We start from the raw sequence: 72,089 nt of genomic DNA, 5'->3' as shown, positions 1-72,089 counted from the left end.
TCCTAGTCAGCAGACAGAAAGACGGTGAGGAAACGCAAGGGTCTTCTAAGCCTGTGTGAAGACTAAGGGCCTCATTGTAACATTGGCAGTATATACCGCCTACTGCCACGGCGACGGCCGCCAAAAGACCGTCGCCGCAGCTACCATATGTCTGCCAAATTATGACCACAGCCAATTTCCACCAGAAGGATGGCAGAAATCCGACTGTGGCCATGCCAGCGGACGGCGGTAAGGTGGTGTTGCTGCCAGCAGCAGCGCCACGCCAGTAGACTGCCGCAGACCGTATCATGACACATGATACAGCCTGGCAGTGTTCTGCTGGCGGACGCTGCTGCTGGCAGCTGTGCCCTGTCCCGTCTCCTGCCAGGGGACACCCTCACAAAAAGTAAGTCAGGTGCTCCGACAGGGGTGAGGGGTGGGTTGTGTGTGTATGTCTGTGCGTGCGTGGATGCGGGTGTGTGTTACGTGTTTGTGTGTATGCATGTATGGATGTGTGAGTGTGTGTATGTTGTGTTGTGTGTGTGTGCATGTGTGCCTGTATGTAAGTAAGTGTGTGTGAATGGATGTCTGCATGCGTGCTTGAATGTGACAATGAGTGTATGAATGCGTGTGTGAATTAAGGTGCATGAATGAAGGGGGGGGACCTGGAGAGGGAGGAGGTGTGTGGGGGAAACCTGGGGAGGAGGGCGGGAAAGACCCCTATCAGTGACAGGGAAGGAATTCCCTGTCATTGATAGTGCCTACCGCCATGGTTTTCGTGGCTGTAAGGAAGCCATGAAAACCATGGCGGTAGGTGGGGTCGTAACCCCGCAGGCGGGCTAGTGACAGCTGCCGGGCTGGAGACTGAAGTCTCCAGCCCGGCGGCCGTTAGCCGTGGCGGACGGTGTGGTACATTGGCTGTTTGGCTTGAGCCAAACCGCCAATGTCTTAATATGGGGAAAAGTACCGCCAGCCTGTTAGCAGTACTTCTCTCCATCTTACCACCATCCGCTGGGGTCATAATGAGGGGATAAGTCTCCTATTCACCAGTATGAATAAACAGTTAGTCTAGTTTTGAAAAGCATTTGCATAACAGAGGTTTAGCTGTTTAGGAGCCATTAAATGACTCCGTACACAGAAAACAACTTAAGAAGCCAGAAGGAATATCATTCTATTAGTCCTCTCTCCTCCCACAGGGTGTAAGCTCAGTTACTGAAAGGCCTTTTTCTCCAGGGTAGTCTGTAAACGTAACGGGAACTTGTCTCAAATGAGTCCCAGGGCAATCAACATTGGAAGCACCCAAAACATCTTCCACTCTTCTTAGAAAACTCATCTTCAAGATTCTCCTTGAATAGCTCACCATCTCAGATAACAGCCAAATTTTATGCTCAACGTCATCCACTAATTACCAGAACAACTTGCATTCCGCATTACATCACTACATAATGGCTCCACAGAAAATTCCCCACAGCACCACTCTCAAGTCTCACAGCCATGTTTAACGCCTCTGCCACATTGACAGTCTCAGACTTGGTTGACTTCTTTTTCTTAAACGTCCTTGGCAATTTATCACCAACGAACTGTCCAGTGTCAATGTTCATCTTCTGTACTGCTTCTTCCGCTGACCACATAATCTTGCATTTACTCTTTAACACTCCAACTGAACTCCTGGCTGTCAGGAACACCATCATTTATACAATTGTCTTTGAACGTCTAAGGAACACGTTTCAGACCTGTCCCTCAGTAATTCAAAGGATAAACACCAGGTAATGCATTTGGTGTGATTCAATAAGAAAGTAATGCTCCACGATTCCATTCAGCAAATACCCTCCTTGACAGGGATCAGGGCTCCTTCACAGCTCTTGTGAATTGCTTCACCCTGCCATTTGCCTCAGGATGATGAACAGAAGCTCCCTTGTGGAAACTTTCACATCTGCTCAGATACTCTTCTATCTTGTCACTCACAAATTGTGGGACATTGTCAGAGATAACACACTTCAGTAACCCCTCTCTGCAACAAAATCTTCCAAGAACTCTATGACATCATCGGAATGTTCCCTTTCAACCATTCTTACCTCACATTACTTCGAATAATAATCTATCAAGACCAAGGTGAAACAATCTTTCTGTTGACAAGTTGCTAAAGGACTTAAAATCTCCATGCCTAATTTCCTCTATCAACCTGACGAAAACTCACCAATATGAATGAACAGTTAGTTTAGTGATGTAATGCAGCAATAGGAAGGAATAATTATTACGAAGGTAAGAGATGCTTTTAAAAAGAGAATTTTCGAAATCAAGCTTTTAGCATGTGATTCCATTTGATGTTTCGATATATATTATTATGTCTACTAGTTATAAGTGGCAAAAATCAAGTAGTCAAAATATCTGTAAGATTAATAAGTCAAAATTAAAGAAATAAAATATAATAAGGTCTTTAAGATAAGACAACTGTTTATGTCTCCATTGAAAACTGTGAATACAATGGATGAGTTACAAGGGGATATGATTCCAGACGTAAAAACGTTTGCTCCAGTAGCAAATTGCTTTAATCGATATGTATGGCAAATATGAGCTGAACACACAAAAAGGGAATAAGATATTAAACATTTGAGTGCCAGGATGAGCCCTCCTTAGCATTGGCAGTAAATCCAAAGAAGTATTTGCCCCTAAAATAAGGTATCTGTTGAGAAATCTAAGCACACCGTTTATGGTACTTGGAAAGTTGAGAATCGACACCTGTCGATGTGCATTTTGCTGCTATTTGTGCAAAATTGAGGTATATTTAAGCACTTTAAAATCCAGCCAACCGTTACACATTATTACTGATTCTAAAGGTCCCGGGTGCTTAACCAATATGGAGGTATTTCTTACAGCCCTCTTAAAAAAGCTCCAGGGAGGGTCAACCATTTCGATCTTTAAATTATCACAGTGAGGGGGCTAATGATGAGGTATGCCACCTTAGTGGGTGATGATGTTCATCCTTTTTAGGGAACCTGCCATGTAGTTCACTACTTTCCAAGCACCCTAAACGGTGTGCTAAAGTTGCCCAATTGCTACTTTGTTCTAGGTTTAAGTACTTCTTTGGGTTTACTGGTAAACGTGTGCGTGATTAGTCTCTTGACACTGACCTAAGTTGAGTAGACTATTTTTGATAATCCTTTTTCTGATAGCAATGAGCATTTGGGCTCAATTTATTCTTTCTGTAAGAGAAAAATCTGCAATTATACCATTAACAACGAGGTGTTCTAGCATGTAAATGCCAATCGTACAGCCGAGGATGGGGACGCTGTGACTGCAGCATGTATGGAAAAGATAGAGTATTGTGTGGTTCAGGAAGGTTTTGAGCTCCAAGAGACACAGATGACACGCTGTTGTTGTTCCCTTACATCTTCTTTCCGCATGAGTCAGCAGCCATCCAGTGCCACAAGGCTGGTCTCCAAGAGGAACATTCTTACATGACGAGCGAAGACTTTAGCTCCTGTTTGTATCGCACCGTCTCCATGGCAACAAGGGTAATTATATTGTAATTCAACTTTAGTTTGTTTCCATAGTTACTTTAGAAACACAAAGTGGTACCCACTCACAATGGTGTCATTCAGTTCCCAACTCTACGGAACGAGCTAGAAATCAGGTAAGAAAGGAAGAGACCTCAACCCTGTTCAAATGCTAGACGTATAAGGGGCAACAACTGTGAGAAGCATATGTCCACGATGAACTTCAATGGGTCAACCTCTCCCAAAATCTGCTTTTTCTTTTAGTACTTTACAGAACCACTGTTACTACCTTTAATCCAGCGTCCATTGTCTTCTCAATCGTAAAAGAGCCGCACAGAAGACCACGGATAAACACAAGACACATGCTACAATCAACCATCCCAAAATAGTCCATTGTAAGTTGCAACCTCCTACATTATAACGCTGCTCGTACGAAAACACAGCACTGCCAGTCCAGAGGACATACATAATATTCCTTCATCCCTCAAGCATCATCTATAAGTGTTACTCGTCAACAATATTTCTAGAACGTATTAATAAGACAGAGTGGGAGTCAATGTCAATGACGTCTTCATGTCCCCAACTCTCTCTTAGTGTCCTCCCTCACTGAACAGAACATATTCTACTCAGCTGTGCACTAACTAGCAACATGTGCTGCACAATAATTCATCATACACATTGTGCAGAAGATTACATGACTACACATCTCTGGGATCCTTTCACTAAGTATCCTTTTTCCCAAAAAATTATCTACACAACACTGATGTCTCTTGGGTTTCATCTGTATAGATTCTGCTGCGGCAAATGATGTAGCCACGATTGCTTTGGAATTGCATTGAAGTAGTCTGTTTTCATCTGCACCATGAGCTTTTTGCATTTCACACGAGCTTCGGTCTTTTCATGCAGGAGTGGTCATGTCTGTGTTACGATGCCCATACATGGTGTAAGTTGCGTGGGTGTGCGACTTGGAAATGAACTATGAATATTTTTTATTAGCATTGTGTGCTCATCGGATGGGCGTGGTTGTTGGTCACCTCGGGCTCTACTTAATTTCTGTGCAGCTCAGGCCTTTTGAACAGGGCTTAATATATGCTAATTTGGCTAGTGCCGAGTCTCAAAACTATTTTTAAGCTACATGAGTTAGAAGCCATCCCCATGGCTTCACCACTATGCTTGCAATTTCATTTTTGCTAGTAACGTGTACTTGGTTTACATTTTGAAACCAATTACATGTAACAAATAACTTTATGCAAATGTGGACGTACCCCTTTTAATAGAGCCATGGCACTGACGCCAGCCAATGAGGTGGGGAAAAGGCAGCAGTACTTTTCTTCACATGTGTTATTTGTCAGGTGCGGCTCTTCCGATAAGGCTGAGGAGCATCGCCCCACTGCTTTTAGCAGAATGAAAAATAACATGATAATAGCAAAGCATTATTATCATTTTATTTTTCAGCTGAGCCAGGTTAGGGCGTGGCGGGAGGGTGCGGGAGGGAGGAATGGTTCATGCACCAAAAGTGCGCATGTGTGTTTGGTCGGCTGTGTTGGGCCAGCCATACACACATGCGCACTTTGCACTTCTTCTCCTTGCTGTATTGCGCAGGCCTTCACTCCTTCTGTGAGCGCCGAAGTAGGCCGCTCACATCAGTCATGACGCTGCTGTCATGCTGGTGACAGCAGCATCCTGATTGGCTGAGGGGAGTCTGGGAGCCTGTGCGCTTCCCTGGCGAGGAGGACGGAAGAGACAAACCCATCTCCGGAGGAAACAGGTAAGTGTTTTTTTAAAGCATTTTTTTTCACCCTCCCCCATTCAGTGACAGCCACCATTGATATTTGTAGGATCTGAGAGGTTTCAGCATCAAATGTATGGATGTAGTTTGTGCTGTGTCCCAACCTGGTCTAGCAATCAAAAGCAGGGCTCTCTCGCTCCAGCCTCGGCCCGTGCTCTTATCAGTTCCAGGCATGTATATCATGACGTCAGTGAGAGCAATGACATAACTCCTGTCCGACATGGATGGATCTGATGGACCTCACTTCTAAGCTGATGCCTGCAACACTTCTGTGACCTGGCCCACTCTTACCCAGTCTCAGAAAAAATGGGGTGGTCTGTGTGAGAGGGAGAGAAAGATTAGGGGGTGATCATTCCTTAGTGCTGTTCATTTCGAGTGCCCTGCACTGGTGCTGTAACATGTATTTATTGATTTTAATGCAAGACTGCTGTTTTTTAAAAATAAAGACAAGACAGCCAACCCTGCTAATAGCAGTAGATTCTGTATCTGCAGGACTTATTACTACAGAACCTTGAAACAGGCACTCATGCTATGGGGGCCTCGCTTGAGTATATTGAACCGGCCTTAAAAAACCTTCTGACATGCCTGTGTTGAGACATTGACAGAAGGCAGTCTAGTTCCAAATGCCAGCCCTGATAAACATGACAGAGTATGATGTCTATGCAAGTAAGTGGGGCAGTCCGAGGTGGATGTGGTCTAACCTGCCTACTTACTTCTAGGCCCTTATGCTGTCCCATTTACCACGTGTTATAAAGCTCAGAGACATGGACGCCATTTAGTGCTTTCCCATGATGCCTGGCACTACCTTTGCGACTCCTGGACTCAAAGTTGGCAAAATCAGTGTCAGGAACACAGTGGCAGCTCGTCCTTGTTTTGCTGGTCTTAGGATTCTATACACTTTACCACTGCTAACCAGTGCTAAAGTGCTTGTGCTCTTTCCTTAAAATGTGATAACATGGGCAAATACCTAAATGGCATATGAAATGTACTTATAAGTCCCTAGTAAAGTGCACTTCATGTGCCCAAGTCTTGTAAATTAAATGCTACTAATGGGCCTTCAGCACTAATTGTGCCACCCACTTGAGTAGCTCCATAAACATGTCCCAGGCCTGCCCAGTTTTAAACTGCCATTGTGACCTGTCAAATTAAACCTTTTGCCAGGTCCAAACCTTCCTTTTTAATATATATGAGTCACCCCTTAGGTAGGCCCTAGGCAGCCACAAGGGCAGAGTGCAGTGTATTTAAAAAGTGGGACATGACTTTTAAATGTTGCATGTCCTGGTGGTGAAAAAACTCTTTAATTCATTTTTCAATACTGCAAGCACTATCCCTCCCTTATGTTAACATTGGGATTACCTTAATATATTTTATAAGTCACAGTCTGGAAGAGATATACTTTTTGAGTTTGGTGTCCCTGAAATATCGATATACAATCCTAACCTATAGTGAAGTCGGATTGAATAGTGCCACTTTGAGAAAGTTGGAATTTTCTTACTTTAGCCATTTGGTGCCTACTGCCTGTCTCTGATCACATGTTGGGGACGGGGTGACAGCTGATATTTGTGTATTCCTCCTAGACAGTCACACACAATGGGAGCCAAGGTGTGACCTGATGGACCTTGATTGGCCATCCTGGGCTGGATGAGAGGGGGGAGCTGGGCACAGCCTTACTTACTCCTGATTAGGCTGTGTCTTCTCTACACACTAAGGGCTACATAACCCCTGTAGTGAGACTGGAGCCAGGGAAGGAAGGGCAGGGACGCCCGCAGAACTTTTATCGTGGGCATAATTTTAACCTACCTGTGCAGGCAGCGTAACACTACAGCAGCCATAGAGTTACGCTGCGCTGAGAGCCTGGACACCAGGCGATATCTAAATCTGGGGGGGGAGCAAGTGCCCCCTGCCCTCCTCCCCGTTATGCCCACCCATGACTCTGTGCACTTCAAAGTCATGTCTTTGAAATCTCACCCACTTCAAAGGCCCAATTAGATGTAAGTACTGGACCTCTGACAGCACCACTTCAGTACACTTCTAGACCTGTGAAAACTATGCCAGGAAGAAGGGCTTCTGTGCTGCTGAAGACCTGCCACTCTGCCAGCCTGACTGCTGTTTGCTGGGCTCCTGCTTTGCTGTGCTGACCTGTACCTGCTGCCCTCTTACCTGGGAGTGAGAAGGACTGGACTTAAATATCTCCAACCCAAAACCCAGAGTGATTCCAAGGGCTAGTTGGCTGGACCCCTGATCTGTAGCCTCAGGGATGTAACAGACTTTCAACCACCCTGCTCCTCCACCTGAACTCTGCCATCTGTGATTCTGTCCTGCCAAGTGGTGCCACTCCAGTCCTGGAAACCTGGAAGTTGGCCTAAGGTGCCTGCTTCAGCAGAACTGATGCATCCTCTGCTGCGGAAGGATAATTGACGCATCACTGTTGGTGGTTGGAGAAAATCGACGCATCACATCTACTGCAGGGATCGGAACCAGTGCAAGCAGAATCCCATCACCACTGCATCTTGAAACCAGCGCATTTCTTTCAGAAATGGCACTGCTGAATCTTTCGCAGTGCAAAGTTCCCACATCCCTGTTTACGGCAGCCTTGACGACTATGCCAAAACTGCATTGCAGCTCCTGTGCTCCTTGGAACAGACACATTGCCTCAACTGCCCTAAGCATCCCAGTTGTTGATGCATCGGGAACTTGCACTGCAGCCTTACCGCTTCTGGGAACTAACACATCATCGCTGTTGCGGGGAGAAAAGCAATGTATTCCCTCTGCTATATGGTGCAGTAAAGGAAATGCACCCCTCCACAACCCAAATGTAAGGATTTAAGGATTTAAGGTACTTAGGTTCAGTGGGTCCTTACAGTCGGCCTGCTCTCCATCACGGTCTGCATGAACTTTTGACTATGTCCCAGTCCAGTGTGACCAGATCTCCCCGGCTGGCCCTTTCACTTGACAGCACTGTTTTACAGTTTCCCCTTTAAAACTTCATAACCAAAGCCTAGGTATTGGATTTTTGTTGTTTTGTCCCTACTTTATTTATTAAAGTAAGTTTTATTTTTCTAACCTGGTGTGGGATTTGTTTGTGTAGCATGTTCACTGTTTTACTGTTTGAAGTGTTGCACAAATACTTTACACATTGCCTTCAAGTTAAGCCTCACTTCTCTGTGCTAAGCTACCAGAGCGTATATTTGGGATTTGCTTGTGCCTTACACTGACAACAATGGTGATTGTTGCTTGACCAGGGCTCACACCCCAGCAACCTACTATCCGACTTCTCACAGGGCTCCACTCTCTTTGTTTTCTGACATTTTTTTAATCACACTAATAGTGAATAATATTATTCACCATTAGTGTAATAAAAAATGGAGTACAGTTAGCTGGAATATGACCTTTCATGGCAGCTTAGGTAAGTAAAAATGGTTTTATATGTATGCTGTGTGCCTACATGTGGGAGAGAGTGTTGTTTATGAGAGGGAGTGTTTCTAAGTGTGAATGTGTTTGTATGTGTAAGCCCCTACTCCTGGCATTTTGGTGAATTGATGTTCATGTTCAGAGTCTCCATTCACTTCAAGAAAGTAAGTAAGGAAATAAATCCTTTTAAATGATCAAAAATGCAATGCTGGGGTAAGCTTTGTCACTTTCATCTCTGGAAGAAAGCCAAATATTAAAGAAAGATGAAACTGACCACATTCAGTAACAGCATTACCAATTTAGTTTTGTAACAAGGTCTTCAGTCGTAGTGCGTTTTAATAAACTGTTATAGTGTCATCCAGTTTGCTGCTAGAAAATGGTAATACAATTGGCTTGGAAAGCACAAAGAAAATTCCATTTGGAGGGTCGAAGGAAGTGGGTTAACAAAAAAGGAATACATGATATTGTAGGACAGGGCTGTTCAATGTAAGCCCAAAAGTGTGGGAACCAGGCTAGAATGTCATACTATTTAAACATAAACACATTTACATACAATAAATTCTAAATGGGAGTAATTTAGAATGTCAGTAGTTGTCCTAAAAATATGGGATGGATTGAGCGACCTACGTTGAGCTACACCTTCCCCATCCCTCACCTTCCCTTCCCACCAGTAAGTAAGGGCTGTGGTGTGTATGTAACTCTTGATGATTGATGTTTGAAATACACATTTTTCTGGGTTGTCAGGTTATTCCATGTTCGCAGTTGTAGTCTTTCCTTTCCAAACCAATTTAATCTGAAGCTTTAGTTAATCAGGTTAAATTTCAGTGAACCCAGACTACATATCCTAGAATACAGTAGTTACAAAATATGGTGTTCTGATGATATGGAGCCAGCTGACATCTATAGTTGTTTATTGATTCAGCTACAGAGTACATACGAGGTATTCACTGGTATCTGCTGCGCTTGTTCGTTATCATCAGTGCTCAAAGACATGTTTCAGTGGTTTTCAATCAATGATTATGGGATTGATTTAGTGTTTGAGGGGTGGAGTAGAGTCCTTTAGGATGGCTCAGGACATTAAGTCTGCCATCCCATTGGCACTTCGACTGTCAAATTTAGAGATGACTGCTGGCCCAGCACACATCTCTGTACCTTGAATGACACTGCTTTTGACGGCTGTTCACCAAAGTTTCAACTTTCTCTGTTTTTCATAAACAAACTTCCAAAATGGGGTTTGTTTCTAAAAAAACACTAACCCCCCAGACCCTGGGAGCTTTCTCCTAGGCTGTACTAGTAAATGTTATTTTTCTGTGTCCTTGAGTGCCAGGCTTTTTCTGGTATTTGTGGACAGAAAAATAACACATCAGACAGTCTGCTCTAAATGTAGTGGCTGGTGTGATGGCTTTACTCTGATGGGCCTTACTCTGTTGGTCCATCCGAGGTAAATTTCGGCTGATGGAGACAATAGGACCGCCGACTGAAAGCTCGGGGTCTGCCCGTCTCCAAATGAGGTGAGGAGACCATGGGCTGTTGGACAGGGTACTATGTCACGTGTATCCAGTCTTGCAAACTGTAAATTAGCCCTTATGTCTTTATTGTCTGAAAATATATACTGGAATGGGCTAGGTAGAAAACAGGTTTGAGGCTGCTCTACGACCTGCACATCACGTACAATTTTCTGTGGTGATCGGTCAAACTTCTAATCTGTCTCCGTGTTTTTTCCTCCAGCTCTAGGTCTCAGAAGTGGCAGGGGCATACGGGTGCTAGGGCACTGCCCCACTAGCACCAGAAGTGACGCTCTTTGCATCTCAGATTGGCAAAATGTAAACAAACAAAAGGACAGACTTGTCTGGTTATCTGTTTTCATTTCGAGGCATGTGCTGTTAACAAAGCAAAATGCGCTGCACAGGGGAGATTACTTTTACAGGACTCCATCCATGCATTGCTAGGGTAAGAGCGCTTTTAATTTTAGTCCCCTTAAGCATTCACAGTCCATTAGACATGCTGTGATGCTCTGTGCAGCACGGTAATGTTAAAGATAGGAGCCTGATTGGAATGTGACAAATGTACAGATGTATCTTCATGCTGTGTCCCGGCCTGGTCTAGCAATCAAAAGGCAGTGATCCCTCACTTCAGCCTCGGCCCATGCTCTTATCACCGTGCAGGTATGTGTATCATGAAGTCAGTGAGTGAAAATTGATGACGCAGAAACGAAGGTTTTACATTTATTAGCGCATAAACGTAGTGCTGCAATAATCAAGTGTGACATTAACCGAAATAATAAAGATTGTACGGGGACAAATGTGCCCTCAGAGTAGTTCGTCAACATTTATAAGCGTGCTTTATATAACGTGATGTATTAGAATTGTACTAATCTGACATAACCGTAAACGTGTGCTATGATTTGCTTGTTTGAAATGTTTTAACTTAGCATAACTTTAGTGGAGGCTTCGGCCTAGTTGCCTTGTCTCACGGCTTAGATGCTCGTGTTTTTCTAACGTGCTAATAAAAAGTGTATTCTTGCTTGAAGCTGTACTTTTCCAGTGAGATCGGTTCACATGCTTATCTTTAAGGTTTCGTGCCAGCCTGGCATCTTCTTCTTTGCTCCAAGGTCAATCTGCAGGTGCAGACAATGGACGCTCTGAAACTGAGTTAATTGGTAAAATATGTTGCAACTTACGTTCCCGACTCCAAGGATAATGTATGCCTAGGTAGAAGCTTGTGAACTGTTGTTTTTGATTGGACAATTTGAAGCCAACCTATGAACCCTCCAATGGAAGACCCTACTGGATTTGAACTGTTGTTTATTTAAACCCGGTGCACGAGAAGAAGGTAGCCATTTTGAGCCATTACCTATCGGACATTGACCATTACCCATTGCATTGCAGTCATTATGGCCCATCTTGCTGACTTCGTCATTTTGCCATCTTCTACGATGCCAATTGATGTTCGACGCCATTTTGAATGAGACTTTGATGCTTTCTCTAATCGAGAGAAAGAGACTTTAAATAATTTACGCCCTAGAGACTTTAACTTTGATTCGTCCCTTTGCATGAAGTAATAGTTTGTCCTTTTATCTTGCCGCTGTGAGGCAATTTGCCCCGTCCACCCTGCCCCTTTGCCCCCGTCCCATGCTGATCGAAACCGGTACCTGTGAGACGAAGACTTCCTTGAATGCTGATTGAATTTGGTAAATATGAAAGGAAAATGTACAATTGCATTGTGTTTCTTTTTAGGTAACCAACTGCTGATTTTTGATAAGAGCCCTAGTTAGGAGTTTTCCAAATTAATGTTGCTAAATTGTTTTTGCATGAAGTCCCACATGCAGATGCTAATTTGAGGTTAGATGAGGATTCATTTGTTGCACGATGCAATTTGAGACCGTGTTATGCTGACTAATGTATGCAATTAGCCCATTACAGATTATAGTTTTAGTGGTTTGCGTTGCTATCATCGAATGCATTGTTATTCAAATGCTGCATAGATTGCATCTTTTCCGCCGTTATGGACAGCTATTAATGTTCATTTACTTATATCATTTGGTGTTGAGACACATTTATATTGTGCTAGCTTTGTTAATATAGGGAAATAAATTCACTAACTTTGAATAAACTGGTGTGGTTATTCATGGCCGGAAGGTCATGGTTCGCCGAAATGTTTTCTGGATTAATTGTGAAGTGTTATGTTGATCAGGGCATTGCTTATGTTCGTTATTGATTATTGATTTGATTAAATTGATTACTCTCGGGTGAAGAGAGCCCCACTTGGTCAAAAGATTCATCGACCCAAGAGCGTCCAGATACAGGTAATTTATTAGGACGGAACGCTCTATCAAATTAAAAAACCTGTGTCAGACATGGAGTGATCTGATGGACCTCACCTCTAGGATGGTGCCTGCAACACTACTGTGATCCAGCCCAATCTTAGCCGGTCCCATGAAATGGGATGGTGGAGGGGTGCAGAAGGGGGGTCGTCATTCCCTTGTGCAGCGCATTTTGAGGACCTTGCACTGGTGTTGCAACATTTATTTATATATTTTAATGCAAACCAGCCTTTTTTTACATTAAAGACAGGATAGCCAGCTCAGCTGGTGGCGGTAGATGCTGCATCTGCACTGCGTTCTCTTTCTGTGCAGGAATTGTTTTTTAGAATCTTTAAACAGGCACTCATCCTATGGTGTCCTCTCTTGAGTTTGTTGAACAGCCCCCAAAAAAACATCTGGCATGCCTGGCCTTGAGCCATTGACATAAGGTGTATTAGCTCCAAATGCCAACCGTGAAGAAAGAATGACGGAGCATGTTCCCTATGCAAGTAAGTGACGCAGCACCGGGCATATGTGATCTACTGTGCCCAGTCACTTCAAGCCCTTATGCTGTCCCATTCCCCATGTGATATAAAGCTCAGAGACATGGGCCCACATTAGGAACTTGGCAGGATGCCCCGCCGCCAACTGTGCCGATGGTCAACGGAAGACCGCCAGTGGCAGCAGTCGGCATCTGGACGAATAATGACGCCTGGAGCCTCACCTCCATTGATGGCGGTGAGGGCCGCCAGGTGCCATGCTGGCGGTCAGAGGCAGGGGTGGATGCTGCTCCACCCTCACTGTCACGTCAGTCTAGAGACCACCACGCCTATAATGATGCATTCAAAGGCGTGGTGGTGCATGGAGAGGCAGCGATGGTGGCGGAGCAGCATCCAGTGAGCTTGTTCCCTCCAGAGCAGCGCGATGGAAGAGGTAAGTGCTGTCTGAGACCGAAGAGGGGGAGGGGGAGTATGTTAGTGAATGGAGGTGTGCGTGATTGTATGTGGGGGGATGTGTGTCTGAGTGTATGGATGCGTGTGTGCATATAGGTGAATGGGTGCATGAGCATGTGGGGGGTTGGCCTGTATGTAAGGGTGGGGGATGGTGAGCTGGAGGGGCCTAGATGGGGTTCTGGGGGTGAAGGGTCAGTTATTGGGGCTTAGGTGGGGGTTGGGGGTGGATCTAGGGGCTTTGTAGTGGCAGGGGGGGCTGGGATGTCAGATACAGGTGACAGGAATAATTCCTGTCACCCGTATGCTTTCCACCAGGGATTACCTGGCGCGGTATCCTGCCAGGAAATCACTGGTGGAAATGAGATCAAAATCCCACCGCCGGTCCGGCCTCCACTGCCGGGTCGAATGTGCCTACAATCGGCCCGGCGGTTGACTCTGGCTTTGCAGCCAGTTCACTACTGTGTTCAGAATATGGTGGTCTGGACCGCCATGCCGTTGGCAGTAATGACCGCCACCACCTGCGTGGCGGTCCAGACCGCCATGTTCATGATGACCACCATGGACGCCAATGTAGGGGTCGTGACCCATGGCTTGCCCATTGCAACTCCTGTTACTGGCTTTGCAACTCCTGGATTTAGGGGTGGCAAAATCAGTGCTAGGAACACAGTGGTAGCTCGTCCTTATGGGCATCGGTCGGGCTCCACTCTTTTTGTTTTCTGACAATTTTATTGTTACACTAACAGTGAATATTATTATTTACCATTGGTGTAACGAAAAATGGAGTACAATTAGTTGAAATGTTAACTTTAATTACAGCTGAGGTAAGTAAAAATACTCTTAAATGTATTTTGTGTTCGTGCATGTCGGTGAGTGTGTGTTTATATGAGAGAGAGTGTGTGTAAGTGTGCATATGAGTGTATGTGTAAGTATGTGTGGGTTGAGTGAAAGTGAAGGTCAACGGGCATGTGATGTCACTTCCGCTACTCCTGGCATTTTGGTGAATTGATTTCCATGCTCAGAGACTCCATTCACTTCAACAAATTATTAAAAATGCAGAGCTGAGACAAGCTTTTTCACCTTAATCTCTGGAAGAAGTCCAAATATTTCAGAAAAATGAAACTGCTGACTGTAGGAAAGTACAATCTTGCCTGGCATGTTACCCCCATTTTTCACTGTATATATGTTGTTTTAGTTGTATGTGTCACTGGGACCCTGCCAGCCAGGGCCCCAGTGCTCATAAGTGTGCCTGAATGTGTTACCTGTGTTATGACTAACTGTCTCACTGAGGCTCTGCTAACCAGAACCTCAGTGGTTATGCTCTCTCATTTCTTTCAAATTGTCACTAACAGGCTAGTGACCAATTTTACCAATTTACATTGGCTTACTGGAACACCCTTATAATTCCCTAGTATATGGTACTGAGGTACCCAGGGTATTGGGGTTCCAGGAGATCCCTATGGGCTGCAGCATTTCTTTTGCCACCCATAGGGAGCTCTGACAATTCTTACACAGGCCTGCCACTGCAGCCTGAGTGAAATAACGTCCACGTTATTTCACAGCCATTTTACACTGCACTTAAGTAACTTATAAGTCACCTATATGTCTAACCTTTACCTGGTAAAGGTTAGGTGCAAAGTTACTTAGTGTGAGGGCACCCTGGCACTAGCCAAGGTGCCCCCACATTGTCCAGGGCCAATTCCCCGGACTTTGTGAGTGCGGGGACACCATTACACGCGTGCACTACATATAGGTCACTACCTATATGTAGCTTCACAATGGTACCTCCGAATATGGCCATGTAACATGTCTATGATCATGGAATTGCCCCCTCTATGCCATCCTGGCATAGTTGGCACAATCCCATGATCCCAGTGGTCTGTAGCACAGACCCTGGTACTGCCAAACTGCCTTTCCCGGGGTTTCACTGCAGCTGCTGCTGCTGCCAACCCCTCAGACAGGTTTCTGCCCTCCTGGGGTCCAGCCAGGCTTGGCCCAGGATGGCAGAACAAAGGACTTCCTCTGAGAGAGGGTGTTACACCCTCTCCCTTTGGAAAATGGTGTGAAGGCAGGGGAGGAGTAACCTCCCCCAGCCTCTGGAAATGCTTTCATGGGCACACATGGTGCCCATTTCTGCATAAGCCAGTCTACACCGGTTCAGGGACCCCTTAGCCCTGCTCTGGCGCGAAACTGGACAAAGGAAAGGGGAGTGACCACTCCCCTGACCTGCACCTCCCCTGGGAGGTGCCCAGAGCTCCTCCAGTGTGCTCCAGACCTCTGCCATCTTGGAAACAGAGGTGCTGCTGGCACACTGGACTGCTCTGAGTGGCCAGTGCCACCAGGTGACATCAGAGACTCCTTCTGATAGGCTCCTTCAGGTGTTGCTAGCCTATCCTCTCTCCTAGGTAGCCAAACCCTCTTTTCTGGCTATTTAGGGTCTCTGTCTCTGGGGATTCCTTAGATAACGAATGCAAGAGCTCATCCGAGTTCCTCTGCATCTCTCTCTTCACCTTCTGCCAAGGAATCGACTGCTGACCGCGCTGGAAGCCTGCAAAACTGCAACAAAGTAGCAAAGACGACTACTGCAACTCTGTAACGCTGATCCTGCCACCTTCTCAACTGTTTTCCTGGTGGTGCATGCTGTGGGTGTAGTCTGCCTCCTCTCTGCACTAGAAGCTCCGAAGAAGTCTCCCGTGGGTCGACGGAATCGTCCCCCTGCAACCGCAGGCACCAAAGAACTGCATCACCGGTACCCTGGGTCTCCTCTCAGCACGACGAGCGAGGTCCCTTGAATCCAGCAACTCTGTCCAAGTGACTCCCACAGTCCAGTGACTCTTCAGTCCAAGTTTGGTGGAGGTAAGTCCTTGCCTCCCCACGCCAGACTGCATTGCTGGGAACCGTGACTTTTGCAGCTACTCCGGCCTCCGTGCACTTCCGGCGGAAATCCTTTGTGCACAGTCCAGCCTGGGTCCACGGCACTCTAACCTGCATTGCACAACCTCCTAAGTTGTCCTCCGGTGAAGTGGAACTGCTTTGTGCGACTTCGGGTGAGCACCGTTTCTCTCCACTTTGTAGTGCCTGTTCCAGCACTTCTGTGGGTGCTGCCTGCTTTGGAGAGGGCTCCTTGTCTTGCTCGACGCCCCCTCTGTCCCCAGACGCAATTGGCGACATCCTGGTCCCTCCTGGGCCACAGCAGCATCCGAAAACCTTAACTGCACAATTTGCAGCTAGCAAGGCTTGTTGGCGGTCTTTCTTCAGGAAAACACTTCTGCACAACTCTCCACGGCGTGGGGAATCCATCCTCCAAAGGGGAAGTCTCTAGCCCTTGTCGTTCCTGCAGAACCTTCAGCTTCTACTGTCCAGTAGCAGCTTCTTTGCATCCACAGCTGGCATTTCCTGGGCATCTGCCCATCTCCGACTTGCTTGTGACTTTTGGACTTGGTCCCCTTGTTCCACAGGTACCCTCGACTGGAAATCCATCGTTGTTGCATTGCTGGTTTGTGTCTTTCCTGCAGAATTACCCTATCACGACTTCTATGTCCTTTGGGGAACTTTAGTGCACTTTGCACTCACTTTTCAGGGTCTTGGGGTGGGCTATTTTTCTAACCCTTACTATTTTCTAACAGTCCCAGCGACCCTCTACAAGGTCACATAGGTTTGGGGTCCATTCGTGGTTCGCATTCCACTTTTGGAGTATTTGGTTTGTGTTGCCCCTATCCCTATGTGTCCCCATTGCATCCTATTGTAACTATACATTGTTTGCACTGTTTTCTAATACTATTACTGCATATTTTGGTATTGTGTACATATATCTTGTGTATATTTGCTATCCTCATACTGAGGGTACACTCTGAGATACTTTGCCATATTGTCATAAAAATAAAGTACCTTTATTTTTAGTATATCTGTGTATTGTGTTTTCTTATGATATTGTGCATATGACACTAGTGGTACTGTAGGAGCTTCACTCGTCTCCTAGTTCAGCCTAAGCTGCTCTGCTAAGCTACCATTATCTATCAGCCTATGCTGCTAGACACCCTATACACTAATAAGGGATAACTGGGCCTGGTGCAAGGTGTAAGTACCCCTTGGTACTCACTACAAGCCAGTCCAGCCTCCTACACTGACATTCAGTAACAGTATTACTAATTCAGTGCCGTAAGAAGGTCTTCAGGTGTGAGTTTTAATAAACTGGTATAGTGTCATCCAGTTTTCCATTTGAAAATGGTAATACAATTGGCTATGAAAGCCGAAAGAAAATGTCATTAGGAGGGGGGAGGTGGGGGTAAGAAGAAACGGTTGTGTAATGTAAGCCCAAGAGAGAGGGAACCAGGCCAGTATTTCACAATATTTACACATTAAGACATTTACATACCATAAAATCTAAAGGGGATTAAATTACAACGTTAGCGGTTGTCCTGAAAATATGGCTTGGATCATGAAGCCTCTGTTGAATTCCACCTACTCCATCTCTCACCTTCCCCACCCCAGTCAGTGCCAGCCGGGGTTTTTATGTAACTCTTGATGATTGATGTTTCATATACAAACATTGTTCTGGGTTATCAAGTTACTCCTTGTGTGCAGTTCTGGTATTTCCTTTCCAATCCACTGTAATCTGATGTTTTAATCAATCAGGTTCAATTGTAGCGAACCCAGACTACAGCTCCTAGAATGCAGTAGTTTCAGAGTATGGTGTCAGCTGGCATCTATAGCCGTTTATTGGCTCAGTTACAGAGTACATACTGAGTTATTCACCAGTTGCTGCAGCACTTGTTTGTTATCATCAGTGCTCAAGGCAGGAGCTCAGTGGTTTTCAATTAATGTTTATGAGACTGATTTAGTGTTTGACGATTGGAGTAGTGTCCTTCAGAATAGTTTAGGATTTTAAGTCTGCCTTCCTAATGGAACTCTCCCTGTCAGATTTAGAGATGACCAATGGCCCAGAGTGCCTTCCCATACCTTGAACGTCAATGCTTTTGATGGCCGTTCATCAAACTTTAAACTTTTTTTGCTTTTCAGAAACAAACTTCGAAATGGGAGTTTGTTTCTGAAAAAACTAAAAACTAATGACCCCCAGACTCTGGGAGTTTTCTCCGAGGGAGTAGGGGTCATTGTTGTTTTTCTCTGTCCCTCAACGCCAGGCATTTTCTGGCATTGATGGACAGAATAAAAATTATACTGTCTGCTCTAAATATAGTGAGTGGTGTGATGACTTTCCTTTGATAATCTTTACTTTGTTGGTCCATCAGAGGTAGCTTTCATTGACGAAGACAATATGACCGCCTACTGAAAGCTCACAGTCTGCCTGTCTCTAAATGAGATGGGCGGACCGTAAGTTTGTCGGACAGGGTACTCTGTCATGTGTACCCAGTCTGTCAAACTCTAAATCAGCCTTTATGTTTGTATGGTCCTAAAAATATATACTGCAAAGGTATACGTAGAAAGAAGGCCTGATGCTGCTCTATGACCTACAGGTAGCATACACATCACTGTGATGATCCGTCAACCATTTAAGATTTCGCCATATTTTTTACTTTAGATCTCAGAGGCGGCTGTGCATAGAGCAGACATCTCCAATGTGTAGCTCATGAGCTACTGGTAGCTCTCCGGCTATCTGTAAGTAGCTCTTCTATGTGCAGCCTATTGTTTGGATTATTTAACATTCCATGCCAAAATTAAAAAGTGTGTAGTCAAGATGAAAATTTATGCATTTTGAAGGTTCATAATATGATGTTTGGAATTTGTTTTCTAAAATATACATTCTAAGTTGCTCAGACCTTTCTTGCATTATTACTGGCAACACAGCCTGATACACTGAGGTAATAACTGCTGGCAGTTTCACATAGGGTGGCACTAATTTAGTGTTGTCTATAGCACACTATTAATCTCAGTAGCTCTGCATAATTTTTATTGAATAGAAGTAGCTCTTGCTACAGAAAAGGTTGGAGACCCCTGGCATAGAGGGTGCTAGAAGGCTGCTCCACTAGCACCAGCAGTGACAAAAAGAGAAGCTGCTCTTTGCATCTCAGATCGGCAGAAATGTAAATAAACAAAATGTCAGACTTGTCAATTTGTCTGATTTCATTTCGAGACCTGTACTGTTAACAAAGCAAAATGCGCAGCACTGGGGAGATGGCTTTTACAGGACTCCATCCATGCATGGCCAGTCTTTAAGGGTGCTTTTAATTTGAGTCCCTTGAAGCATTCACACTCTATTAGACATGCTGTGCATGCTTTATGCAGCACCGTGTTAAAGATGAGAGCCTGATTGGGGAGTGACACATTTGAAGCAGGGTTACCCCAAGCCCAATCAGAAGCCAGGACAGAGCGGGAACACAAAAGGTCTGGCCTGAGGCCTATCCTGACCTCTTCTAGGGCGGTCAGGCTCAGAATGCTCCTCACACTGTGAAGAAAAGACGCGTGGAGTGCATGGGATACAAAGCAGAAGGGCTGATTAGCAGTCCAGTGATTGAGTGTTCTAGGAGGTATGTTTTAATTGTAGAGAGACAGAGAGAGAAAGAGAGAGAGACACAGAGAGAGAGAGAGAGAGAGAGAGAGAGAGAGAGAGAGAGGGGTGTGGGAATGGGGTGTTCATGAATGTGTATGTTGTAATACACACACGCATCTTATATGTGAAGTACGGTTGTTTGTATTACAGCTTCCGACAAGGGTTTGCTGCAGCACTGAGGTTAATAATTTCAATGTAATTATAGCTACTCTTTTAGTAACAGGTTTCACGAGCGCTGACCATCATCTTTTGTCACCATTGTTTCAGTATTTACAGGCTAAGACAAGTGTTGGAAAAAATAAAATATCGAATTTACAGAGTATTTAGGTAATATAATACTGCTATTAAGTTCTTGCAGACTGAACAGGGCTTTTATAATTTTTAAATAGCATGTTTTGGGAAATCGCTCTGCTTGAATCAAATCTTTACATAGTTTGCTGTGGATGAGACTATTATGCACACGTAAATGTGTATTTTTTTTAATTAGCTAGAAAAGACAAGGGATGAAGGTAATGCATAGGTCTACATATGTCCTGTGCACTCCTGTCCACTGCTTTGGATGTGAAGACCAAGACTAATGGTTGAAGCCTGTCTAGCATCGATCCCATCGACCGTCTGAGCCAACCCTGCCTGAGGAACACGTTACGTTTTTTGAATGCCTGGTACGGTACACTAACTGGACCCCCATTGGCCTTTTGCATCTTCATCTGAAGAGTGAATGTGTTTCTGTGTGGTTATAAAGGGTACCATAATGTTGGCAATAAATTCTAGCTGTAAAATGTGGTGGTGACAGGACATTGTAGGGGCAAAGAAATTGCCCACTCCTCTTTCCCTGTCTAAATGCAGTATTCACAGTTGTGAATCACGTGTTAACTCTGTTTTAGACTATATGGTCATAGTGGAATGGCCTGATGTATGGACTTTGCCCATGCCTTTAAACTATCCACATACATTTTAGTTAGAATGTTATGTTTGTAGGGGGGATTTGTTCATCTTGATGTTTAAAAGTACCCATCCAGAATTGCCTTTAGAACTTGCAGCTCTTAAACAATCTTTAGGACAATGTGGTGCAAAACACATCACTATGTCGTCTTCAAGTTTTTATTTTTTTCCTTAATGAAGAGCGCTCTGAACCTCCTTAGGTGCTTGGGCTTGCTTGCTCTGAGCACTGCACGCAAGTGCTTACATCTCACCAGTTTTAAGATTTCACCACCCGCCACTGCTAAATCTGTGTCTTTGTCATTTTACATCCCTTCCCTCTCAATATGCTATATTACTCCCCATTTTAAACAAGTTCTTGGTAGTTATTCCCTTGAAATGTGTGTGGATGCATTTAGAAGATTTTAGTTCTCGTAGAACGGGATGTTGAGTGGCCTTCAGTTATGGGCACTGAGAATTCTTTGAAAGGGAGGAAAGATGGCAAGCCTGGTTATGTCATTTTGTCACTTTTGGTAATAACTATTGCTCATGTTTACTTCATGTCATCTATTTATGATTCATTATCACAAGGCCAACTGCAATAAATAAAACATTCAAATCACATCTTTATATTTTATTTAAGGTTAAAAAAACTATAGCTGCTCCTCACTATCAGAATAAGGAAATATTTATTACATTTCAAAGCACACTAAAATAAACTTCAGATTTCTAACTTGCCGGGCTATGGGAAACTGGGGGAAAGAGCTCGATGGGTGATATGGGTATTGGGAAATACTGAAATTACTATGGGGCCTTAGCATCGGCTTTCATTATGTGAAAGAGCCGCGAAGTGATTGGAAGAAGAGGGGGCGGGTAAGGAGCACATGTGTACAACGGGCAGGTCAGAGGACAGCTGCAGCAGGTTTGCCATTGGGTGGACCTTGAACCCGTACAACCTTGGAACAAATTTGTAAGCTGGCCTTTTGGGCCTGTATTCTGGGTGCACCATAAACAGCATGTGGGGAAACCCTGTTCCGAAGTAGTCTCCGTCCCTGTGATGGTGATGTTAAGATTTTGGGGTGTACACATCTATGCATTTGGGCCAATAGAGCTTCACCATGGCCTCCCCAGGGATGTCGGAAAGGCCAATTGGAAGCATGGGCTGGTTTTCACAGTAGACACAGGGGCTGTTCCAGAAATCTCCTTGCTGGTACTTCTCAAGCATCTGTGTGATGCCTCTGTTCGTGAGTACGTATCGGGCATGGATGAGGCCATACAGCATCTCAGCTGCTTGTTTAATCAGGACACTTTGGTTAGGGTTACCTTCCAACTCCTCGTCTGGCTCAAGATCCATGATCATATCTAGAGCCTGGAGGTAGTGTGGGACCTGCTCATTTAGTCCTGTCAAGTTGAACTTGTCCTGGATATAGTTTTCGTTCACCTCACAAAAGAATTCATTGCCACACAGCCTGCAGAAGGAGGAGATCCAGGGCACTTCTTCCAAGCTGCTCAATTTGTTATCCTTCTGCGAGGGGCGCCTGTCATGGCGGTGCCCGGGTCTGGGAAGGGGAAGTAGAGGCCTCTGTGCAAAATCAGAGCTTTAGAAACTAAATGAAATACATTGAAGTTCAAGGCCAAGGATTTTCAGCAGCTGCAAGTACTAAAATGGGCAGGTAATGACAAAGACAGGCTCAGAATATGTTTACCTATATGTTTTTCAGCACCGGTTTAACCTGGTTCACTCAATTAAGCAAAGTTATTAGCTTCCCCCAAAAAATGGACAGTCAGGAAACCTCACCACTTGTGTAGATGGGCAAAAATGTCCAGAAATCTTTTTTCCGATTCAAAGCTTGTGCAGGTCTCTGCAGCCAAATGTTTCACCAGGGAGGGGTATTGACTGGCAACAGGGTTGATTAACTTACAGCCACTTAGTGGGTCAAGAGCTGCTGGTCCTCAGCCACGCCCTGGTGATTCCTCCCACCTGGAATAACCCGCCCCCCCAAGTAAGGCCAGACTTCCGGTGGTAAGGAATCACCAGTGTATGCTGACCATGGATGGGAGCAGGAGTGTTTTCTCACTGTCACACTGGGTCCTTGAAAGTCATCAAAATTGTTACAAAAGTGACAGAAAGCTGCAATATGCTTGTCACCACAGCTTCACACACCTACATTTGTATACCCCGGTCAGCATAGAAAATTCCACTGATTGAATGGCGCAACAGATGTGGTCAAAGCTAGGTGCAAGTTCTTAAGAAAAAATGGCACTAATCACAAATGAATATACCACTAGTGTGGAAACTCAGTATTGCTAGGAACTATGGGTTATCAATACTTAAGTAAATAATGGTTATTTTGAAAACATTCAAGTAAATGTTTGGAGTTATTCAAGGGTTATTTATGGAATCTAACACCAATGTATACAGGTAAACAGCATTTTTAACAGTAGAACCACAAGACTAATACATTTACTGTTGTTTAGTATCATGTTAAATGCACATAAGTATCATATAAAAACGTTTTATAGACATCAAGCCAAATAAAATACAAAGTCACCGGGTACAATACTCAATTGAACCACATATATAAGAGGTGAGACGTGCGATCACAGAATTCAAAACCAATGGAATATGACTGCTGTTAGAAATGGGGTCTTTGGTTGGCAGTCAGGTTACCGCCTGTCCAAGCAAGGACGCTCACTTTAGTCAGGGTGAAGGAGAGTCACACTCAGTTAACCCCCGCTCACCCTTGGTAGCTTGGCACAAGCAGGAAGGATAAACTTCAGAGAAAAGGTGTAAAGTATTTGTACCAACACACACAGCAATATAGTGAAAACACCACAAAATGACTCAACACAGGTTTAGAAAAATAGTCAATATTTATCTAAACAAAATAAGACCAAAACGACTGTTGGACTTTTTGCCTTACGCAGGGTCATCCCCAGTCTTTTTACCTCCTTCCTCCTGGTTTTTCTGACCTCTCGCTGTTGGCTCTAGGACTCTGAGCACTTCATCACTGCTGGCCAGTGCTAAAGTGCAGGTGCTCTCCCATCTAAAGTTGGTATGATTGGCTTATACCTAATTGGCATATTTAATTTACCTATAAGTCCCTTGTACAGTGGTATCTCTATACCCAGGGCCTGTAAATTAAATACTACTAGTGGGCCTGCAGCGCTGCTTGCGCCACCCACTGAAGTAGACTTTTAAACCTGTCTCAGGCCTGCTAGCGCAGGGCCTGTGTTCGCTGTTTTCTGCCACAGGGACCTGGCATCTAAACTTACTTGCCAGGCCCAGGACTCCCCTTTTACTACATGTAAGTCACCCCTAAGGCACGCCCTAGCTAGCCTTGTGGTCAGGGTGCCATGTATGTAGAAAGGAGGACATGTGCCATATTGCATGGCCTGTCCTGGTAGTGACAAACAGCCTAACTGGTGTCTCACTGCTGTGAGTGCTGCCTTCTCATAAGATTGCATTAGAAATGCCCTGCCTTATGTGTAAGGGGTATTGTCTGATTTATGAGGGGTAGCGTAGGCGTGTTTGGTATGGTTGTGATAATAAATACTGCTTACTGGTGTGGGTGTATTTTTTATTACTATCACAGAAACGCCACTTCTAGAAAGTGCACATTTATCTGTACTTATGACTGGTGTTTTGCAGCTTGACACCAATCCACGTCTGGGCAGAGTGACAGTTGGGGTTTGTGCCTACTTTTCAGACAGCCTGTACACAGGGAGGGTGGAGGTGTCACAGAGGTGCATTTGCATACTGAATAGTCTTCCTGGGCTGAGAGAAGGGAGAGGCGGGGCACACCTGCATTTGTAAAGACTGTGCCCTGGCCTCACACAATAGGGTCGTTAACCCCCCACTGATGTTTGGAGCCTGTGCTGAAAGGAGAGAGGGGGCACTCCCAGAACCAGTTGTAACTGTCTGGAACCTCCTCTCCCTACCATTGTAAAACACTGTAAGAACTGACTATAAGTACAGGGGAATTTTCCCCACAATTTGGAGACTCTTGGAATCATCTTGGAACTGGACACCAAAGGCTGAAAGGACTCACCAGGAACCGCCATGGACTGCTGCTGCTGTGCTGACCTGTGACCTGCCTGGTCACTGTGAAGGACTTGCCACTTGCTGCCTTTCCCTTGTGCTGGCCTGTAGCTGGGCCCTCCACCTGAGGACCTTGTCTTAAGATTCTGCTCCCCAGGGGCAGGGTCCTATGGCCCCTGACCCCTGCATCCATTTCTTCACGAGGGGTGCTTCTCTGTGGTTGCGGCTGCCATAGCGCTGATTGCAGCGCGCTTATGGAGCCTTGGGAGCTCGTAGGCTCCTTGCTGCATTGTGCCCCTTTAAATAAGATCACTGCAGCGGCCCGGGAAGCTGGAAGAACACTTGCGCACCACATCGGGTGCAGGCGAGTGTCTGCTCGGGCCCCAGGAGGGGTCCGATCTTCTTGTGGCTTCACGGCAGGACCAGGGGAAGGCGCAGGGAGTGCCCCCTTCCCCCTGGCCTCTGCGTTAGGAGCAGGACGCTCCTTTTCTGCTGTTAGGAAAAACGGGCATTATTTTGCCCCCCCCCTTGGTGGAAGAGCCAGTGGAGGCCCGGGGGGCCCCCAGAGATCGCGGGTCCCAAGAGGGACCTGTCATTAAACCGGAGGGGGTGCGTGGTGCCCCCCTCCTGCCCTAAGGTGTTTTTGCTGGCTTTGGCCCCCCTCGTGAGGGCCGGTTGAGGCCCTGGGTGGCCCCCAGCAATCACAGTCCCCAGAGGGGCCTGTCTATAAAAGAGAGGAGGTGCATGTCACACTCCTCTGACCCCAGTGTATAAGGGAGGCTCCCGTTTTGCGCATAGGAGCGCCGGGGGGCCCATTGTTCGCCTTCTAGGCACTGGAGGTGCCTTCATCCAACCAGGTACTGTTTAAAGGACCAATATAGTTGCAATCCAAAGTTCTTTCTACAGACTTTTATTTGATTCATATATTACCTACCTGCTTTGATGTTTTTACATATGTGTATGCAAATGTTCCTTTTATGGACATGCTTGCTGAAATGTTTTTCTAACTTGCCATATGTTTTCTAATGTTCCTACTATGGGCATTTTATGATATTCTTATGACAAGTGCTGTAATAACGTGTTTTCCTGACTACTGCTTATGTTGCAGAATACTGAGTAACCTGTGTGTTATGTGTGACTACTGCTAGGTTGCAGAGTAACTAATGTGTAACGTTCTGACAACTGCTAAGGCAGCAGGATAGTACTGGTATGTGATGTTTGGTCTGATAATTGCGTTGTGTACAATACAGTATATTTTCATATAATCTGGTGTTGTGTTTCCTTTGTGGTGGGGTTATTGCGTCACATGTGTTGTGTGTGTTGTGCAAATGCTTTACACATTGCCTCCGGGTTAAGCCTGACTGCTCGTGCCAAGCTACCAAGGGGGTGAGCAGGGGTTATCTTGGACGTGTAACTGCCTGGCTGAGGTGCATACCCTAGCCAACCAGAAACCCCATTTCTAACAACGACAAAAATCCGACATACACAAGTCAAGTAATGAATTTTTAAAGATTAAACTTAAAAATAGCGCTTAGAAACACAAATTGCTTCGATGAGATGTTAACAGGCTGTCATGACGGGGTCGTTCCCAACAATCCGACACCAAGGGCGCTGGGTACAGAGTCATGCAGACCCCGAGGTACAGTACCTTAGTAAAGAGTGAAAACAAGCCGGTGCGCGAAGTCGGGGATCGTGGCGTCGCTGGATCCAAAGCGGCATTGGTTCCAGTGCGGCGGGGCAAAGGGGCTGAGGCATCACGAAAAGGCGTCGGGTCCTTGCTGCGAGCGGTGGAGGTGAGGCGGCGGCGGCGGTGCAAAATGTTGAATCTGCACACTTCGGGAAAGTCGATATCCAGCTGTTACAACATGGTGCGGTGACTTCCACGGAGTCACAGACTGCGGCGGGGCTGCAGCAGTGTTGGCCTGCGAGGGTCGTCACACTCCAGCGAGGACCACGGAGTCGGATGCAGGCGGCATCAGGGGATTCAGCAGCGGCGTCAGACTGGAGTCATCCGAAGTCAGTTTTCTTGGATTTTCACCAGCTTCTCCTTTCAAGGACCCAGGGACTGGATAGGGCACCACTTGTCAGGGCAGGAGTCTCAGCAGAAAGTCCAGGTGCTGGTGGGGGAAGTCTTTGATGGCCCTGAGACTTCAGAACAGGGAGAAAGCTCAGTACAAGCCCTTGGAGAGTCTTCTCAAGCAGGAATATGCCACAAAGTCCAGTCTTTGTCCCCTTTCACAGTTAGAAGCAGCAACTGCAAGATAGCTCCACAAAACACAGTCACAGACAGGACAGCACTTCTCCTCAGCTCTTCAGCTCTCCTCGTTGGCAGAGGCTCCTCTTGATTCCAGAAGTGATCTAATTTTCAGGGGTTTCGGGGGCTTTCCTCATACCCCTTTCTGCCTTTGAAGTAGGCCTGCTTCAAAGGAAAGTCTCTCTTGTTTGTAAGATCCTGCCTTGCCCAGGCCAGGCCCCAGACACACACCAGGGGGTCGGAGACTGTATTGTTTGAAGGCAGGCAGAGCCCTTTCAAGTATAAGTGACTACCCTTCCCCTCCCTCCTAGCACAGATGGCTCATCAGGATATGCAGGCTACAACCCAGCTCCCTTTGTGTCACAGTCTAGAGAGAGGTGCAAACAGCCCAACTGTCAAAATGACCCAGATAGGGAATCCACAAACAGGCAGAGTCACAGAATGGTTTAAGCAAGAAAATACCTACTTTCTTAAAGTGGCATTTTCAATCACACAATCTAAAAACCAACTTCACGAAAATAAGTATTTTTTAATTGTGAGTTCAGAGACCCTAAATTCCACATTTCTATCTGCTCCCTAAGGGAATCTGCACTTTATTAATATTTAAAGGCACCCCCCATTTTAACCTATGAGAGAAATAGGCCTTGCAACAGTGAAAACCAAATATGGCAGTATTTTACTGTTAGGACATGTAAAACACATACTTACATGTCCCACCTTTTACATACACTGCACCCTGCCCATGGGACTACCTACGGTCTACCTCAGGCGTGCCTTACTTGTAAAAAATGGAAGGTTTAGGCCTGACAAGTTGGTACACTTGCCAAGTCGAATTGGCAGTTTAAAACTGCACTCACAGACACTGCAGTGGCAGGTCTGAGCCATGTTTACAGGGCTACTAATGTGGGTGGCACAACCAGTGCTGCAGGCCCACTAGTAGCATTTGATTTACAGGCCCTGGGCACCTCTAGTGCACTGTACTAGGGACTTACTAGTAAATCAAATATGCCAATCAGGGAAAGCCAATTACACATACACTTTACAAAGGAGCACTTGCACTTTAGCACTGGATAGCAATGGTAAAGTGCCCAGAGTGACAAAAACAGCAGAAACAGAGTCCAGCATACATCAACAACCTGGGATACAGAGGCAAAAAGTTAGGGGAGATCATGCCAAGGATGCCAAGCCTAACAGCTGCCATTGATCTTAAAGGCTAAGACACACTGGTACGATTATTATGCATGTCTCTAGATGTTGCCAAGTCTGATAGATAGCACAAAAAATCATTATGTCACCATTTTGGACCTTGCAAAAGGAATTTAAGGGGTCTCCATCAGAGCCAAGTTGATGACATTCAGTGTGGTGACCCCGCCATGTAGTGTGGAAGAGTAGATATTCCACAAGGATATGGGCAGTGTTAAGTAATGAATCCTATCACAATGAATCAGTCTGGGGTTAGTCATAAGAGTCATTCTAAGTCCTGGCATGGCTAAGATGATTAGTAACAGAGCATGCTCTTTTATATATTCTGTAGATCTCCACAATCAGGTGGCTATGGGACGTGGCCTGCAAGAGTCACCATGCTACTCTTCCTTAGTCAGTTCATGTAGTTTGTTAATCTGTCTATATATTTTGGCATCAAAACATGAAACTTCATTCGAATCTGTGCTTGGATTTATAGAATGGTCCATATTAACATTCACAATCCGCATGCCAACTTATAAAAAATCCATCTGGTCAAATTCACTTTCATCGGTGGCCAAAGGTGGTCAGTCCTTTGTGTCAAGTTGTAAAAATAATGTTGGATAAAAGAATTTTCTCTGTAAAGTAGAATTACCAATTTTGTTTTGTTTCCTCGTCAGGGTGCTTTCCGAGGTACTGAAGACAGGCATACAGCTAGTCTACTAAACTCAGATAAAACCTGTACATTTCTTTTAGAAAGGACCCATTCCTCTGGAATATAATGGAGACCTTCTTCCAGGCCACCTCTGGTTTTGTAGTCTTATGGTTAACGAGTTCCTGCTCCTCCATCAGCACACAGAGGTTGCAAGGTCAGGGGGTTTGGTTATGGGACTGGTTGGCCCAAATTGTTTTACACTTTGGTCCTGCCTCTACATGGTGAGGCCTATGGCTTATGAAGGAACGTATGGCATGATTTCCCTGAAACCTGTGAGGCAGACAGTCAGGATATTGTATCATGGAGGGATAGTCATGGTCAAAATGAAAGCAAGATGTCGTTTGGATGGATCCTAATCCCTGCGCTTCTCTGACCCTGCTTAGCAGAGCAGGGGCCTGTACAATCTATTTCTGCTTACTTCTTAGCTCCTAAGAGGTAGGGTATCAAAGTATTGACTATTTATGTTTCCTTCAGCAGTTTTAGCAATCTTGTATTTTGTGAGTGGGATAATGATTTATGATTAGGGAATACTCGTCGTACTGTGACGTCAAATATTGCATTACTTTAATTTTTAGATTTCGTTCCTTCTAATTCAGCTCTTGATTCGCTTATTTCCCTCCCTCTTCAGGGTGTTTGCTTTAACATCCTTTGGCTCATGCCTTAGTAATCCAATGGCTGTTGTCACTACAGCATGATTTCTTTCTGTTAGAGTGCCAAGTTTGGACAGTTCGCTGGACCTTTTGTTTCAAAACTTGCTGTCAGGAATAGGTGATATTGTTGGAGGTGTGCTTCTGGGGATTCCCGCGTTGAAACTGGTGAGAAAAGCTCCATCTTTGGTCTTTTCTTTTCACATCTGAGCTCGTCAGTTATGGATGACCAGCCTGTGTGTTGCCCCTGGCAGAGTTGTTGAACAATATGACCCTTGTCTGCATAGCTTGTTTGGTGGAGAAAGCTTCCACCACTGACTCTCTTTTGATTACATCATTAAGTAAGACAGCCAGGTACCCTCCGGGTTTCCGAGCAGGGCCCCTCTCCTTGGGATCTGGTCTGGTTTGAGTTTCCTGAAATCTCCTTGTAGGGCACCGCTAAGGAGGAAGTAAGGTAAGTCTTCAATTTCTGCACAAACAGCCGGCTGATGAAATGTTGCCACCCAAGCCAAATTTGTAAGAGGGACCTTTCTAGGTTGTTGGTTCAGGCCTTTCCAATCAAATTACATAGGGTTGTCTTGATTTTCTTATCCAGGATAGAAAATGTTGGATCAGGGAATGTTGTTCAAGTCAGAGAGTGACTCTTCCAGTTAAATCTTTCCAATCGCTTCTCAATCTCTTTAGGCCATTCTTTGTTACACTTATTCAGTGGTGCACTGGTTTGGGTATTGAAGATTATATATTTAGGTTACCTTCAGGAAGAGGGTCTTCAGTCTTCATTTTTTAATTCTTGTCATTTCATTTTGACCATGTGTCATTTGTCAGGCTTGTATTGTTGCTGCCTTCCCCCTTTATAGTGTAGGGGCGTGGTAATCTCTCATTTGATCCTCTCTTCAGCCAGCAAATAGCTTATGTATGATTCCAGTATCGCAAACAGTTTTACAATGTGTATGCTCTTTCAAATCCATTTCCCATATCTCTCTCGGTTTCCTGATCTTCAAACTCGGCTTCAGATATACCTGGCTTAGGTAGTAATGCTTCTGACCTTGCTTTGCATGATCATATTGAAGGCATGTGCTTGTTTATTGAGTGAATGAAGTTTATTTTGCCTCATCAGGCAAGAGCTCTCACTTTCTATCAGCCAATGCCATATGGCTCTTCTAAGATCAATTTTCCATCACAGGGATTTCTAAGTTGCAAATGTGCTTGACTTTTTTCAAATATGATGTTTTCTAAGTGGAACCGGGATGCCCTTTGTGCATTTGGATCCTCAGTGCATGGTCCTGCATTTTTGGTCATTTAGCCACAGGTTATTCTTTGTGCATTGAGGGGATGTTGAATTTAACTGTTTATGGAGGATGTATGCATTCCATTTATATAGCCCAAACATAGCTAGAAAGCAACATAGTGCTCTGCATTACTTGGAAAAGTGGGAGACGATCTGCAAAGTTGCAAACAGCAAGTGGGGGTAACACCTGTACAATTCACATATTACCTTTCACATTTTTAGGTTGGGGGGATTAAGTGATTCGCCTACAATCACAGGATGCTGAGTCAAATGCTGAGGCCAAGATTCAAACCTGGGTCGACAGGTTCCACAGTCAGCACCTCTAGTTGCTAGGCAACATCACCTCCCTTCAGTGCTATATTGGTTTTGATGATTATTCTCATATAAGAGGGCGGATACTGAATAGTTCCACATTTTTCAGATGTAATCCGTGGCAATCTTAACTTTGTCATAATTATCATTGATGTAGAGGTTGTAGAGTGTTAGTTCTAAAATGCAGCCCTTTTTTAACTTCTTTGACCTTTGATACGTTCGTCAACAGTTGGACACTCAACGCTGTTCGAATGTGGATTGATGATCGGGCACTAAGGGGGTCATTCCAACCCTGGTGGTCGGTGTTAAAGCGGCGGCCAAATCGCCAACAGGCTGGCGGTAAAAAAAATGCAATTCCGACCCTGGCGGAAACCGCCAACCGAGACCGCCACTTTAACACACCACCCGCCACGGCGGGACAAACAAACAGCGCGGTGGTCACCGCCAACAGACAGGCGGGAGACAATGTACCGCCCACCCTATCACAACCCACCAATCCGCCACCTTTTCCGGGGCGGTAGCCCCGCCGATAAAAACACGGCGGAAACAGCCATTTCAAACGGAAAACGCTCACCTCCATACACCCCACGAGAAATCTGGACAGCATGGAACCCGAACTACACATCCTACCAGCCATTGTCTTCCTGCTCCTCTACCAGGAGCACGAACGCCGGCGCAGAAGACAACGGTGAGTACTGCACCTATGACACAGGGGAGGGGGGAGGAGAAAATATTACGGGGACACACATACGCGACACACCCAGCCCCACCGTCACCCACTACAACACACAAATCAATGCACAGTAATACATCACAGTTACCCCCCCAACCCCCCCAGAAGAATGCAAAGGCAAAAGGAAATGATTATAAATATAGAATTATATTGTAAGACTGAGTATAAAATATATCACACATCAATAACTTTATATACATTAATTGTCCAGTCCGATATGTATATCAGCCATTGTTTGTGGGCCACTGGGCAAAAACACATGGGCAAAGCCCACACAGGATACCTGCCTCCAACGGAGAGAACACTGCAGGGGCATCAGATAGGAAAACTATAGGCACCTCAGGGGGAAGGGAAGGGGGGGCACCTCAGCCAGATGAGTCCATGACGCCAGATCCACGAGGGGCCTCCATGGCCACTGTGCCATCCTGGGGAGTGCAAAGCCACAGTCTCTCAAGTCTCTACAGTGGGTGGGGTGCCCACTGTGCCATCCTGGGGAGTGCAAAGCCACAGTCTCTCAAGTACATACAGTGGGTGGGGTGCCCACTGTGCCATCCTGGGGAGTGCAAAGCCACAGTCTCTCAAGTCTCTACAGTGGGTGGGGTGCCCACTGTGCCATCCTGGGGAGTGCAAAGCCACAGTCTCTCAAGTACATACAGTGGGTGGCTTGCCCACTGCCATATCCTGGGGAGTGCAAAGCCACAGTCTCTCAAGTCTCTACAGTGGGTGGGTTACCCACTGTCCAATCCTGGGGAGTGCAAAGCCACAGTCTCTCAAGGGGATAACAGTCTCCACTGGTACTGGAGGGGGACTAGTGCCTAGAGTGCTTCGTGCAGCCATGCCCGACACAGATGCGGGCCTGCCCCTTCCGCCAATGGGCCAGCGGTGCTTGAGATGGCGGTGCCCAGCGGAGCAGTGCTTGAGATGAAGGGCCCTGTTCAGCGGTGCTTGAGATGAAGGGCCCAGTTCAGCGGTGCTTGAGATGAAGGGCCCAGTTCAGCGGTGCTTGAGACGGCGGTGCCCTGTTCAGCGGTGCTTGAGACGGCGGTGCCCAGCGGAGCGGTGCTTGAGATGAAGGGCCCTGTTCAGCGGTGCTTGAGATGAGGGGCCCAGTTCAGCGGTGCTTGAGACGGCGGTGCCCTGTTCAGCGGTGCTTGAAACGGCGGTGCCCAGCGGAGCGGTGCTTGAGATGAAGGGCCCTGTTCAGCGGTGCTTGAGATGAAGGGCCCTGTTCAGCGGTGCTTGAGATGAAGGGCCTAGTTCAGCAGTGCTTGAGATGAAGGGCCCAGTTCAGCGGTGCTTGAGACGGCGGTGCCCTGTTCAGCGGTGCTTGAGACGGCGGTGCCCAGCGGAGCGGTGCTTGAGATGAAGGGCCCTGTTCAGCGCTGCTTGAGACGAAGGGCCCTGTTCAGCGCTGCTTGAGATGAAGGGCCCAGTTCAGCGGTGCTTGAGATGAAGGGCCCTGTTCAGCGGTGCTTGAGACGGCGGTGCCCAGCGGAGCGGTGCTTGAGATGAAGGGCCCTGTTCAGCGGTGCTTGAGATGAAGGGCCCTGTTCAGCGGTGCTTGAGACGGCGGTGCCCAGCAGAGCAGTGCTTGAGATGAAGGGCCCTGTTCAGCGGTGCTTGAGATGAAGGGCCCAGTTCAGCGGTGCTTGAGACGGCGGTGCCCTGTTCAGCGGTGCTTGAGACGGCGGTGCCCAGCGGAGCTGTGCTTGAGATGAAGGGCCCAGTTCAGCGGTGCTTGAGATGAAGGGCCCTGTTCAGCGGTGCTTGAGACGGCGGTGCCCAGCGGAGCGGTGCTTGAGATGAAGGGCCCTGTTCAGCGGTGCTTGAGACGGCGGTTCCCAGCGGAGCGGTGCTTGAGATGAAGGGCCCAGTTCAGCGGTGCTTGAGACGGCGGTGCCCAGCGGAGCGGTGCTTGAGATGAAGGGCCCAGCGGAGCGGTGCTTGAGATGAAGGGCCCAGTTCAGCGGTGCTTGAGATGAAGGGCCCTGTTCAGCGGTGCTTGAGATGGCGGTGCCCAGCGGAGCGGTGCTTGAGATGAAGGGCCCTGTTCAGCGGTGCTTGAGACGGCGGTGCCCAGCGGAGCCCAGCGGAGCGGTGCTTGAGATGAGTGTCCTGGTCAGCGGATCCGGCCCAGGCATGGATGTCACTCGCCACCTGACATGTGGCTGGCGGGGCCTTCCTGCCCATCTGTCTGGTGGCTTGCGGGGCCCTCCTGGGCTGCAGTTCTCGGCCTGTGGGTGTCCTCCTGCCCACCCGGGACGTGGCTTGCGGGGCCCTCCTGGGCTGCAGTACCGGGCCTGTGTGTGTCCTCCTGCACACCTGGGATGGGGCTGGTGGGGCCCTCCTGGCCAGCTGGCCTGCTGCTGGACTTGTCGGGCGTGCTGCCCTTCCCACCCTTCCCTGCACGCTTGTGGCCCTTTCCCACCTTTGGCGGTGTGCCAGGTGGCACCTGACTTCCTGCCGGAGCCAATGTAGGGATTTTTGTCCCTGGGGTCTTTGGTCGCTCGCGCCGGGCACTGGCAATCTTAGGATGCTTTTCCGGTGGTGGGCTGGCCGTGCCTTGGCTCCTAGCTGAACTGGATGCCCTTGAGGGTGGGGGACTCCACAGTCCATGGACAACAGTCTTCACAGGTCCCGGTTTTGTGGTGGCTGAGGTGCTGATTGGAGTCTTATGAGATGGACGGGTGGGGGAGTTGTAGGAAAGAGGTCAAGTTTGGAAAGGAAAAGCAATTTGGAAAGAGAGGGACGGGTAGGTGTAGTGGGTATGGGAGTGGAGGAAGAGGATGTGGTTGTAGGGGTGTGAAGTCTGGTGTCTTTGGGTGCAGGTGCTTGGGCTGGAGGCTGTCGTGAGGTGGATGGCTGTTGGGTGGGGGGCTGTCTGCGTTTGTGTAGTTTGGAGGAGGGGGTGACAGACACACTTGAAGAGGACACAGGGGACGTGTAAATGGTAGTGGGGGTGGTGACTGCACGTGTGCGGAGTGTTCTGGTGGGTGTGCTGTTGATGGACGTAGTGGCTGAAGATGTTGTGCATGCAAGTGTGAGTGGAGACGTCACAGGGAGGGAGGAGGGAGACGAGGAGGAGGGGGACAGAGTGGAGGCAGTGGCTGTTGGTATGTCTGCATGGGGATGTTGCTTGTGTGAATGCTTGTGTGATGTGTGGTGCTTATGTCTGGATGAGCTTCCCTTGGGTGTTGAGGTGTGTGCAGGCTGGTCTGATGGTGTGTTTGGGATAGGCAGAGCTACAGGGGATTGGGTCTGGGTGGAGGAAGTTGGAGGGGGAGGCTAGAGACAGGGACAATTGCTGCCGTCAGTGCTGAGGCCAGAGCGTTGAACGATCGCTGATGGGCAGCCTGACCCGAATGAATGCCCTCCAGGTATGCATTACTCTGGTGCACCTCTCTTTGTACACCCTGGATGGCATTCAAAATGGTAGACTGCCCAACAATGATGGTCCTTAGGAGGTCAATGACCTCCTCACTTAGGGCAGCAGGGGTGACAGGGGCAGGGCCTGAGGTGCCTGGGGCGAAGGAGATGCCCACCTTCCTGGGTGAGCGGGCACGGGGCAAACGCTGAGGGGCTGCTGGGAGGGCGGTGCTGGTGCGCTGGGTGGCGGCTGTACCTGTTGTTGCGGGGGCACGGATGTTGCCACCAACACAAGGGAGCTCCCTTCAGAGGACGAGTCGCTGTCACTGACATCAGCACGAGTCACCGCTGTGGAGCTCCCCTCGCCCTCCGACTCACTGGTGAAATCCGAGTCAGTTGCATGGCCCGCCATGGCCATGTGAGATGCAGCTCCCTCGTGCTCCGATGCCACTTCTCCTCCGCCTGATGATGCTAATGCACACATGAACAGGAAGACCACAAAAAAGGGGGGGAGGAGAAATAAAGACATGTTGAGTGCATGGATTACCGCTACTGTTGGCGGACAAGACAGACACAGAAGCCCCCTGCACTACGCCGCGCACTTGGGGTCCACTACGCAATCCGTGGGACATGGCCTACAAGCCTATGGACGACAACTGCACACATAGATGACACAGGGCCATGGATACCTGTACTTGGCACCCTACAGAGGTGGGGGGCGGGGGCACAGGGCCATGCCTTACGGAGGGGCCTAGCCTACAGAAATCGCCCTGGCCTAGGGATACCCACAGCCCTCCTCCCCCACCCAGACACCTCCACTGCGCGCAAAGTCAGCAGAATGTATTTGTACTCACCCCCTTGTGTCTGCTGTGATGTCCTCACGCCCTCATCCAAATCGGGGTAGGCCACCGCCAGGATCCGGGACATCAGGGGGGTCAAAGTACGACTGGCACCCCTCCTACGTTGGGAGGCCATCCCCAGCTGAGCCTCCGCCGTCTTCCTGCTCCCGCGTCGGATGTCCTCCCACCTCTTTCGGCAGTGGGTGCCCCGTCTGTTGTGGACCCCTAGGGTCCGGACGTCCTTGGCGATGGCACGCCAAATCGCGACTTTCTGGTGGGCGCTGACCTATGTGACATGTACAGGGAGAGAAAAATTGTCATCACCTTCTGCATGCTCGATGTGAGTGGCCCCCCATCCCCACCCTTGCCATGTGGCACATGCTCTCATCTGTCGTTTGATGCATGCCTTGATCGCTCCCCTCCCCACCATCTTTCATCCACCCCACTCAACCCAGGCATTGCCCACTAAGCATGGTCCCAGTGTACCTACCTGTTGGTCTGGAGGACCGTAGAGTAGCGCATACTGGGGGAGGACCCCATCCACAAGTTTCTCCAACTCCTCCGCAGTGAAGGCAGGGGCCCTTTCCCCAGTCGCATGAGCCATTGTCTCTTCCAGACCGAGGTCACAGCAGCACTTGCAGTGTAGGTCCTCTCCTGTCGAAGATCAGGTATCGAGTGATTAAGCAGATAGAAAATGGCGGTCACGCCTGCGGCGGTGCGTACCGCGGCGGTTCGTACCGCGACCGCCGGCGCACATCGTCATTGGTTCCTGAAACCCATAGGGTTCAATGTTAACCAATGCGGCTTAGCGCCGCGGTCTTCGACCGCCTACCGCCGCGGTGTGCCACGCCAGCGCATTGACCTCACATCCCACTGTCGCACTTCACAGGTCAGGCAGCCGCCATTTCAAGGGCCCACATGGCCTAATTACCAACTGCGTCACACATACCTAGGCCATGCACCAACACTCATACAAGCAATTCAATGCATTGGGAATCGTGTTATGTGCAAGCTGTGGTTACGTACCTGTGGGTTGCTTGACTCTGTGCTCGCTGTTGTCCTTCCTAGGCACCATCCGCTGGGACATGCGAGGAGATGGAGGAATCTTCCTGTGTACAGACCGCTGGTGGACCTGTCGACAATGGAGGAACGGCATGTCATACTGACATACAGGCTTGACCATACCACTATTCATGAACTGTGTGCCCAGCTGGAGCCAGACCTGATGTCACCCATCCGCCAACCCACAGGGATCCCCCCTCTAGTGCAGGTGCTGTCAGTACTCCATTTCTTAGCAAGTGGGTAATTTCAAACAACAGTGGCCATATCATCAGGGATGTCCCAGCCTATGTTTTCCAAGGTGTTGTCCAGAGTGTTGTCTGCCCTGCTGAAACACATGCGGAGCTACATCGTTTTCCCTGAGGTGGGGGATTTGCCTACAGTGAAGGGTGATTTATATGCCCTTGGACATATCCCCAACATCATAGGTGCCATTGATGGGACACATGTTGCTTTAGTCCCCCCCAGCAAGAGTGAACAGGTGTACAGGAACCGGAAGAGTTATCATTCCATGAATGTACAGATGGTGTGTTTGGCTGACCAGTACATCTCCCATGTTAATGCCAAGTTCCCTGGGTCAGTGCATGACGCCTACATCCTGCGGAATAGCAGCATCCCGTATGTGATGGGTCAACTCCAGAGGCACCGGGTGTGGCTATTAGGGGACTCTGGTTACCCCAACCTGTCCTGGCTACTGACCCCAGTGATGAATCCCAGGACAAGGGCAGAGGAACGGTACAATGAGGCCCATGGGCAGACTAGGAGGGTGATAGAGGGAACCTTTGGCCTCCTGAAGGCCAGGTTCAGGTGCCTCCATATGACAGGTGGATCCTTAATGTTCTCACCAAAGAAGGTGTGCCAGATCATCGTGTCCTGCTGTATGCTTCACAACCTGGCTTTGCGCCGCCAGGTGCCTTTTCTGCAGGAGGATGGTCCAGATGGTGGTGTTGTAGCAGCTGTGGAGCCTGTGGAGAGTGAAGAGGAGGAAGCCGAAGAGGACGACATAGAGAACAGGAACACAGTAATACAGCAGTATTTTCAGTGACACACAGGTAAGAGTAGACACCGGCATATTACATTTACTTAATGACTCCTACCTCTCTACTGTCTGACTTTTTCCCCCAGTGTATGGTAACTGTGTTGTGACTTTCCCTTCCGTTTTCAGAGATGTGGGCCCCACTGCGTGACATCTGCTTTGTTTCCCCATGGACTACAGCTGTGTGACAGCGGTTTGTTAGCATCACAATGTGAAAGAACATTTTGGCACGGTCATGTCTAATACATTTGTTCTAAATCACAGCCAGACTCCAGATTGTTTTGTGCAATAAGTGTTTTTATTCAAGTGCTCTAAATTGGATGGGTGGTTGCAAACCGGTGAGGGGTGATGGTGGAGGATTGTCCATGGCAGAGTCCAGACTATCAGTTTCACAGGTGCATTGTCCAAATGCCTGTGGGAAGTGGAGCAGGGGCAGTTTAAGGTTGGACACGGTGACAATGTGGGACAGTGGGATGACAATCAGGGCGGTATCCTTTGCTGGCGGGGGTCTTGACATCTTACTCTGTCTTCTTCCTGGATCTCAGGGCCCGCTTGCGGGGTGGTTCTCCTTCTGCAGGGGGTGGGGTTCTGGTGGCCTGTTGGTCTTGTGTCGGGGCCTCCTGCCACTAGCGCCGGCGGAGGTGGTAGGCAGTTCTTGGTGCATGCTAGTGTCAGGGGCCCTTTGAGGTGCCACAGTGTCCCGCAATGTGGTGACTACCTCATTCAGGGCCACTACGATGGTACCCATGGCGGAACTGATGTTTCTTAGTTCCTCCCTGAACCCCATATACTGTTGCTCCTGCAGAAGCTGGATCTCCTGAAACCTGGCCAGGACCGTCGCCATCGTCTCCTGGGAGCGGTGGTATGCTCCCATGATGGTGGAGAGGGCCTTGTGGAGAGTGGGTTCCCTGGGCCTGTCCCCCCCCTGTCGCACAGCAGCACTCCCAGTTCCCCTGTTTCCCTGGGCCTCTGTCCCCTGGACCGTGTGCCCACTACCACTGCCCCCAGGTCCATGTTGTTGTTGGGGTGGTGGGTTAGCCTGGGTTCCCTGTAGTGGTGGACACACGGCTGATTGACGTGTCCTGGGGACAGAGGTATGGGCCCGCTGGGTGGGTGCTGTGCTGGTGTTCCCAGAGGGGGGAAGGTCTACTGTGGCCTGTGGCTGTGTGAGGGGAACCGACTGTCCCGAGGTCCCCAATGGACCGGGCTGGTCATCTAGATCCAGGGAGACAGAGCTTCTGTGTGTGTCATAGCGTGCAATGGGTGGGTGCCCGTGTACCCCAGTGCTGGCATTCCTTTGTGGGGGCTGTTGTGACGGTGGTTGGGGGGGGGTTGTATGTGTATGTGCAGTGGGCATGGTTAGGTGATGGGTGTCCATGCTTTGTGGACGCATGCAGGGCTAGGTGTTGGGATGGGTGGGTTGTGATGGTGAGACGGTTGCAAGGAGTAGGATGTGTGGGGGGTGAGGGTGAGGGTGGGGGTATGAGTTGGCATGCAGGTGGGGTGGGGGGAAGAAGTAGTTAAGATTTGCCTTACCAGAGTCCATTCCTCCGCCTACTCCAGCGAGGCCCTCAGGATGCAGGATGTTCAAGACTTGCTCCTCCCATGTTGTAAATTCTGGGGGAGGAGGTGGGGGTCTGCCGCCAGTCCGCTGCACCGTAATGTTGTGCCTGAATACCATGGAACGCACCTTCCCCCGTAGGTCGTTCCACCTCTTCCTGATGTCGTCCCAATTTCTTGGGTGCTGTCCCACTGCGTTGACCCTGTCCACTATTCTGCTCCATAGCTCCATCTTCCTGGCAATGGTGGTGTGCTGCACCTGTGCCCCGAACAGCTGTGGCTCTACTCGTACAATTTCCTCCACCATGACCCTGAGTTCATCTTCAGAGAACCTGGGGTGTCTTTGCGGTGCCATGGGGTGGTGTGGGTGATGTGTAGGGTGGATTGTGTGGTGCTAAGTGTGGTGATGTGTATTGTTGTGTTGTGTGAAGTGCGTGCAAATATTGCTGGGTGACAGTGAATTGGGCGTCTGGGTGCTCGGATGTCTTTTCTCGGTGCGTGTTCACGAATCTCTAGGAGTGGAGGTTTGTGGGTGATGTGGGTGTGTATTTTATATTTAATTGGGTGTGTGGGAGTGGTGTGTGTATGTGTCTCAGGTGTGTGTATTTTGAATTGTCCAATGTGGTTGTATTTTGTAAGTGTGTGTGTATTTTGCCTGCGTCGGTGTGTACCGCCAATGGAATACCGCGGTTGAAAGGCCGCCGCGTGGATTCGTGTGTCGTGATAGTGTGGGCGTATTTCTGTTGGCGTGACGGTGGAGGTTTGGTCATCGCCAGTTTCTCGCTGCCCTTTGGTGTGGCGGACTTTTGTGGATGTCTGTATTTTGGCGGTTTGCCTGTTGTGGGTCGGAATGACCGTGGCGGTTTACCGCGGCCGCGGCGGTGTTATGGCGGTCTTCTGAACGGCGGTAGGCGCCTTTTACCACCGAGGTTGGAATGACCCCCTAAGTCTCTTTATGTTTTATACTATGTATTTGACTATGTGCTGCATTTCTAGTTTTTGACAGAGATTTACTTACTGAGTTGAATACATTTGAAAAGTTCAATAAAGGAGGAAACACGGATTGATTGGTCCTTGAAAATTACTTGTCAACTATGCTTAAGAAGATCATCACTTGAAATTGTGGAAAGATTATTTCCTGAATCCGTTCTGGTTTGTGATGATTATTTAAAACTCTTATGTCTCTTCAAGCACCCTTCATATTATTAAGTTGATGAAGATTTTCTAATAAATAAGGATAATAAACTAGTAGAATGCTAGCGTACTGGAAATATATTTTTGTACCGTGGAACAAAGGTGCTTAACCTCTAGGGTCTAGGAAATCCCCTTCTCTTACACATGCTTGGACACACGGTGCAGAACTGCCCTTTCCCACTTCCAGGAATGTTTTAAATATTTTAGGCAGCATTATGTTAAGTCAAGGGATTTACCCAGAGTTAGCTTCCTAACTGACTTTTTAGGCCTGGTGTACCCTTGTTGCATTTATTTATTCATGTATTCATTATCATTTACTCATATATGTGCATAGTTTTGTTTGCTGTTTCATTTACATGAATTTATAGCATGGTATAATGCTGTTTTCATATATGCTTACAGTGTATCAATACTTAATGTGATATATATTTCTGTATCGTGATCTATATACATAAATGCAATAGGTTTAGACAAATGTGCAAGAGAATTAATGTGTCCATTCACACCTTTATTCACAAGTCTAGAGGTCTGTTTTTCTCAAAATAATGTTGGGAATCAATATATAGTACAGTGCACAGGCATCTTATGGTAGAGAGTTGCTTCATCGTTCAAAGGGCCTGATTGATATGTTCGTGAAAAGGGTACTCCATTGCAACAGCGACAGAGTAGCCTTTCTGCCAACATAATGAGCTGCCAGCCAGATTTAAAAGTGGATGGACCTTTGGTGTAATGACGGTAGAGACTACTCCTTCTCTGCTGTAGTTAGTTCTCTCTAATTGCCTAGTGGAGTAATGGCTATTGAAGGTTGACCTGTATGTCCATTCACCTAATTTAGATGGGTGCACAAACAGGTCAGTTTTCTCTTAACATCCCCACCCAAAATTTTTTTGGGGTAAGGGGCAATAAACACAGAAAAAAATGCCCCATCTCACCATAAGAGGTAGCTCCCATGGTGAGGGAGGGCATTTTTTTATTTTAAAAGACAAAGTTCTGTTTTTAGTTGTTTGTTCTTAAAAATGAAAAACATTTGCCTTTCTGTGTGGCTCCTTCATGTTTGATGGAGCAATATAGCAAAGTTACAATGCATTGATAGACATTCCCCTTGATGGCGGTTCCTGTCAACGCATTAAATGTTCGCCGGTCCAATTTCCTTTAAGGAAAATGGGCTGCATTACCAAAAAAAAATGGATTTAAAATGATAACACAGACACAGTGGTCTGCCGACCCCAGCAGGCCACCATCCCTGTGAATGCCACCCATTCCCAATGGGTCGCAAATTGCAACCTGCCTCATGAATATTGACAAGGCAGGTCCCTTGCTACCCCTCTGGGAATCTCTTAAATGAAGTCAGCAAAAACAAGAGGAAGGAGGGCAAAGAGTTGGTTGAAAATCACACCTCCGATGTCAGGTCCCACACTGTGGGATCCCAAACCCTCTTCAATCTTTTTGAATGAGAAAGGCTCTCTCGCCAATGTTACCTCACAGCTCAAAGCCTCAACAATTGCCATTGGATTACCAGATGAAACCAGGGAATTTTGCAAGTCGTAAACCCTCACACCGCAAAGAGGGAGCAGTGTGAGTGAGGACCACAGGGGAAAAGCTTTTATTTTCACTCAAGATAACGTGCTATCTCCTCCACAATTATTATTCTGTGTAAACACCCTAATTAGTGACACAACTTAACTGGAGGTTCTGACGCATGGGCGACTGGGTGGGTTGTTTCTGAAAACCCAAATCGAATTGTCCCAGAAGTGCAAGAAGTTTTCTCTTTCTGTACCAGGGACATTACACTATTTCTTGTGTTTGAGTCTTCAAGTTGCCGCTCGTGGAGTGTGGAAGGGGTGGGTGGTGCGCTAGGAGAGAGGGGGAATAAACATTTAATTAATAATAATTTTAAAAAACACACTTACCTCGATCGCTTCTCTGCTGCAGGCACAGACTCCCAGCCTGCCCTGCGCCAATCCTGAAACTGCTCAGAGCAGCGTTAGGATTGGCAGGGAGCTCCTCGGGCACTTCCAGGCAGACTGGGAGCCTGTGCATGCTCTCTCCAGCCCGGCAACTGTGTTGCTGGGATGAAGACAGCATACTGCGCATGTGTGTTTAGAAGGCCCGAGACGGCCAGCCAAACATACATGCACATGTTCACTGCTCGTCACCCCCGTGGCCCCATCCCTTCACCAGAAATCGATAATAAACTTAGCTTATTATCATTTTCTGGTAAAGATTTTGCAGCTGCCGCTGCTGGTGGGGGGCAAAATTCCTCCGCCCTAAAGGAGGAACCGACCCTGGTGTCTTCTGTGATTTACATAACTTTCACAAACATGAAGAACATATTTTGGGAAATGCACCTTTCATAAAGTGAGCCTTCTGACATAGTGTAGCTGGTGGTTCTGTGGTTAATAGCTGCAGGCTATAGGTTTTCTGTTAGTCTTTTCATCCTTGGCGTGGTCTCCCTTAACTTTTTGCCTCTGTTTCCCAGGTTGTTGATGTGTGCTGGACATCTTTTAGTGAAGTTGATTTTAAGATTGTGTGTTTGAAAATGCCACTTTTAGAAATCTGGTTGCACCTCTCACTAGACAGTGACACAAAGGGACCTGGGGTGTAGTCTGCATTTCCTGATGAGCCATCTGTGCTTGGAGGGAGGTGAGGAGTGGTCACTTACACCTGAAGGGGTTGTGCCTGCCCTCATACAATGCAGACTCCAACCCCCTGGTGTGTGTCTGGGGCCTGGCCTAGGCTAGGCAGGATTTCACAAACAAGAGAGACTTTCCTTTGAAGTAAGCCTACTTCAAAGGGCATAATGGGTATAAAAAGGGCTCCCAAAACCACAGACTTGAGAACACTTCTGGAAACCAAGAGAAACATCTGCCTGGAGAAGAGCTGAAGAGCTGAGGAAGAAGAGCTGCCCTGCCTGTGACTGTGCTATGTGGAGCTATCCGGCAGCTGCTGCTTCTTCCTGTGCTAGAGGACAAAGACAGGACTTTGTGTTGCCTTCCTTCTTGTGAAGATCTCCAAGGGTTTGATTTAGAGCTTGCCTCCTGTTGTTTGAACTCTCAGGGACAGCAAAGACGTCTCTCTCTGCCAGCACCTGGAGCCTCTGGAGAGACTCCTACTCTGCCAAGTGGTGCCCATCCAGTTTCTGTGACCCTGAGAAGAGAAGGAAGAGAAGCTGGCAGCCCACGAGTGAGAAATCCACGCACAGACCGCTGTGCGGGGAAAAGATCGACGCGACTCCGATCTGCAGCTGAAAAATTGACGCGCCGACGGCTTTGCGGCTGAAAATTGACGCTCTTCAGCAACGCCACCGGAAGATCGATGCCCACGGCTAGAGAAACACCGCACAGCATTGCTGATGAAGGCTGGTGAGATCGCAACCCGTGCTGCCTGGTTTTCAGACCATTGAGCGGCTGAATTTCTGACGCAAACACCGCTGGGTGTGTAAAAATTACGCAAGGCCTGCCCGGACCCGAGAGTGCTGACCAGATCAACGCATCGCTATCCTGCGGAGAGAAGAAACGACTTGACTAAAAGAGAAACAACGCAAGGTCTCGCTAATGAGCGAAACCGACGCATCGTAAGCCTCTTTTTGATGCACACTCGCCCGTGCAGGGTTATTTTTGATGCACCCAAGGTATATTTTCACGCTAACAGAGTTAGCGTTGTGTTTAAAATTACATGAAGACTCTTTTTTAATTCTTAGTGATAACTTGACTTGTGTATTGTGGAGTTTTGTCGTTTTGGTCTTCTTTTGTTTAGATAAATATTTTCTATTTCTCTAAACTTGTGCTGTGTCATTTTGTAGTGTTTTCATTAAGTTACTTTGTGTGTTGGTACAAATACTTTACACCTAGCACTTTGAAGTTAAGCCTACTGCTCGTGTCAAGCTACCAGGGGGGTAAGTAGGGGTTCCCTGAGGGTGAATCTCTTTTGCCCTGACTAGTGTGAGGGTCCTTGCTTCGACAGGGGGTAACCTGACTGCCAACCAAAGACCCCATTTCTAACATTTTCAACGACTAAATTAGGTGAGGCTCCACTATCAGAACGTGAGTAGTTCACTGCCCTCTAAAAGAGACATGCAGACCACAGGTTTGAGGCAGTAAGAAAGCCAGTGTATCTGAGATATTCCAATTACTCCGAGACAGTGCTTAATTTGGAAATACAAAGGTGCCGGGGCCCAAAGCCCTCCTCTTTAACATGTGGCTGCTGTAATTATATGTGTGAACATGGAATACTGAGGTGACTCACTCTTGCAGCTTTTTACTTTCTCTCTCTCTGACGCTTTTTCGTTTTTCCCTTCATCCGTCTTTCCTATGTGTCTTTTGCTCGCAGCAAATGCTGGGGGCAGAAAAATAAGCCCCGGCCCTCAAAAGTAAGTTCCTGTGCTCAGCACCGGAAACAACAAGCACAAATTAAGCACTGCTCCGAGCCCTGAATAATTACCTTTATCTTTTAGTGAGTGTTCTCATCTGTGCCAATGCAACCTCAATATACATGATAGTTTTCCTTCTGGAATATATCTGTATGCACACACATTAATGTATTTATGTTTATTCTGTTGCATTAGTGTCTGTATAGTTAGGGTTGCATTTCACTGTCACATGTGGATTTTCAAAATGATATTCTGGCCAGACCTATTGAACATTTTGACAAGCTCTCACCAGATTTCAAAGAACTTCTGTGAAATCGCATCTAGCTAGACTTTTGGTTTGTTGAACACCGGTAATCCTTTTCATAGTTTACCCTACACTTTAGTCCGTTTTTCAGCTTTTATTTGACATAGGAATTTCCAAGGAACACACAAAACATCATATAGCTCAAACTGCCACCATCCATTTTTTTGCAAACTTGACAGGCACGTACATTTTATATGAATCACGTGTATAAATCAAAATTGGGAAAAAGATTTGTTTGTGTTTGAGACTGCACGCATGCATGGAAACAAAATCAGTGCACACTTGACATATAATGCAACATTTCTAACACAGTCCTAATCAATTTCACCCCGCCAATATTCGTGCATTCATACTGTATTGAGACAGTGACACGTGTGTACTACACAAGCGTTATAAGGCATAGGCAAAGTGGGATCTGACCCAGGGGCCCAGCCATTCACGGGGCCCTCTGATAGATCAGCCTCTGTTCTCCACTCAGTCCTGCCTGACCTTGAATGATTATTAAACACAAATTGTTTTTAACACAATTTTCCTTTAATTTTATTATAATAGGATTGATATGTGGGGGTTTTTACAGACACTTTGTAGACAAATGTTTGTTTTTCAACACTCTAACATCAATTGAAAAGTTCCTTTTAGATGTAAACAGGAAATCACATAGGAGAAATTACAGTCGATCTCAGAGAATATTTACAATAATATTAGTGAGCTGCTGCTGTATTACAGTATTAAAAACACCTATCACTCAGTGGCAGCTCACGGGAGGGAAAAAGAGTGGGATGGCGCAGCGTTTGGAGGGAGTGGGAGGGACAACAACAATAAAAAATAAAAAAATAAAAAAAAACTTACCTTGCGCACCATGCCTCCTCCGCTCTGCTCCTCGCCTCTACTACAGGCAAAGCCTCCCAGCCCGCCCTGTGTCCAATCCTAATGCTGCTTTCATGTTGCTGGCAACATGAAAGCAGCATTAGGACTGGATGGAGCACCCAGCCAGGGCGCTCCTAGGCAGAGTGAAAGTCTCTGCCTGCTGTCTTCAATCCAGCAACACAGTGCCTGCGTTTCTGTGTTGGAGAGAGCCCAGTGTGCATGTGTGTTTGACCAGCCCGAGACGCCAACCAAACACAAATGAGCACTGAGTAGGCGTGCTGTGCTCTCCCCCTTTGTGCTCGTCACAGCCACCTGGCCCCACCCCTTTTACTATAAAACAATAATAAACATGGTTTATTATTGTTTTTTAGTAAAAGTTTTGCAGGCGGTGCTGCTGGCGGGGAGGCAACACTCCTCCGCCATAGCGGAGGAGCTGCCCCTGATATCAATTTTTGACCAGTCTCCCTGTGCAGTGTCAGTGACCTGACCAAAGAGGGTATGAAAAAGCTGAAATTGGATCCAGTGGTGGCTGGCAACTATAGCGAGTGGAGAGGCAGGCAAATGGGTGGTGGGTGGGTGAAGTAAACAAATACTTTAAAAAAAGTAAAAGAAAAGAAAAGTTACTTACCGTGTTTCCTCAGACATGTGCTCATATCTTGTGTTCTCGTCTTCTTCTCCTCCTCACGTCACATCCAGGGCCCCAGTTAACTCACTTAACCAATCCCGGGCCTGCTCTCATGCAATTAACAACATGGGAGAAGTGCCAGGATTAAAGGGAGCAGCCTGTCTCCGTGCTCCTGAGGACACTAGAACCCTATGCTTTCTCTCAACCAGGTGTCCTTAGACAGCTGAGGTTTACAGTGCTCATGTCAAGCTGGCGATCGCAAGACGACTGGCCAAAGTGACATGCACAGTATAACTAGTGCACAGGCAGCCCACCACTGCTGTCACTCAGCAGTCCCCACCCCGTCATGGCACTTGGTTCAGGACGGTTTGAGGAAAAACAAAATGGTAATGAATTAACTTCATTACCAGTTTATGTTTCATGTAATGCGGAATTTCTGGGGGCATTTTAGCAGGGGGAAGCTCCTGCGCTGTACTGGCAAGCTGCCCCTGATTGGATCATAAATTCAAAAATGTTCTGATCAGGGGCCCCCCAAATCCTTAAGATGTCCCTGGTGTACTAAACATATCTGCCTGCCAAACCCTTTACAATAATAACATTATCCAACACATTCAACACTATGAACAATCAAATAGAGCCCATGTATGTATCTAACATGGTACTGGAACTCACTGCATTCATATGGGAAATCTAATAAAAATGAATCCACATATAGCCACTTTTCAAATATGTTGACTTATGCAATACATATAGGGCCATTTTCTGAACACTTTGTAGAATTCGATGAAGGAAACCAATCAGACATAACAAAGATAAGCCACTGTTCATCGCAGAACAAAAGAACAGCTGTACAATATTTGGTGGGGTGCGAGTGCTCAGCAGTCCTCTACACAACACTGACACGCCAGTCAGACAGGATGACATTTTTACACAGGTGCCCCCAGAACTAAATCTAACAGGTGGGAAACAAATATGTATCTGTATGAATAACACACAAAAATATCCACCACAAAGCCCAGTTTTACACATATAAAAGTATGGAACTGATAAAGAAAAAAATAATATTGCCCCTAATGTCGCATTGATCATGTATGCATGACAATTGATGCATTATGCTAACTAAAGTACTAATAGTTTAGTTGTAAATTGATGCACTGAAAACCTATTTTAATGTGCTTTCACTCTAGGTCAACAGTTGAGACCCATGTGGTATAGTGTTTTAATTTCATGTTTAAGGAATTATTATTCTTTTATGTTATAGCTCATGATGTAAACTAACAGTTTGTATTAAAATTATATGAGATTTCATGTAGAGAATGTTTTAAAAAGAACATGCAAATGTAGAGAATGCAGTTATGTGTTATAGTTACAGTTTCATGAAAAGGTTAATGGAGCCTTTTCGTTTAAAATCTATTTTAACTTGAGCAAGTCTAGTAGCTTACTAATATTGAATTTAAGATCTAGAGATGCTAAATGAATGTTAAATGATAAAGTATTGTGCTGTTTTATTTCACTTGCATTAGCCTAAGTGAGGCCTGCGAGGCCCTGCTTCGTGACTGTGCAGGAAGTGGTTAGTTATTCTTGCTAACATTAACTTTCTCTCAGATATCGTTCTCATGAGAAAGCTAGCTTGGAAATAGATATTCTATTGCTTTATGCATAGTAGGCTTATCAGCTAAATCTTGATACCCTAGCATTAAGGAACTGTGGAATAAATATGTATACACAAGGTTTAAAATTTGCATGGAAGAGTACAGATGGAAGCTGTTCACTTGCAGATCTTGAGAATTTTTACTGATGTTGCAGTCTGCATCATATGACTGTTTGCCATTGGACAATATCACCTCTTGCGTCATATGGAGTGATGGATGGATAAATCATCGTGCCCTATGAACTTTAAAATACTGTTCCCCAGATGGACTAGCACCACTCCCTGCACTTCCTCGCAGATTGCTGAACAGATCCCCATTCCAGCCCCTGCAGAGCGGATCTTCTGATTGTTCACTGCTTGCTGAAATCCTTGGACTCTGAGAGGTATAACCCTCTCTACTCTTTTCCCTTTGAAATGCCTTGCTGAGACTTAGAAGGATTTTTCCCCTGACTCAAAGAACCAGACTTTTAACTGAGCTTCAGTTATGCTGACGCCTTCCATGTTTACCTACTTTCAATTTTCTAAATTCTCCTGTCCTTTTTGTGCTTTTGCCTTTATGCCCACATGTGTTTGTCCCAACACATGCTAAATGGATTTCCTAATTTGTGGGGTTTCCCTTTTTCTAGGTTACCAAAGATTGCAGGTTTATAATAAGCTAAATAACTACAGTACTAGGCAATGCATGTTTCATCCTTTTCAGCTTTTTGTATTGCTATTGCTTTTGTGCGTTGCTATCACTGAATGCCTGGTGTTAATGATATTAGTTCTCCTGAACTTCTTTAGGAGGTTTGGGCACCCTATTGTGATTCTGTATCTTTAAAGTCTTATTTTGAGAATAATCTATGTTTCTTTAAGTATTAACTTGTTATAAAACCCTTGAACTTTATTTCAGCTTGGAGTATTACTATTGTGGCTAAGGGAGTCATACTGAAAATGTAATTGATTGATGTAGTTTTGATGCTTAGTGTCTTCACACCCTTACCCATTGGGTGAAACATTTTTTGACTCCGTCCCAACAAAAATCCTGTGAAGGAAAATATGCTACAGCAGAGCTATTGCTAAGATCACATGTATACCTAGTGCTGGTACTGGAAAAATGTATTCTGGAATCCCATATATTGAAGAGTCACGGGTGGCAGGAGAAACGGAGTGCACTGCAAGACAGTCAGATATATCTGTCATTCTTAGTAATTACACCAGTACCTAGTAATAAAACACTTACTAATAAGTCTTCATTACAGAAAACAGGCATTATGAGTGAAAGTGTTTTGACACGCCTGTCATTTTAATAATTTTTTATGGGTGGAGCTATGAGAGGTTGAGGAGCCTGACCATGAACTACACATTCTTTTTTCTCTGCTAAAAAATGGCAACAAGGACAGATGCCTACATTTCTGGCTGCCTTGGTTGGGCACAAACAGAGGGCATTTTAAAACATGTTACTGATTAAGTCTCCTGCTGTAGAGATCTTTGTATACCCAGCAATTCCCAGGGTATAGTACAGTAAAATAACTCTAGTGGTTAATATATGTGCCACGGAAATCTGTGTGCAGGATGTAATTACACCTTTGACTCATTATAAAACAGCAAAAAATTGATGTACTTGCTGCACCGCACAACGTGCAACCTACAGATCCCACATGGTATTTTATTTAGACAGCTTAGTGGGTTACTGCTTTAGCCACACTAAGCCCATGTTACCTGCAGGACACAAGTTATGAGCCTTGTGGTATAGCTCAGTGTAATGTGAGCTAGCATCAAAACAGTTGTATGCAAACTACAAGTTGTAAGTGTAAACCCTTAATGCTTTTCTCCATCTTCATTCGAAGGATGCTAAAAGGGTTCCTTTACATAGTAATAAAGACTTATTAGTAAGTGTTTTATAACCATGTACTAGTGTAGTTACTAATATAGACAGATATATCTCACTGTCTTGCAGTGCATGCACATCTCTTAGAATCAGAGTGCAAAAAACTCAAAACTCTGTCTCTAAGTCATAGTTTAGCTTAAACATTTGTGAAGTGAGAAGGTAAATGCCTTTGTTTTCTCAATGGCATTGGCATCAATGCATTGAACTTCCACTAACCCCAACCAGAAAGAGACCCAAACAAAATGTGTGATAATGACCCATTAAGTGAGGCATTTGTGTTGGGCCCAGCTGGAACTGAGAGTAAGAAGCTGTCCTCATCTCCTGCATGTTGCTGCTCGGAACACAAACAAGCAAAGTGAGGATGTCACTGAATGATGTCGGGACATCTCATTGACTCCGACCTAGATCCTTGATCCGGCTCAATGAAGGGCTGCAATCAGAATTAATCTCACTTATTTTCCAAGCTGTGCACACCTCTTTCAATCTTTGAATGAATGCCTGCACAACATTCTGTAATTTTCATAGGCACACTCTCTAGCTCAATCCAATATATCCTTAATATTCACTTATATAACCAGCTGAAGGGCATCTGAAGAGTGGTACTTGTGCAGCACGAACAATAAAATCTGACAGTTGTTCCACTGTTTTATGCCCTGTGAACTGTAGTATTATTGATGCTGTACTTTGGTTGTTGTGATGCATTGTAAAAAATGTTGCGAATGTCATGATGGGATAGGGAGGGAGCTGTTGAGCTGGGGAAGTGGTGGATATCAGTTGCCTCCGGGTGGCTGAGGTGTTGTTCCCTAAAAGTAGAAAAAGAGAAACTGAAAGAGAATTCTCCATTTGTTGGAGTCATCTTTATCTGCCTGCCGGGAGTACTTTATTTCTTGATCACACTGATACAACATTCGGAAACGTATTTATTACATCAAAACTAAGACACTGAATGAACCCATAAAAATCCAACCCACTGTGCCACTGGAAGTAGGACAGCAAAGGTTGTTGTGGCACCTTCAAATAACATGTTTGCAGGAAATAGGTAGTAAAGAGTTCCCTTTGATGTGTCCTTTACTGCAGCAATGATTCATTTTCGCAGAAAGTCACAGCTTGGATGTCCTACTGTACAGCGCTGCATTGACTAATCTGCCACTGTGGCACGTTTCCATAAGTCTACACGTTAGCGAGCTGCTTTCATATCTGGAGGGCTGCCATTATCCTTCTAAAAACGCTTAGGCCATGTGCATGACAAATGGAATTGTAATATGCATTGTCTAAACCCATTTTTTCTAAAAATGTCTTTGTGGAAGCATACCCCCAATTTCACTGGAGAGTGTCGGGTTTGCTGGTTACACTCCCTTGCAAGGCTCTGAATGGTTTTACCAGGGATGGTTTGGGATCGTAGTCCGGTCCTGCTGCTGTGCCCCCAAAGACAGTTACTCCGTGCAGTCCTATTTCTGCTTCTGTAAAAACTGCCCATTTTGTTCATCAGTGTGGGGCAACACATTTCAAATCAAAGAATGAGGCATTTTTTGGGCCACATATTACACCGAGTGGTGGTCTTGTAAATTGCACTTCCCTTTGAGGAATGATGTTGTCTGTGGAGGTAGACCACGTATCCACTGAACACCCTTACAAATAAAAGACATTTAACCGCTAGTAAGGAATCTTCTTCTAATCCGTCTTGCCTGATAGATTGAATGACTTAATAACAACAATTATAAAGTTCAAAATGCCAAAAAATGCCATTTTACATTGTTATAATGTCCAGAGTTGTTTTCTGAAGGATATGAGGAATTTATTGATCTGTAGAACTGGCACACGTTCATAATTGAATTAAAATGATTCCCTCTGAATTAGAACCGGGATAAGAAAGGTTTGAGACACTGGTTATTAAGAGCCTTGCCTATATTTAGTAAAGCGTGAAAACGTTTCAAATTGTATTATGCATGCATAAATGATATGGCGCTCAAGGTAAAGGGTCGATAACTCATACACATTTGCAGAAAACTATACATTTATAATAACTCTCTTATATTTAGTGTTCTAGTGTGAGTGGAGGATATCAGAGGACTCCCGTGTTCTCGTGATGTGTAGGTACCACTTCTGGCTAGTGAAAAGCTGTGGTTTATTTAAACGAGAGTTCTGAGTGACGCGAATCTAAATCATGTCAATAACAAGCTCCGAGGCTAGGCGTTGTTAATGGCAGATTTTTGAGCGGTCTTATGTATGTTTAAGAAAAGAGTAATGCAAGAGTCTATGTATTATCAATAGCATGGACTTTCATGATTCTTTAGGATCAATTGTCCTGTTAAATTGCAATTCCAATGAAAACTTTTAAGTTTGCCTCCCTAATACATGTCAGCAGTTCAAACATACTGGAATTTAATGGGTAAAATGCCTGGTGAGCAGAAATATCCATGTGTTATTCCCCATTTTCCCATTTATGCTTATGCCACATTTCCATGTGGCTTGCCAAAAAAAAATCTTTTTCTCAAAACTTTTACCAGCCTTTTGCTCTGAGGTTGGTAGGAGCCAGAAAAATCTGTAGTTGTACAACCCCATCCTATACAGCCTTTCTTTAGGCCAAAATGACGTTTTTTTCTATGACCAGAGAGGCAGCCCACTTTCTGGGAAACCCAACTATCAGTAATTTAGAAACCTGAGCCTTAGCTTCATGCCCATCCATGGAGCAGCTTCTGAGTATCTAATTCTCAGAAGCTGTTGGAGGGCCAGTGGGGCCAACAATGCTTATTATCCCTTCCCACTCAAAGCACTCCTGCCACTGGCAGTGGTGCAAGGACGATTTTTGCCTTCCCTCCAGGCTTACTACTTGCCTTTCAAGTTGGGCACATAGAGCAAAATTGTTAAATTTCACCATGGGTTTAAGACTTATAAAAAAAGTTCTATCCTTGACATCTTTTTAACCCTTAAAGTATCAAAACAATTGAAAAAGTCCAGCTGTATCAAAGAGTTCTGATATGGCTTGTACACTACTAGGAAGATTCTGGCCCCAGGATTCACATCTGAGGGCTCCTTGCAGGGCAGTTGTTGGACTTGGCCCTCTCTGCAGTGTCTTCCTCAAACTTTTTGCCTTACTGTTTTTTTTTTGCTGATCTTGTTGTTGTTGGCCTTAGGACTGTGTGACTTTATTATTGCTTACCAGTGCTAAAGTGAGTGTGCTGTCTCCTTTAAACATGGTAAAATTGGCTTATACCCAACTGGCACATTTAATTTATTTGTTAGCCCCTAGTAAAGCGGTACTACATATATGCATGGCCTGTAAATTAAATGCTACTAGTGGGTCAGCAGCACTAATTGTACCACCCACTTAAGTATCCTTTTAAACATGTCACAGGTCTGCCAGTGCAGCCCAAATGTGCAGTTTAAACTGCCATCTCGATCTTGCGAAATAAACCTTTTGCCGGACCTAAACTATTCTTTTTAATACAAACAAGTCAGCCCAACAGTAGGTTCTAAATAGTTCATAGGGCCGGGTACAGTGTATTTAAAAAGTTGGACATGTACTTCACTTTTAAATGTCCTGGCAGTGAAAAACTCTTAAATTTGTTTTTCACTACTGCAAGGCCTGCCTCTCCCATAGGATAACAATGGGTTAACTTTCCTGGTCACGCCCAAAGATAAACACTGGGTTAACGTACTGCATCTAATACATGATAACCTTAGATTGGGAGCACATAGGAATGCCACGTTTGGTGTCAAAACAATTGTAATTTAAAACACTCTTTAATGCTAAAGTTGGATTTTAAGTCACAATTCTAAAAATGCCACTTTTAGAGAAAGTTGTCATTTTCTTGTCCCAACCATTTGGTGCCTACAGCCTGCATCCTGGGTAATATGACCAGATGTAGCTGGCAATTGGTATTTTATACATCTCTCCCAGACTGTGTGACAAGGGATACTAATTGCTGGCAGGATGGGCCATTCATGACTTGATGAGGGGGAAGAGCTTTTATCTATCACACTTGCACATTACAAAGGATTTGCCTGAGTGCACTCACAAAGGATTTTACAGGGAGGCAGGACGTTCCAAACACCTCTGGGTGGAAGCCTCCAGAACCTTATCCTATTTCAAAGTGGGCACTAGGTATTAATATCGGTCTCTCAAACCCAACTCTTAGGTACCTCTGGACCTATGGAAGACTCAGATGCTCTGTAAAAAGGACTGGCGCTCTGTTTCCTTGTTGCCTCAGAAAAAAGGACTGGACCTACATCTTGATCCCAGTACCACCAGAGTGACTCCAAGGGCTCAATGGCTGGCCTCCTGTTCAAAGCCTCAGGGACAGAAACTGCTCCAGTGCCTTAACTCTGTCTGCTGTGAGACTTCCCCCCCCCCCCAGGTGGTGCCACTCATGCCCTGGAACCTTGGAAGTGGGCCTGAAGATGTTCTGTCAGCCCAGCTTTGATCCAATGGACAGAACCAATGCAGCACAATACATCTCTCACAGCCCCACTTTGAAACTGCTGCAGTGTGAAGCATCCCTGATGCTTGGACATGCATCGCAGCCCACAGGCTCCATGGAACTACTACTGTGCATCGCATCCTCAATGCAGGCCTTTGCATAGCAAGTCCCTTGTCGACGGCATCTTCGTCGACGACACAGTGCTCCACATCACATCCTCTCAACTTCCCCAGAAGCGCTGGTGTGCGACACATCTTTGACACAGGACTTCATATCACAAGCCCCTCATCCACCACATCCTTGATGGTGACGCAGGATTCCACATCGCAGCCCTGCAGCTTTCTCAGAACCGCCACTGCATGGCTCATACTCGACATGGGATCTTGCAATGCTTTGCAACCAGGATATATGGTAGTTTGTTCAGCAGGCATAACTTGGTCCCTGTATCAAGCCCACACTCCATTGTGGTAGGCCTGAAATTTTTAATTTTTGATATGCTCTGGTGTGACCAGACAACCACAGTAGGGGCTTTGTGGTTCTAGGCACTATTTTTACCTAAAACTTTCAAATCGCATAGTTCCGGTTCTACTGATTGGGATTTTGTTGTTTTTGGTCTCAAATAATTTATTAAATTTTGCTCTATTTTTTCTTTATTAGTGTGGTATTTTTCTTGTATTCTAGTTTCACTTTATTTTGAAGTGCTGCATTTACAAATTGCCTCTAAGTTAAGCAAGCCTGACTGCTTTGTGCCAAGCTACCAGATGGATAAGAACAGGCTACTTTGGGGTTTACTTGGGTTCAGAAAACAGGAGAGTGGAGACAAAATGTTTGGGGATGACTTTGCATAAAGGGCCAAGTGTCCCAGCAGGCAATCTTGATTTTACTCATCTTACAAATGTCTATAGACCAGAACCCATGTCCTAAAAGAAGAGTTTAGACATGTTTAGGTCACCAGCATTACTCAGAGTTACCACAATTCAAGCAATCCAAGTGGAGCCATCAGGGCAGGATTGGATTTCAGTGTCCCTGTGAAAAACATCACCTAAGAAATTCCTTGCTGTTCTTCACTATTATCCGACCCCTTTATTATCAACTTACAGACTTGGCTCAACTTATTGCACAGTTAAACAAATATTTAATATATACTACTTAGAGAGTCCTTCCACAAATGTGTTCATGCTGCCCAATAGAACTCACAAAATTGGTTCTGTCATATTTAGTCTACTATAATGCTGCCTTCTTGCAATTTCCTAATAATGGTAATGGCAGAAGCAAGCAGTCAGAATTAATTTAACACACTCCTATTACACAGCATGTGAACTGAAATAACTAGAATGGATTCAGAGGAACTGAAAACCAATACGAGTTCCTGTGCACTATATGCATATCATGCATGGACAACGAGGTAAATATGTGCTGGCACATGCCCACCAGTACATTTCCACTAGGGGTGTGCGAGAGCCACATAATTTTCTTTTATGCAATTACACAAAATTTTGGGAAAATTATGTACAATTCTGAAAAATGCAAATCCATCATTTAGCACTACATCTCATTGTGACATGCATCCTTCCATCAATTTTTGATGCAAGGAAGCATTTTGCAATTAAAAAATAGCGCAAAAACCACAATGGAAAACAGCAACAGTCAGTCGTGTTCTAAAGTTTGCATTGTTCCTGTGTTCCCACTTACATCAGCATAATTACGCAACATGGCATAATGGTGTAATTTCAAGAATTTTTCTAAGTAACAAGAAATTCCCAAAATTATGTGAATTACGATGGCGAAATTTACATTTTGCTGGGCCTAATTTCCATTTCAAGAAGAGCCCGTAAAATGTGGTTATGAAGGACTTCCTCTGTCAGCGTAATCAATTTGGGAATGTTTCCCCATTTTCGTTTGGAGGCAGTGGGCCACAACACGCAAAATTATCCCCATCCTTACTGTATTCTCACGGAGAATTTTTCATCTGTCAGATGCAGAAAAAGTATTGCCAGTTAGCGGCCTAAAATAAATTAACATGGAGCCCACAGGCCATTTTGTTTTATGGACTGGAGTAGCTGCAGACCAGGGACGGGCCACGCGGGTTTAAAAAAGCGAGAAGGAAGCTCCTTCTGCATTATAAAGCCTTCCGTCAATAAATCAGGGCACTCCGCATGCAGCAGTCCCATGTCGGCATTTGTCAACCCGCGCAAAATGCAGAATTGATAAACAATAATTAAAAACTATAAAACCCGAACCAAAGAGAGCTGGGTCAGCCTTCTCAGAAGACGCTTGAGAAAGTGTGGTAAATTGGACGAGGAAGATGAATGAGTATGAGACAGAAACAGTAAGCGCGGGAGAGGCGAGGGAGATAGGAAAGAGAGGGAAAGGCCTAGATCCAAGAAGGGTGAGGGGGGAGGTTGGAGCTAAACCAAAATACACAGAGAGCAACATAAGTAAGCGCTGTATGAATGAGAAGAGTCGGAGCAAAAAATATGAAGTAGAAAGGTGGATTGCGCAAAAGGGGAAAAATAGAGATAAGGAGAGGGGGTGGAGGACATACCCTGAGAAAGAAAGGAAGAATGGGGGATAAATAAATGAAAGAGATGGGCAAATATGGAAGACAACAAGAGGAAATCAGAATTGCAGAAAGAAAGAGATAAAACTATAGATAAAAAAAGAGCCCTGTCCCCATTAAGAAATTGCTCCAAGCCCTTCCCGGTGAATCTGGACCGGAATTACTGAGTCTGCAACCACTTCATTTGGTAATCCTGTATACTGAGGCATGTGTGGTGGACTAGGCCCTCATTACATCGTGTACAGAAGTATAGAGACTCCACACAGCTTGAGTCTCCAAACGGAACTGCGTCAGCGCGGTTCCTTCTTTATTTATCAATTCTGTCCTGCGCTCCGCCCGGACGCGCAGAACAGGATACATTGTATTGAAGAGCCCGGATGGCTCTCTACATCCCTCCCATGTTTTACTTCACACAGAAGAGGAAATGAATACACTTAAGCCATAAACAACTATAACAGTCACACCGAATTGGAGAAAATGAGAACCCATAAATCAAAGAGAAATAGAGGCACAAAAGCATGAGAAGAACACAAGGAAAACAAACAGCTAATATCAATGGATCCAGAGGACACTTTATCTAGCGATATGACCTCACACGTAGGCGCCTCCTCATCCAAGGATGCAGACAAAATCACGGAGTCGGCTGTTGGGCACAGGGTTGGGGTGCAGGTGGTACCGTCCACCCCTCACACGTGATTCCTCCTGATCTTCGCGCTCTCCTAGGGGTTGCATTCTGCTGGACACGGCTACTGAATTCTGCTCAATTCCGACTTCCTCATCCTGAGATTCGTCTATTGATTCATCAACCTCTCCGTCCTCCATATGCGTGCGCGTCACTCCTGCTCTCCTGAAATGTGATATGTTTCTGGTGATTCTCCGTCTACCTTTGGCGGCCGTTATCATGGATCCTCTTACACTGACAACCTGCCAGTGTTCAGGCTCAAACGGAGTCTGGAATTTTCCTCCTGAACGGCGACTCTTCACTACCACTCGGTCCCCTTCCTGCAAGTCTCGGAACCGACCTCGCCTTCTTTCGGTGGCCTTCCTGTTCGTGCGCTCTCAGCGCTTCTGGGTGGCTTCGACGTCTAGTTCTGGGGATACCCACCGAGGGCCGGATGGGATGCAGTCCGGAGGTGGGACTTTGAACATCAGTGCAGCCGGAGCACACCCAGTAGTGCTGTGAGGTGTTTGGCGATAAGCACTTAAAAATTGTTGCAGACATTGCTCACTGTCTTCTCTTTGTTCAACACCTATTCTGAGCGCTCGGTTTAGAGTCCGCATGAACCTCTCAACGTCTCCGTTAGCTTGCGGCCAGTAGGGCATGACTCTCCGATGGTGTATAGCAAGCTCCTCCAGGTACGATCGAAATTCCTGCCCATGGAACGGTGGCCCGTTGTCTGTCCGGATCTCATCAGGGAGGCCAAACATGGCAAATGCCTTCTGAAGTACTGGCCGAACGTTTTCAAATGCCGTTGACGACACTACGTCAACACCAGGGAATTTCGTGCACGAATCAATGAGGACGACTGTCAACCGCCCATATGGGAAACTCCCAAAGTCCATGCTCAGCTTTGTCCACGGCTTCTGGCTTGCTGGTTCAGTAATGACTGGGTAACTGGGTGGATCCCCTGACGTTATGACGCATGAGTGACATCTCCTCACCAAGTCATCTACCTGACTATCCATACCAGGGAACCACACCTTTGCTCGTAGCCTTGCCTTGGTCTTCGTAGTGCCTTGATGACCCTGATGCGCTAACTCCACCACTCGAGGCCATAAACTTTGTGGTAGCACAATTTTTCTTCCTCGAAGAACCAGTCCTTGACCATCTGTCGACAGCTCGTCGCGCACCCTACACATCCCCTGCATAGTGACCTTGCACTCATGATTGGCCACTTTTGTATTTTCCAGGAAGAGCTTCCATTTTCTGTGGTCCAACGCTTCCTTGACTTGGTTCAGTACCATGTCTTCCTTGGTAGCATCCACAATCTCTACTATACTCAGGGCCTTGGGACAGGCCGACTGCACAATCATGTTTACAAACACTTCTGTGCTCTCCTCATCACTCTCTTGAGAGTAATCAGCCTTCATTGGAGCTGGATGCCGAAACAAATAGTCCGCAGGGTTATTCACTCCTGGTCGATATGTAACAGTAAATCGATAGGATTGCAGGAGAACGGTCCACCGCTCTATTCGTGGGGGCGCTAGTCGAGGGCACCCGGCAAAGAGTGCGACCAGCGGCTTGTGATCCGTTACCACCTGAAACTCTTGCCCAAACAGGTACAGGTGGAAATGCTTGCATGCCCAGCGAATCGCCAATGCTTCGCGCTCTATCTGGGCATATCGGGGGTGATTCTAACCCTGGCGGTCGGTGTTAAAGCGGCGGCCAACCCGTCAACAGGCTGGCGGTCAAAACAATGGAATTCTGACCCTGGCGGGAACCGCCAACACAGACAGCCACTTTAACACTCCGACCGCCACGGCGGTACAAACAAACAGCGCGGCGGTCACCGCCAACAGCCAGGCGGAAGACAATGTACCGCCCACACTATCACAACTCACCAATCCGCCACCTTTTCCGGGGCGGGAGCAGCGCCGATAAAAACACGGCGGAAACAGACTACGAACGGGAAAACGCACACCACTACGCACTCCAGGAGGAAGGAGGACAGCATGGAACCCGAATTAAACATCCTACCTGCTCTCGTCTACCTTCTCATCTACCACGAGTACGAAGTCCGGCGCAGACGACAACGGTGAGTACTGCACCTACGACACACGGGAGGGGGGAGGACGAAAGGTTACGGGCACACACATATGCGACCCCCGCCCCCCAACTATGTACACACCAATGCAGAGCAACAAGTCACAGTGACACCACCCAAACACCCCTGAAAAATGCTATGACATAATCAAATTTGGAATAAATATTTATGTACCAAAAAGCTCCTGAAAATTATCGTACAACCATGAATGATATTTACAAGAAAACAAATGATATACACATCAGTGTATAACTGAAGTAACAAGTCCTGCACATCCTACGAATTCATCATGTCCGTGGGCCAAAGTTTTGAGAAACAAGGGCAAAGCCCACACAGGAGACCTGAGTCCTTTGGCGAGAACACTGCAGGGGCATCAGATGTAAAAACTACAGGCACCTCAGGGGGAAGGGAAGGGGGGGGCACCACAGCCACATGAGTCCACGACGCCAGATCCACGAGGAGCCACCATGCCCACTGTACCATCCTGGGGAGTGCAAAGCCACAGTCTCTCAATGTCTCTACAGTGGGTGGGCTGCCCACTGTACCATCCTGGGGAGTGCAAAGCCACAGTCTCTCAATGTCTCTACAGTGGGTGGGCTGCCCACTGTACCATCCTGGGGAGTGCAAAGCCACAGTCCATCAGGTGGATGACAGTCTCCACTGGTCAAGGAGGAGGCATGGTGGGCACAGTGAACCATAAACAGTGCTTGAGACGGCGGTGCCCAGCGGAGCGGTGCTTGAGAAGAAGGCCCCAGCGGAGCGGTGCTTGAGAAGAAGGGCCCAGCGGAGCGGTGCTTGAGACGGCGGTGCCCAGCGGAGCGGTGCTTGAGATGAAGGGCCCAGCGGAGCGGTGCTTGAGACGGCGGGGCCCAGTGGAGCGGTGCTTGAGATGAAGGGCCCAGCGGAGCGGTGCTTGAGATGAAGGGCCCAGCGGAGCGGTGCTTGAGATGGCGGTGCCCAGCGGAGCGGTGCTTGAGATGAAGGGCCCAGCGGAGCGGTGCTTGAGAAGAAGGGCCCAGCGGAGCGGTGCTTGAGACGGCGGTGCCCAGCGGAGCGGTGCTTGAGATGAAGGGCCCAGCGGAGCGGTGCTTGAGACGGCGGGGCCCAGCGGAGCGGTGCTTGAGATGAAGGGCCCAGCGGAGCGGTGCTTGAGAAGAAGGGCCCAGCGGAGCGGTGCTTGAGATGAAGGGCCCAGCGGAGCGGTGCTTGAGAAGAAGGGCCCAGCGGAGCGGTCCTTGAGATGGCGGGGCCCTCTTCAGCGATGCTCTTCTGCACGGCGGGGCCCTCTTCAGCGGTGCCTATCTTCACGGCGGGGCCCTCTTCAGCGGTGCTCTTCTCCAAGGCGGGCCCTCTTCAGCGGTGCTCTTCTGCACGGCGGGCCCTCTTCAGCAGTGCCTATCTTCACGGCGGGCCCTGTTCAGCGGTGCCTATCTTCACGGCGGGGCCCTCTTCAGCGGTGCTCTTCTCCACGGCGGGCCCTGTTCAGCGGTGCTCCTCTCCACGGCGGGCCCTGTTCAGCGGTGCTCTTCTGCACCGCAGGCCCTGTTCAGCGGTGCTCTTCTCCACGGCGGGCCCTGTTCAGCGGTGCTCTTCTCCACAGCGGGCCCTGTTCAGCGGTGCTCCTCTCCACGGCGGGCCCTGTTCAGCGGTGCTCCTCTCCACGGCGGGCCCTGTTCAGCGGTGCTCTTCTGCACCGCGGGCCCTGTTCAGCGGTGCTCTTCTCCACGGCGGGCCCTGTTCAGCGGTGCTCCTCTCCACGGCGGGCCCTGTTCAGCGGTGCTCCTCTCCACGGCGGGCCCTGTTCAGCGGTGCTCTTCTGCACCGCGGGCCCTGTTCAGCGGTGCTCTTCTCCACGGCGGGCCCTGTTCATCGGTGCTCTTCTCCACAGCGGGCCCTGTTCAGCGGTGCTCCTCTCCACGGCGGGCCCTGTTCAGCGGTGCTCTTCTGCACCGCGGGCCCTGTTCAGCGGTGCTCTTCTCCACGGCGGGCCCTGTTCAGCGGTGCTCCTCTCCACGGCGGGCCCTGTTCAGCGGTGCTCCTCTCCACGGCGGGCCCTGTTCAGCGGTGCTCTTCTGCACCGCGGGCCCTGTTCAGCGGTGCTCTTCTCCACGGCGGGCCCTGTTCATCGGTGCTCTTCTCCACAGCGGGCCCTGTTCAGCGGTGCTCCTCTCCACGGCGGGCCCTGTTCAGCGGTGCTCTTCTGCACCGCGGGCCCTGTTCAGCGGTGCTCTTCTCCACGGCGGGCCCTGTTCAGCGGTGCTCATCCAGCAGGTCAAGGGAGCCAGACCTGGCCTGGACTCCCTGCTCAGTCGCCCTCGGACCGTGACGTTTCTGGACCCTTCGGGGACGGACTCCTGGCCTCTTTAGTGTCCTCCTTCCCAGCTGGGATGTGACATGTGGGGTCCACCTTCTCCACGCTCCTGCTGCCCTTCCGCTCCTTTGATGGGGCTCTCGGGCCCTTGCCTCCCCTAGATGGTGTGGCTGGTGAAGTGGCCGCACATTGCTCCTTGGGGGCAGCCCTGTCAGTCCTCGCACGGCGGCCCTTGTTTTTGCGGGTCCTCTTGCCGGGGGGGGGCTGGACGTGTCCTTGCTGCTGATCGATGTGTCACTGCTGGCAAAGGGTGGACTCCGGATCCCATGCACAACAGTGACACTCGAAGCTGGGCTGGTGGTGGCTGCGGTGCTCTTGGGACTCTTTGCAGATGGAGGGGGGAGCTCATCGGAGGGAAAGAGGTCAAGACTAGCCAGGAAAAGCTTTTTAGGTCCAAGGTAAAGGGTAGGAGAAGTGGTGATGGGAGTGGAGGAAGAGGATGTGGTTGTAGGAGAGTCAGGTGTGCTGTCATTGGGTGAAGGTGCTGGTGCTGTAGGCTGACGTGAGGTGGATGGCTGTTGGGTGGGTGGCTGCCTGCGTTTGTGTGTCTTGGAAGAGGGGGTGACAGACACAGTGGGAGAGGACACAGGGGACGTGTAAATGGCAGTGGGGTTGGTGACTGCACGAGTGTGGACTGTACTGGAGGGTGAGGTGGTGATGGAAGCACTGGCTGATGTTGGGGTGCATGCAGGTGTGAGTGTAGACGTCACAGGGAGGGAGGAGGGAGACGAGGAGGAGGGGGACACAGAGGTGGTTGTGACTGTTGGAATGTCTGCATCTGGGTGTTGCTTGGGTGAGTGTTTGTGGGATCTGTGGTGCTTGTGTCTGGATGAGCTGCTCTTGGGTGTTGAGGTGTGTGCAGGCTGGTCTGATGGTGTGGATGGGATAGGCTGAGGAACAGGAGACAGAGACAGGCTGGAGGCAGTAAGAAGAGGGAGGCTGGAAACAGGGACAATGGCTGCCGTCAGTGCTGAGGCCAGAGCAGTGAACGCTCGTTGATGGGCAGCCTGACCCGAATGAATGCCCTCCAGGTACGCATTGCTCTGTTGCACCTCCCTTTGCACACCCTGGATGGCATTCAAAAGGGTCGTCTGCCCAACAATGAGCGTCCTCACCAGGTCAATGAGCTCTGCACTGAGGGCAGCAGGGGCAACAGGGGCAGGGGCTGAGGTGCCTGGGGCGAAGGAGACGCGCGCCTTCCTGGGCGAGCGGGCACGGAGCGTAGGCTGAGGGGCTGCTGGGAGGGCGGGGCTGGTGCGCTGGGTGGCGGCTGTACCTGTAGAGGCGGGGGGCCCGGATGTTGCCGCCACCGCTAGGGAGCTCCCATCCGAGGACGTGTCGCTGTCGCTGCTCTCACCAGCGGTCCCCGTCGTGGTGCTCCCCTCGCCCTCCGGATCACTGGTGCCCTCGGTGTCTGTTCCTGGGCCCACCGGGGCCTTGTGTCCTGCAGCTCCCTCGTGCTCCGATGCCAAATCTCCTCCGCCTGATGATGCTAATGCACACATGCACAAGAAGATGAAGAGAAAGGGTGGGGGGAGAGAAAAGAAGACCAGGTTGAGTGCATGCAATGTCAACACCGTTGGCGGAGAGGACAGACACAGGAGCCTCATGCACTAAGCCGCGCATTCAGGGTACACTACTCAGTACTACTGACTAGGACAACAGGCCAAGAGACGTCAAACGCGCACATGGGTGATGCTGGACCATCAATGGCTGTACTTGTCACCCTACAGAGGTGGGGGCCGGGGGCACAGGGCCATGCCTAAGGGAGAGGACTACACTACAGAAAGCGCCCTGGCCTAATGTCACCCACAGCCCTCCTCCCCCACCCAGACGCCTCCACTGCGCAGAAAGATATGAGAATGTGCTGATACTCACCCCCTTGTGTCTGCTGTGATGTCTTAAAGCGCCCATCCAATTCAGGGTAGGCCACCGCCAGGATCCGGGACATCAGGGGGGTCATGGTGCGACTGGCACCCCTCCTAGGTTGGGAGGCCATCCCCAGCAGTGTTTCTGCGGTCTTCCTTGTTCCGCGGCGGATGTCCTCCCACCTCTTGCGGCAGTGGGTGCCCCGTCTGTTGTGGACCCCCAAGTTCCGGACTTCCTTGGCGATGGCACGCCAAATCTCGATCTTCTGATGGGCGCTGACCTATTTGACATGTACAGGGTGGAAAGGAGGAAATCATCAATGACCTGCATGTTAGATGTGATTGGCCCCCCCCCCACCAACTTTGCCATATGGCACATGCTCTCATCTGTCGTGCGTTGCACTCCTCATTCGCCCCCCACCCCACCAACTTACATCCACCCCAATCCACACAGGCATAGCCCATTCCATGTGCACCCGGTGTACTCACTTGTTGGTCTGGAGGACCGTAGAGTAGCGCATACTGGGGGAGGAACCCATCCACGAGCTTCTCCAACTCTTCAGACGTGAAGGCAGGGGCCCTTTCCCCAGTCGCAGCAGCCATTGTCACTTCCAGACCGAGGTCACAGCAGCACTTGCAGTATAGGTCCTCTCCTGTGGATGATCAGGTCTCGAGTGATCAATCAGCTAGGAAATGGCGGTCACGCCCGGGGCGGTGCGTACCGCGGCGGTGCGTACCGCGACCGCCGGCGCACATCGTCATTGGCTCCTGAAACCCATAGGGTTCATTGTTAACCAATGCGGCTTTGCGCCGGGATCTTCGACCGCCTACCGCCACGGTGTGCCCCGCCAGCGCATTGACCTCACATCCCATTGTCCCACTTCACAGGTCAGGCAGCCGCCATTTCAAGGGCCTACATGGCTTAATTTTGACTGCGACACACAGGCCTAGGCCTTGCATTGCCACACATACACGCCTTTCAACCCATTGCCATTCTTTAACTGTGCAAGCTGTCTGTACGTACCTGTGGTTTGCCTGACTCTGTGCTCCATGTTGTCCTTCCTAGGCACCGTCCGCTGGGACTTGCGAGGAGAAGGACGAATCCTCGCGTGTACCGACCGATGGTGGACCTGTCGACAATGGAAGAACGCCATATAATACTTCGATACAGACTTGACCGTGCCACTATCCATGAACTGTGTGCCCAGCTGGAGCCAGCCCTGATGTCCCCCATCCGCCAACCCACAGGGATTCCCCCTCTGGTGCAGGTTTTGTCAGTCCTCCATTTTTTGGCAAGTGGGTCATTCCAGACAACAGTGGCCATGTCATCTGGAATGTCTCAGCCTATGTTTTCAAAGATTTTGAGCAAAGTGTTGTCAGCCCTGATGAAACTCATGCGGAGCTACATCATTTTCCCAGAGGAGGGTGACTTGCCTACAGTGAAGGGTGATTTCTATGCCCTTGGACATATCCCCAACATCATTGGTGCCATTGATGCGACCCATGTGGCTTTGGTACCCCCAAAAGACGATGAGCAGGTGTACAGAAACAGAAAAAGTTATCCTTCGATGAATGTCCAGGTGGTCTGTTTGGCTGACCAGTACATCTCCCATGTAAATGCCAAGTTCCCAGGGTCAGTGCATGACGCGTATGTTATGCGAAATAGCAGCATCCCCTATGTGATGGAGCAGCTACAGAGACAACGTGTGTGGCTAATAGGTGACTCTGGTTACCCCAACCTGCCTTGGCTACTGACCCCAGTGAGGAATCCCCGGACCAGGGCAGAGGAATGGTACAATGAGGCCCATGGGCGAACTAGGAGGATCATCAAAAGGACCTTTGGCCTCCTGAAGGCCAGGTTTAGGTGCCTGCATATGACAGGGGGATCCCTGATGTACTCACCAAAGAAGGTGTGCCACATCATCGTGGCCTGCTGTATGCTTCACAATCTGGCATTGCGACGTCAGGTTCCTTTCCTGCAGGAGGATGGTGCAGATGGTGGTGTTGAAGCAGCTGTGGAGCCTGCGGAGAGTGAAGAGGAGGAAGACTCAGAGGACGACACAGACAACAGGGACAGAGTAATAGAACAGTATTTCCAGTAGCACACAGGTAATAATCACCCATGCCATTTTACATTTCCTGAAAGCCTCCTGCATCTCAACTTTGTTGATTTCCCCCCAGAACTATAAACATGATGTTTGATTTTCCCTTCCCTTTTCTGTGCTGTATGAGCCACTGCGTGACCTCGGCTTGGTTGGCCCATGGACTAATGCTAAGTTACCTCGGTATGTGTAATTCACAATGTTAATAATACGTAATTGATATGTAATGTGTCATACATTTGTAAATAAGACAGGCTGAGTCCTGATTGATTTCAGTGCACTGTGTGATTTATTATTAGTGCATAGATATTGGTACATGATAGTGAAAGAGTGATGGGTGGGGGTGGAGTAATGTCCATGGCAGAGTCCAGTTCTCAGTCTCACAGGTGCATTGTCCATATGCCTGTGGCAGGATGGAGCAGGGGCAGTTCAAGGTTTGACAGGGTGGCAATGTGGAACAGTGGGAGGACTTCAGGGGGTATGTGATGCTGGCGGGGGTCTTGACATCCTACTCTGTCGGTTTTTTTGATCTCAGGCTCCTTTTGCGGGGTGGTTGTTGTTCAGCAGGAGGCGGGGTTCTGGTGGGCTGTCGTTGTGGTGGGGCCTCCTGTCCACTAGCGCCGGCGGAGGTGGTAGGCTGTTCCTGTTCCTGGCTAGTGACAGGGGCCCTGTGTGATGCCACATGGTCCCGAAACGTGTCCTCTATGCGGTTCAGGGCCTGGACTATGCTCCCCATAGCGGTTTAGATGTTGGGGAGTTGGTCGCTGAACCCCATGTAGCGTTGCTCCTGCTGTGCCTGGATCTCCTGGAACCTGGCCAGTACCGTCGCCATCGTCTCTTGTGAGTGGTGGTAGGCAGCCATGATGGTGGTGAGGGCCTCTTGGAGAGTGGGTTCCCTGGGCCTCTCCTCCCCCCCCTGTCGCACAGCAGCCCTCCGAGTTGCCCTGTTTCCCTGGGCCTCTGTCCCCTGGACGGTGTGCCCACTCCCACTGTCCCCAGGTCCCTGTTGTTGTTGGGTTGGTGGGTTACCCTGGGGGCCCTGTAGTGGTAGACACACCGCTGCTTGACCTGTCCTAGAGACAGAGGCATGGGCCCGCTGGGTGGGAGCTGTGCTGTTGTTCCCAGAGGGGGTTGGGTCTGCAGTGGCCTGTGTCTGGGTGAGGGGAACCGACTGCCCAGAGGTCCCCGATGGTCCGGGCTGGTCGTCAGGTTCCAGGTCGACAGAGCTGCTGTCATCACTAGGGGCCTGTTCCGGGGGTGGGATGGACATTTCTGGTCCCTCCTGACCGGTGTGTTGTCGTTTGGGTCCTGCATGGGGTAAGAGGGTATGGTTATTGTTTCTGTGTGTGCATTAGCTTGCGTTTTATGGGTGCCCTTGTCCCCCAGTGCTGGCATTCCCTTGGGGGAGGTGTTGTGAGGGTGTTTTGTGGGGGGGGGATGGGTATGTGCAGTGGTCATGCTTAGGTGATGGGTGTCCATAGTTTGGGGATGGCATGCAGGGGTTGGTGTTGGGTGGGTTGTGCTGGAGAGACATTCTCAGGGAGGATGTGTGCTGGGGGTTTGGGGGTGAGGGTGGGGGTTAGCATGCTGGGGGGGGGGGGGTGAAGTGGTTGGCCTTGTACTTACCAGAGTCCATTCCTCCGTGTACTCCAACGAGGCCATCAGGATGCAGGATGTTTAGTACCTCTTGCTCCCATGTTGTGAATTCGGGTGGAGTGGGTGGGGGTCCCCCGCCAGTCTTCTGCACTGCGATGTTGTGTCGCGAGACCATCGAGCGCACCTTCCCCCGTAGGTCGTTCCATCGTTTGCGGATGTCCTCTCGATTTCTGGGATGCTGTCCCACCGCGTTGACCCTGTCCACGATCCGCTGCCAGAGCTCCGCCTTCCTTGCTATGGTGGTGTGCTGAACCTGTGAGCCGAAGAGCTGGGGTTCCACTCTTATGATTTCCTCCACCATGACCCGGAGTTCTTGGTCCGAAAAGCGTGGGTGCCTTTGTGGTGCCATGGGGTGGTGTGTATGAGGTGTGGGGTGGTGTATGTGATGATGTGTGTGTTGGTGTGTGGTGCTTTGTGCTTCTATGTGGTGTGTGTGATGTTGTGGTGTGCCTCTGTGTGTCTGGCTATCTATTCTGATGTGTCTCTCTCTCCTTCGTCTCTGGTTTTTGTTGGTAGGGGTTTGTGGGTGATGGTGTGTGTTTTATATGGTTTTGGATGTGTGGGAGTGGTGTGTGTATGTGTTTCAGGTGTGTGCCTTTCAAATTGTCCAATGTGGTAGGGGTTTGTAAAGGTGTGTGTATTTTGACCGCGGCGGGGTGTACCGCCAATGGAATACCGCGGTTGAATGACCGCCGCGTGGATTTGCGGGTCATAATGGGATGGGCGTATTTCTGTTGGCGTGGCGGTGGAGGTTTGGTCTTCTCCAGTTTACCGCTGGCCGCTGATGTGGCGGACTGCAGTGGAGGGCGGATTTTTGGAGGTTTTGCAGTTGTGGGTCAGAATGTCCGTGGCGGTTGACCGCGGCCGCGGCGGTATTGTGGCGGCCTTCTGACCGGCGGTAAGCGGCTTTTACCGCCGAGGTCAGAATGACCCCCATCGTGTTTCAACAGACGACAGCGCCCTACTGGCGTACGCAACTGGAAGCCACTCGTGAGGGTTTTGTTCCTGCAAGAGGACGGCGCCGAGACCTACCGGGCTGGCATCTACTACCACCTCTGTGCGTTTGTGTGGGTTAAAGTAGGCCATTGTTGCCTTATCTAGTAATGCCGTCTTGAAGTTCATGAACGCCTTGTCAGCCGCTGGGCTCCATTCCCACCGGTGCCCTCCTTTCGTGAGCTGTCGGAGAGGCTCTGCCATTGTCGCAAGTTGTGGAATGAACCTCCCACAATATGTTGCCATGCCTAAGAAACTTCTTACTTCAGTGGGGTTCTTGGGAATCGGCGTTTGGCGAATGCCGTCAGCTTTCCGCGGATCCACCTGTAGCCCCTCTTTTGAGAAGACATATCCGAAAAATTCCACCGACGTTTGGTAAAACTCGCATTTCTTTTTGTGGAGTGTCAATCCCGCCTCCACTAGCCTCTGCAATGTGGCCCTGAGATGTCGATGATGTTCCTCTCTAGTCTTGGAGTAAATGAGGATGTCATCACTCAAATTGATAACTCCTGGCAACCCTGATAATGTTTCTCTTATCACATTTTGGAAGACTTCGGCTGCCGAGGATACCCCAAAGCTTAGCCTCTTGTACCGCCGGAGCCCGACATGAGTGGAGAATGTTATAATGTTTCTACTCTCCGGATCCAGCTCCAGCTGGTGATACCCGGCATTGAGGTCCAATTTCGAGAACCACTGTGCCCCATTCAAATCCGCTATGATGTCATCCATCGTTGGTGTTATGTGTCTCTCCCTCTTGATGGCCTTGTTGGGAATGCGCATGTCAACGCACAGACGGATGGCTCCAGGTTGCTGGGTTTTGGGGCTATCACCAACAGTGAGACCCATGGTGTTGGACCCTCCACCTTCTCAATCACTCCCTGGTCTTCGAGCAATTGTAGTTTTTTTTCCACCGCTGGCCGCAAATGGAATGGTACACGTCGGTGTCTTAGGGCAACGGGCGTGATTCTTGGATCTATGTGGAGTTTGATCCTTTTATCTTTGAGCCGGCCCAATCCTTCGAAGAGCTGCGGAAATTCGCTGATCAACCACTCAGCATGGGAGTCGTACACTTGCCGTGCGAAGAATACCAACTCCAGCTCTTCTGAGGTGTGACATCCCAGCAAGGTACCTCGGTCTCCGGTCACCACATAAAATTTGGCCTGTGTTGTTACTTGCCCACTGGATACTGCCACTTCCACCGTGCCTTTTAGAGGAAGGGGTTCTCGGACCCCGTAGTTATATATTTTGGTGGTGGTCGGGGTAAGCGACGGCGTTGGAGTCAATTGTTTGAACAAGGTGTCATCCATGACGTTCACCAATGCCCCGGTGTCTATGAGGACGGTCGCTGATCTGCCGTTAATCTGAATGTTGCTCATAGGTGGTGGTCGCTTTTTCTGCTTCCCTTCACCAGTGAATGAGATCACGAAGATGTCCTCGTCCTCATCTTCTTCAAAGACTGGGTCTCTTTGGTCCGTGGTTGTTCTGGACTCGTCGACGTTCTTGGTTATACTCCTGACTTTGACGTCTTTTCCTTTCTGGTTTCCTTGCCAGCCTCTCCCTGACCTACACACCTTCGCAAAGTGATTGTCTTTGCCACACTTATTGCACGTTTTACCTTTCGCCGGGCACCCCATTGCCGTTTTGTGTTCGTACCCGCAGCTTCCACAGGTACGTGTTCCTTGTCTGCCGGAGTCCGGTCTGCGGCCTGGAGGTTGACGAGTTTGTATGGCGTCCACTTGCTCTTCTTTCACCTGGACTGGGCGTGTGTTAGAGGCAGCGGTCATCGACTGTCCCCTTGCTGCCGCCATGGCATCTGCCCGGCTCGTCGATAGTTCATGGGAACGTGCCAGAACCAAGATGTCGTCAAGGGACATGCCTTACTGGCGTAGGATTAGTTTTCGTAGTGCGTTTGACCGGCATCCCTGAATGATCTGTGCCCTGATCTCCTCTTGTTGATTAAGGCCTACACACAAGCTTGCCAATTTTCTTAAATGTGCATAGAACATATCCATGGACTCAACGTCCGTTTGTTGCGCCTGTCGGAGTTTGAAACGTTCGAAGTCTGAGTTTAACTGTGGGTCAAAGTGTTTATTTAGGGCTTCAACTGCCGCATTAAAGTCTGATTTATCACCGGTACCTGGGAGTGAATCAAATAGTTCTTGCAGCTCCTCTCCTCCCATCAACAGCATAAGCGACCTGCGCACCGCCCCATCGGTCTCTCTTGTGGCGCAGAAGTAGTTCTCTAGCCGATTTAGCCACAGGCGCCATCTCGGCGCCGCTGTGGCCGGGTCAATCAGTTGGCTGAACGGGGGCAGCGCAGTGACTGAAGAGTGAGTATTGGTGCCCGCCTGCACTGGCACTTGGGGGTTTTCTTGTTGTGGAGCGCTCATTGTGCTTTTGGTCTTCCAGGTACTTTGCTGCTATTGCAGAAATCTTTTGATAATGTTATGTTTGTATATTATTTTTTTTTTGTATTTTATTTTTGTTTCCTCTCTTCTCTCTTTTAGAGGTGATTATTTGTTTACCTACCTTTTTTTTTTTTTTTTTGTAGGGGGGGGGGGCTCCGCCCACGTGCCCCTGTGTCTC

General features: G+C 48.0%; 1 protein-coding gene across 1 annotated transcript; it reads right to left on the bottom strand.

Annotated features, from left to right (window-relative positions):
- Nucleotides 1–21,668: 21,668 nt before the first annotated feature.
- CSNK2B (casein kinase 2 beta) lies at nucleotides 21,669–58,570 on the bottom strand. Its single transcript, XM_069207489.1, is given in 2 exon segments — nucleotides 21,669–22,436; nucleotides 58,439–58,570. Coding segments are annotated over 2 exon segments (900 nt in total).
- Between the last annotated feature and the right edge of the window lie 13,519 nt (nucleotides 58,571–72,089).

Source organism: Pleurodeles waltl, chromosome 9, assembly GCF_031143425.1.
Source record: "Pleurodeles waltl isolate 20211129_DDA chromosome 9, aPleWal1.hap1.20221129, whole genome shotgun sequence".
Taxonomy (NCBI): domain Eukaryota; kingdom Metazoa; phylum Chordata; class Amphibia; order Caudata; family Salamandridae; genus Pleurodeles; species Pleurodeles waltl.
This window is presented reverse-complemented; position numbering and strand designations above follow the sequence as displayed.